Source organism: Euprymna scolopes, chromosome 12, assembly GCF_053919585.1.
Source record: "Euprymna scolopes isolate OS-2025 chromosome 12, ASM5391958v1, whole genome shotgun sequence".
Lineage (NCBI taxonomy): Eukaryota > Metazoa > Mollusca > Cephalopoda > Sepiida > Sepiolidae > Euprymna > Euprymna scolopes.
In genome coordinates this window covers 39547891-39619979 of record NC_136493.1, presented here as the reverse complement: position 1 = coordinate 39619979, position 72089 = coordinate 39547891, and positions in this window count along the sequence as shown.

Below are 72089 nucleotides of genomic sequence, written 5' to 3'. Positions count from 1 at the left end.
ATCTGTGTTAAATACAGAAGTAATCAAACATCTCAAAAAAACAACCTTCTTAGTGACACTCAATATGGTTTCCGTTCTGCTAGATCTACAGCAGATGTCCTTACAGTTATATCGCATAGGATTAGCAAATCTCTCGACGGTGGCAATCTTTCTAGGGCAATTGCTCTTGACATATCTAAAGCCTTTGATAGGGTATGGCATAAAGGTTTACTTCATAAGATCGCTAGCTATGGTATAGCTGGAAAAGTCTTCTCTATTATTAAATCATTTCTTTCTGATAGGTTCATAAGAGTAGTAGTTGAGGGGCAAAAATCAGAAGCTCACAGTATTAATGCCGGTGTCCCTCAGGGATCCATCCTGGGCCCAACTCTTTTCCTGATCTACATTAATGATCTTCCAAATCATATCCTTACATCATTTGTAGACATTTATGCTGACGACACTACCATTTATGGTAGCACATCTAAGACAGTAAACGACCAAGTTCTCTCCAATTCTCTCTCCTCTGATCTTGAGAACGTAGTACAATGGGGAAAGGAGTGGCTGGTTACTTTTAATGCATCTAAAACCAAGCTTCTCTCTTTACATCATCAACATTCTAATTCACATTTGTCATCAATTGAAATGAATGGCTCTCGTCTTCAGGAGGCCTCAAGTTTTGACAAGCTTCTGGGCTTGACCATTACTCCTGATCTTAAATGGAACACGTATATCAAATCTGTTGCCATGGCCGCTGGAAAAATGGTGGGATCTTTCTATCGATCCAGTAGATATCTCACTGCTGATGCTATTCTCTACCTATATAAGAGCCAGGTACGTCCAAGGATGGAATACTGTTGCCACATCTGGGCAGGAGCTGCTAGAAAGGACTTGTCCTGCCTTGATAGAGTTCAAAATAGACTTCGTAGCCTCGTAGGAGATGTCCTTTTCTCCTCCTTGCAACCTCTATCTCACAGAAGAGATGTTGCGAGTTTGTCTCTGATGTATCGTTATTTTCATGGAAAGTGTTCAACTGAGCTTCAATCTATGGTCCCCCCTCGCCAAACTTTCACAAGAAACACTCGTCTAGCTGTAAACACTATCAATAATTTCCCCCACTCTTTATCTGTGCCTAAACCTAAACGTAGATTCCATGAACAAAGCTTCTTTCTTAGAACTTCACGCCTGTGGAATTGTCTTCCGTTTTCCTGCTTTCCGGCTGACTACAATATGGTTGTGTTCAAGTCTAAAGTAAATAAGTTCTTGATGAGCCGTTCCATATAAGTTATTAAATTTACCAAATTTTCATTACTAATGATTACTATATTGACCAATTTCTACTGTACACTCTTTAACCCTTATCCTTGAGTGGCCTCTGGGCCTTGATAATGTGGTAACGCCTTTGTAAAAAAAAAAAAAAATAAAATAAAATAAAATAAAATAAAAAAAAAAAATCTGAGGCAAAGCTGAAATGGAAAAATTATTCTGGGGTATATCTTGTGTAGTTTTTGACTTAGGTACATATAATTGTAATTTATATAATATTTTTTAACAGTTTCAACCAAGCAAGGCACAGTTCCATTTTGATGTAGGGGGTTACTATCAGGGACATAAGTTGCAGGGATACTCTCTAGGGAGTTGACCACAAAATGTCTGTTCACATTATACTTCTACATGTCACTACAGTTGGAGAAGCAGGAAACTGGAAGAGAATTCCAAAGTGTAGCATTATACATCGAGGAGGCACAAGGCCTTGTAGTTTGTCGAAGTATCAACCATTCAAATACTTGTAAAACAGACAGAGGTATGCAACATTTAGTTGATGGGATAGAGGTTTAAGCTTAGATGACAGTTCAGGACCGTCGGGAACTCTTTTTTACTCTATACAGGAGAGAGACTACTAGCAGATTCTCCAGCCCAGATGTGACAAAAATACTCCATATATGAGCGAATGGCGGCCTTGTAAGGGTACATGATGGTTTTAGGCAGAATATTCTAGCACGGTAGAGAGAACCCACCTTCTTCGCAGCAATTTTAGCAATGCTCTTTATGTATCTCTTCCAACTCATGTTTCCTGTAAATGTTAAGATAAGGAGTGTGGACGGAGGATTTGCAGGTAATGTATCTTTAGACATAGCTATTGATGGTTGAGAAAGTTTCTTGTAAATATTAGAAGAAAGGAGCTTATTTTTGGCAGCATTGGAAAAATGCTCTTCGGCATGTCTTATTTCGAACCTCCTCTATTACACCACAGCGTCAAGTCACTTTAAACAGAATTTTCTAAGTTTAATTTATGAATTTGTGTTCCCGTTAGCATGATTATGCCAACCTTGTCTTCAGTTTATGTTATACTGGCTTGGGTACCCGGCTTTGCCAGTTTTTGGAGGTGTGTTGAAAAAAAATGGCGTATTTGCCGTTGCGTCCATCGCCAAACCGGAAGTGGCGAAAGTTTAAAGTTTTCGCTAATAAATAGAAAAGAGATGACTTTCGAAAACATCGGCGAAAAAACCGACCCCTCGTAGAAAAGTGGCCAGATGAAAGTAAATGAATTAAGGTTTTTAGCGATTTTTTTCGATATTTGTCTGAATAGTTTTGTTACATGGTAGTCACTACTTATCAAGGCCCGGAAGCCACTCGAAGATAAGGGTTATTGCGTGTACAGTAATCAATGGAGTAATATCGTAGTAATCGATACCGATCTCGTGAAAATTGGTCACTTCCACCGAATTTTTTAGGCAGACATACATAATACATTTAAACAGAGGTGAGATGTATATTATAGATTAGCCGGGTTGCCCGGGTGTTTAGAGGTGAGTGCTGAGCAAAGAAAAAGAAAAATACATTTTAAAAAATCTGAGGGAGTAGGCAAGCAGAACCGAACCTGTACCGCGAAGGAGAAAAAGAACGTGGAAAAAACAGACGTCTTTGCTCTTGCGCCCATCGCCAAACCGGAAGTGACGTAAGGTTAACTTAAGGCTAGTCAATTGAAAAAAGGGAGTGACTTTCGAAAATAATGCGAAAAAACGACTTCTCCCTGTAGAAAAGTGCCCAGTTGAGGGTGAAGAAAGGGATATGTTTAGCCAATTCTTCGATATTTGTCGTCCGAAGTGCCGAGCTTCAAAACAATACCGATCACGTGAAAATATATCGCTTTTGTTGAAAGTTTTAGGCAGACATACAAACATTCAGATATTTAAACATACAAGTTATATTTATATTATAGATCAAATATTTTTCTTTTTACATCAATTTTTATTGAACGTAGTTTACTTAAAATGCATTTCTTCGTATTTAAATGCTTATTTGATGCAACTGCACGATTTTTGCTTAGTTAATCTTAATCAAGTGGACTTTATTTCCCTGTTTATTTTGTTAGTGTAAAATAAAGCTTAAGTAGACATTTAACTTGATAGATATCGTTATTAACTGGTTAACATCTTCCCTGTATTTAATAGAAAGATTTTAATCAGTGTAATATTCAAAACCGCCATAATTTTGTTCAAATATAAGTCAATTTTAAAATTGTATTCGTATTTCTATTTAATGCAAGAGCAAATTTTTTCCATACATTTGCAAAGAATTGTGAAAGTTTACAACTTGTTAGAGTTCCCCTACCTTGTATATTTATACTGCAGCGGTATATAAATAACGGTTTAGCTACTTATCCAGAAAACGGGCCAGGCTGAAATTCGGAAATTATTTTATATTATAAATATCGTTATTTATAAACTTCTTTACGGGGGCTTTTTTTTTTTTTACAATTCTGTATTTCCACTTCACATTAATAAAGAGAATTGTGCAGATTTTAAACCGGGCGTATTTAAGCGTCCACTTGACTTGGTCTGGAGCATGTCAGCCGCTGGGCTTTGCTTGTAAAGCTACGTAAGATGCTAATCTGCCAATCATAATCCACGGCAACGGTCTGACAACGTTCGGATAAACATTGGAAATAAAAATATTGATTACATGAGAAACAGGGGACTAACAGGACTGAATTAATGTTAAACTACTGTAGACGCTCAAAGATGTTGAAATACATTAATCAGCTCCCTAAAAATTGAATTACATGTGGCGTTAGATGCATCATTGCCAAGAGGTTCCGTAGTTGTCGGATGTGGCTATAAGTCCACAAGCGTTATAATTTTCCTTGATAAAATTAAAAGTTAATTGGACTTTAAACCTTTTCTTTGGAAAAAAAAGGTGTAAAATCTTTAATAGAACATTTAAGATAAATACATACTTTGTTTAAAAATAAAAGTTAACATTATCAACAATGAAAAAACGATTATAGTAAATTCCCTCCATCCCACCCTGCATTAAATTTTCCACGAAACATTTAATGAATAAAACAATTAGGGTAAGTAGTTTTCCTTTTTAATTTCTACAATTTAAAGTTATTTTACTATATCGTAAAGTTTTTTTTCTCGATTTGATCAGCGACACTCTGCATTATCAGGCGGTTGCCGCCAGGCTCCGGGCAAATCAGCGTGGACGCTTAGATAAGCCCTGTTCCACAAATACAGTAGTAATTGAATTTTATTTAGAAATCCTATCTAAAATGTAGCACTGTAAGAGATACGCAGTTTTAAGATTCACCTATACAATTGAGTTTATTCATGGGATTGCAGCTAAGTATTAAAACAATTATACGATCGAATTATTGAATAAAAAGTTAAAAATCAATAATGTAAATAAAATACGATCAATTATCAGATTCGCAAATGTTCAGACATTAAAAATTGTTTAAATGAATAGAAGCATTAGATATTTTTAGCATGCAGTAAAGATCCTGTCGGCCTAGAATGGTTAAAGCCGCTTTCGCTCACCATAACCTTTAAAAAACATGAAAAGGGGGTATTTTTTCTCGATTATTCTCTACCTTAATGTTTTCAGAATTGATTGCGTTAACGGATTTAAGCACAAGTCGAATGTAACTGAAAAGTATTTCGATCAGATTTATCATAGGCGATAAATGCGTTACTACCGATGATATAATCTAGATATTAAAGCCGTTTGAACTTTTAGACAATTAGAATAGTTAATCCAAATTTATACACGTCGTTATATCTTCGAATATAAATAACGTTATAATATTCAGGCACATTGCAATCATAAAATGATATTTAGCATCGGTAATATTTAGATTAATTTCATTTTCAGCGAAAATGTAGAGAATCAATTCTAGCGAACAAGGTTGTCAATATAGAAGTAAAATATTAATTGTTGAACAGCTAAAATTACTATAAAAATAGGTTTACTTCGATCTAGCGGTGTTGGAGACGTGATGAATTTTATATCAAATCCGATCCGAATTTTGGAAACAGGTGTTGCATATCATTAGTTATGTCAATAGCGCAAGAACTTTGTCAGTCTTTTAACAAGGTCATTGTCGAGTCCTTGTAAAAACTAGATTTGATATGTACTAGAGTAGAGTTTGGTGTTTTTATAGTACGTCTCGATATATATTCGATCAATCAACTGAACGGATATTGGAGCCGTGGGGGTAAACACTAAAATGAAAAGCAAATCATTGGTTAATTTTGATTTGTAACGGAGAAACCATCTTCTCAGACTTATGTTTAAGATAATCTGCTAGGTTTATGCTGTAGCCTTCTTCCAAGTTATTTTGTGTGCAACGATTTGGACGGTCAACGAAGCTTTTCGGACGGATTAGGTAGCGCAATATGGTCCCTCCGATAAAAAGGCACAGGAAACACGCCAGTCCTATCACAAAGAACGAATATGCACGGATTTCATTGATAAGAATGTCATTCTTGGTAGGAATGATAGGGTCAACGAATACGAAGTCCATAGAACTTCCTGAGGCAACGTCTTCGTCGTCCGCAAATGTGTGATCCATTTGTCGCAATAAAACGCTTTCATGTAATGCGGAATCAACTCCGCTTGATTCTGGATCGCGCTGAATGTCGTTTGGCTTTGTGTAACATTTGGAAGGAGTCTCCAATAGAAGGATTAAAAGTAAAATAATTTTGAACATGGTGCTATGAAACTAAAATCGGTTCGATTCCCCTGCGACAATTATTGTCTTGAATCCTTATGTCCTTCGAAGCTTAATGGCTGGCAAGTGCTTTTTTATGTTTTAAAATCTTTATTTTATTTCATTTTTATCAGGGTGTCTTTTTTTCTGGGGGGGGGCTCTTTGGAAGAGTTTATGTTTAGAATAGGTTGTGTTATATGTGGATAATCTTATTTAAATTATCTACGAGAGGGCGTAATAAAAAAAAAATTTAAAAATTGCGACGGTGCAAAGCTGAAATACTTGTAATAATTTTATCTACATGCAATCCAAAGTTTGGGCCTTTGCAAATACAAGCATGCGATTGGTTGACTAAAGAAAAGAAGAGAAATTACTAATGCAGTAGTTATGGTTATTCTATCAACGTTCGAATCTCATGAATCTCATGAAAAATGTTTATTATGCTTTTGTAAGTAAACTTTTTAAAAGCATTCATTCATGTGGGAAGATTTTAAATAGCTTAGGTCCATAGAGTGAATGAGGTATTATGATGAGTGAAAAACTAGCTTAAGGAATAGACAAAGTTGATTACCCCCCGATCCCTGATTCTCTCCCAATTCCCTTTTGGCTTCATGCCCCATTGGTTTTTAATGACCCCACTCATTTCTTTTAATATAAAATTTTAATAAAGTGTTGTGTTATATGGTTATATGGTTGGTTTATTTACGGCAACTCAACCCTTTTCGGGTTATTTAATGCCGAATCCAGTGATTTAAGAAAATTTTAATAGAATATATTTTTTTTTCAAGTCGGTTTCTATTCAACCCATAGTTGTGACCCTAACAGGTACTACCACTCCGGGTTAGAGTGGGCCTAGGAGCAATGGCAATTAAAGGGTGGTTCTACACACCCCAGAGCCCGCAAGCTGGGGCCTCGCCATCGGATATAGTTTAAGGTCATATCCAGGATCAAAGTGTTGTATAGAAAATGGGGGGGGCATACCAACAAAAAATACCGATGGTCGTGACTGGTACCAAACATCTCAAGAATCCAACATTCACACATCTAGGCCAAAAATGTACGGATAACAAGACCTGAATATGTAAATAAAAATGTAAATGATAACAGAAATCACGATGTCATACAGGTTCCCGTTTGATCACCGAAATTAAACAACATTGGGATCGGTTAATACTAAAATGGCTGGAATACAATAAACTAAAGAAATATTTTGCACATCTTGACATTGTTTTCCTTTTTAAATAAATGTTATTTACTACTTAAATAAAGAAGTATGCAATCAGGGGAGCTATAGCTGGTGAATGCGCAACATTTTCCCCACAATTGACTCCCTTTATAGACATCCTTAAAGAGTGCATCCTTTGTCTCTTTGTGACAAAACAGAGGCCTGCTGGTTAGAGTATCCCTTGTATTGGTTCTGCACCTAGTAAGATTGTACGTTCTTAAATGTGTCAGTTAAGTGAATTTCCCAGTCAAAAAATAGCGTAGGTATTTTATTATAAACAGTTCTTTCACAATTACAACAACAGACCCGGACATATATTACATTAAGCAACATTAAGCAATCCGTTTGCGGGTTTAAGGGAGATAATGGAATTGTGAAAGAGTAGTTGGAGCCCCCTGCCTACCCAAATAAAAGATTGGTAACGAGAATAAATAAATGAAGCATGCATGGTCTCCGCGAGTGCACAGTGAACGAGGCCTAAAAAATGAGTCAGTTCAGTATTTGCCCACCTCATTTAGTCCTAAAAGTACCCAGGGGACGCCAAATCCTAGTGAAAATAAACAAACGGTGCACTTTTAGACCTTTACATATGTAAATTTGAGTTCTGCACCAGGCTAAAAAAAAAAAGAAATGACGAAGTCCATCATTTGCACCCTCCCCCAATTTAGCCCCCAAAGTCACCAAGGGCTTAACATATTTAGATCCGAGTTCAGTACCATGAAATCTGCTAAATAGAAATACACAGAAAATTTTGGACAAATATGGTAAAATAGTCCCCAAAATGGAGTGTTTTTATTAGCCCTAAAAGAGCCCCTGAGGCACACCCAAGAGTTATCGCGAAGTATAGACAAAGAAAATTATATAGAAATCAGTTAGTTACAACTTTTCCAAAAGTTTTATAAAAAGCCAAGGCATCATTTTTTTTTTGATAACCACAAAAGTGTCAATTTTTGCCATTTTTACACGAAAGGCCCTCCTAGGGTAGCGGGGTGCAACCGGAGTTTTCCTGGAAAATCCGTTCTGTTACTTTTTACTAATATCATGTTTGATGTTTGTGCAAAACTTCAAAAAAATTCCAAGTCGTAGTTATTGAGAAAAGTGCGGACGGACCAACAGACAAGGGTGAATTTACAGGTTCACCCTCTTTTTATCGTGGGACCAAAAAAGGGGCCAATGATATATGAATAATATATATAAATATAAATAACATTGCTACGAAAGACTTTTGAGAGGATATTGTCTATACTCTGTATTAGAGAATGTAACTCTGGCATTATCGGTTAGATTTGAGAAAGAACTATAGGTTTTACAAATTATGTGTTGATGAACAGACTGAAAGTATTTCAAATTTCCATGGTTGTAACTCTTAATCGGTCCATGATTTATTCATGAATTTAAAACTGAGTTTAGCTTTATTCTATTTCATTTTGATACTTCTACAAAAACTGGACAGACCTGTTTTCGTAAACTTGGCCACACATTTATCTTCCAGTTATCTAACTGAATAGTATAAATATTATTACCCATGTTTTTTGGTTACTTCTGGAAAAAAAAAACCCAAAAAAACATTTAGAAGCACGTAACTATTCTTTTTTTTTAATCTATTGCCAAAGCCCCGCACCACCACCATTTTTGTACAATACTTTATTAAAACATGTGACAAATAATGAGAGGGCCTTTGAACAATATGTTATGGGGCCAAAAAAGGAATGGGGGAAGAAATGGGGGTCGGGGGTCATCCACTTTGTCTATTCCCTAAGCTAGTTTATCACTCTCCATAATACCATATTCACTCTGTGGACCTAAGCTATTTAAAATTCCCCACATACGTGAACCTGTTTCAAAATTTTATTTACAATAACATCGTAAACATTTTTTATATACAAAAGCAGAAAAAGCATTTTTTTTTTATTGAGCAAAGAAAAGGCAATCAAAAAGCAGGAAAAAAAGAAGCAGGTAACTATGGATTTTTATGTTTTATTTAATTTCCCTCTCAATTAACAGCATAAACACAAAAAAACAACCTAGTGTGAAAGTTCAAACACATTGCAAATAATAGAATAAGTAAACTTGATAAATGTAGGCAAATACTTTCATCTAACATTTCGTTACTTGTTCAAAAGACTAAGACATGGTTTGAACACATAAAAAAAGAATGTGCGAAATTCTTTGGGTTTTTTTTTACTGCTTTTCCTGGCACCGCATTCAAGCGGAAAGCAAGGTAACGTCGCACGCAGGTCAGAATCCACCGAGTTTTATCCTTTACCACGTGTCTTCATGCTACCACAAATTGACAGTGTTCACGAAAAGGATGGATGGATTGGCGGTTTGACAGATTCCATATCTACAAAGTCAAATGATCAAGTTGACAATGATAGCTCTGTTACAGAAACTAGTCCGCCCGATTACATTGTCATAGATATCACGATTATTCTCTGCTTTTTGGTCGTAGCGTATCTCTTGCACACTACTTCTTGCTGGTGGTCTCGTACAAAAGGCTGTCCTATATTTGAATATACTTGTATGAAAACTTACACGCAGGAAACAACTATATAAACACCGTGTGTAGATGTTAGAAATATTAATCCTGACAGTGTTATGCTTACAGTTCAAAAATAATCGGGTGTTTATATGTACTTGTTAGCTCCTAAAATAGAATAGATGTTGAATGACCTTGACAATATCGTTGTGGAGAAAAAACTTAGCTACGCAGGGTTCAAATCCGTATTAATATTGTTTGTAAATATATGAATCCACTGCTTTCCCCCATATACGAATAAATGACAATTTTCAGTATACTCTTCAAAGAATGCATTTTATGGTGATTCATATATATTTTAAAACTTGTTGATATGCCGTAAAACAAGATATCAAATCATTTTCTTTCGTAAGCGAAGCTTGCCAGTTTAGTAATACGTTTTAATCCCTATATATATATATATAAAATGGACTAATGTTTCCCCTGTGACTTTGATTGAAAATCAAGGCATTTCATGCAAATGTAATATGCACAAACTGCAGCACGTTATCTGAGGTGTGTGTCTATTACCTCAACACTTCCTCAATAATCGTAGATTCCTATATTTTTTCTGGTGAGAGATTACTGTCAAAATCGGTTAGAATCAATGGAAGTTGTAAAATCTTTTCTCTCTAATAAATTTCTCCTGCCCCCGCTACCACCTACACAGTTGCGGAATCGTTCACAAGGGACAGAACGAAGAAACACCGGCTTGGGTTTTCTTTACTTCGTAGTTGCTTTAAAAAAACTGGAATGGCATTTTAACGTTTCTTTTCGTTCTATGTTTTCTACTGGATCAAACGCACCATGGACTTAACCGATTCGAAGGTTTATTTAGGCCATTTTTTTCTTTCGCTTTATTTCGTTTTGTAGTTGACTAAAAAAACTAGAATGGAAATTTAACATTCATTTTCTACTGAGTGAAACGCACCATTGGACTTAAGCGAATCGAAGGGTTATTCATGCTATTTTTCCCGCTTTCCGCTGTGTTTTGTTTCTTTGTTTTTCAAAACAGGCTCATTTCCCCCTGATTTTCGCTTTTTTGTTTTTCCGATTTATGTTTAAATAAGTTATACGTTTGTTCACTGTTTCTTTTTTTTTGGGGGGGAGGGGGTCTTTTTAAAATAGTTAACCAAGGTTATTACTCTGCTTACTTTATCCCCCTTGCACACACCTCAAAACATCCGGGCAACGCCAGGTACCCCCGCTAGTTAGAAATAATGTTTTACTATTTTTATTTTTTTTACAAAAATTGATCTTTTTTTTAAATTCATTTTTGCTTAAAATTTTATATTACTGAATGCTCCCGTTGAGACTATTTTAGGGATATTTGTTTTTACACGACCGAACTTTCCGTTTAAGGTCGTCTGTTAAAAACGATCTCTATAGAGGATAAGCCTCGAAGAATTTCCCTACTTCCATGTGTTCCTTCGTCTTGATGTACGTATTGTACACAAACACTCGACTTATAAATTTTCTTTAAAATTTGGATTGATGACTCAAGAATGTAATGTGTAACCTTTAATTTTATATGGAAAAATGTAATTGGATGACTGCGCAGATACATTTCCTCTTTTAATCCTATACTAGTAGTTCCGCACGGCTTTTCTCGGGTTCTATGTTATAATCATAAATTTATGTGCATATTTATATATTAAAAAGTGAGAATATGTACGGTAATGCCTTTCTATATAATAGGCATTTTAATTACCATATAGAAAAGTTCGTAGAAGCCGCAGACGTCAATTTTTTTAAAACTTTGACTCCAATGTTGACCCTTTAACATTTGTCGTTTTGGGCTCCAATTAAATGCAAATGTTTGACCCATATCCAAGTAACCTACATCTAAAATTTCAAGTGTTTAGACTAAGAAATGGTGGAGGAGTTTGGTAGAGTCTGCAAAGGTGTACTCTTTAAACTTTGACCTCTTGGCAGCAAAATTTACGCCCAAGAACTGATGAAAAAGATTGCTGCATGTCAGAATATCCTTTATGTAAAATTTCAAATGTTTGGACCAAAAATTAGGTTAATAGTTTGCTAGAGACCTCAAAGGTCAAATGTTTTGAACTTTGACCCCTTGGAAGCCACATTTTTAGAAAAAAAACGATTAAAAAGCTTTCCCTATGTCTGAATACACTTTATGTAAAATTTCAAGTGTTTAGATTAGAAATTAACTGAATAATTTGGTAGAGACCGCAACGGTCCAATTTTTTTTTTTTAATTTGACCCCAATTTTAAACCTTCAATATTTATTCTTTTGGATTCAAATGTAATTTTAAAGTTAGAGCCATATCCAATTAACCTATATCTAAAATTTCAAGTGTTTAGACTCAAAATTGGCGGGGGAGTTCGTTAGAGTTCTCAAAGGTCAAATCGTTTAACTTTGACTCCTTAGCAGCAAATTTCTGACCGAAAACCGATCAAAAAGATTTTCCAAATCTCAATATTGTTTATGTAAAATCTCGAGTTTGTAAAGCAGAAATTGACAGAGTTATTTGGTAGGAAAGTGTAATCAGACGGTCAAACAGACAGACAGACATTTTCACTTTTATAGATATATAGATTTGTTAGATTTTTTGTGTGTATGGGCGTGGCAATTGCTCCGCGTTGATTTAGGGTTAGTGATAATTTAAGTATTTTTTTTCTTTTTTTTAAGGGACGAGTAACTAAATCAAACTAAATACCAACATATTAGAATTCAATATATAAATGAACTATTTGAAGGCAATATAAAAGATGTGACAAATATGTGTATTTTGTCCGAAAACGAATATAAATCGAAATAGATAATCTTGCATCTGTAACTACCTTCATTTCCATCAACTAGATTATGGTCAGTATATTTCGGCCTTGTCTGGAATTGATCGGAAAGAAACTCTGGAATAAGCGTTAAAATTATTCGTCTATTCAGAACAAGTATCGAATACAGTTTTGTTTAAATTTTCACGATAAAAAAAAATCCAAATCATTTCGAAAAGGCTGCTGTTCCAGTTTACAGCAATGGCGTTTTGTCTAGAATCGCTCAGATTTGCTAGTTGTTCACGAATTATATTATCGATATATTTTGCTACTGCAACGCTATTTTCAGAATGCTAATTCGATTAGACATTGATTATTATTAAAGAGAACTTATAAATTTTATCAGGGATTACCAGAATATAAATTAGGTACTTCAGTTTACAAACCTGGATATCTCAGATAGGATTTTAAAATTCTTTAATTTTCACGATATCTTTTTTATTAAATTGTTAGATGAAATGACAGAATAGTGACAAAACCCTTCTCTTATGTTGTGAAAGTTTTCGAAGCAATATGTTAGCGCGGTCTATAAACAGCATGATATTTCCTTTATTTGCGGATTCAGATCTAATCGCACAGCTATTCATAACTCGACCTTTTCTTAAACATCGTTAATTCATGACTCGCACGGCAGCCGCCGATTAGCGTAATGGTTAGGAGCCTTTACTGTCGTACAGGCGGTCGATTCCAATCCTGGTTTGAGGTAGTTGCCTGTCTAGCCTCACTAATGAGCTGTGAAATCAAGAAACAGTACTGTATGTGGACGAGTATATATATATATATATATATATATATATATATATATATATATATATATATATATATAAAATATATTTTAGTCATCGACATACAGACACGTTTCGTTGTTTCACAACTCATCAGTGCCGCTAGACTAACACCTCTCCCAAGCCGAGGATCGAACCTAGAACCGTCGTGATGACAGTCGGCAGTCCTACCCCCTGACTACGGAATCGGTGGCCGAAATTAAACTGTCCGAATGCCTATTTAAATAAACATCCGTCCGCTACTCGTAGAGGGCTCAAACGTTTTATTTGTAAACAAATCGCGAGCTTCGCATTATTTCAGCTAAATTAAGTAGCGAGTAAGATAATTTACGAGAGTGCTCTACCGAAGAGGGGAGCTTTATAAAATATATTTTAGTCATAGACATACAGACCTGTTTCGTTGTTTCACAACTCATCAGTGCCGCTAGACTAACACCTCTCCCAAGCCGAGGATCGAACCTAGAACCGTCGTGATGACAGTCGGCAGTCCTACCCCCTGACTACGGAATCGGTGGCCGAAATTAAACTGTCCGAATGCCTATTTAAATAAACATACGTCCGCTACTCGTAGAGGGCTCAAACGTTTTGTTTGTAAACAAATCGCGAGCTTCGCATTATTTCAGCTAAATTAAGTAGCGAGTAAGATAATTTACGAGAGTGCTCTACCGAAGAGGGGAGCTTTATAAAATAAAATATATATATATAAAACATAATATATATATATATATATATATATATATATATTAGCCTTGGTGTCCGGGTTTTCCCTGTTCTTTGGAGGTGTGTGTCTAACAAGAAAAAAGTGGTAGTAGACAAGCAGGCTCGAACCTGTACCATGAAGGAGGAAAGGAACGTGAAAAAATGTGACGTCTTTGCTGTTGCGTCCATCGTCAAACCGTTAGTAACGTAGGTTTGAATTTAGGCAAAACCATCGAAAAGAGGGAATGACTTTCGAAAATATCGGCGAAAAAGCGACCCGTTCCTGTAGAAAAGTGCCCAGTTGAGGGTGAACGAAGTGATGATTTTGGCTAATTTTTCGATATTTGTTCCCCGAGGTATTGAACTTCAAAACAATTTCAATCTCGTGAAAATATGACGTCTCTGTCAAAAGTTTTAGGCAGAAATAAAAACAGACATACAAACATACATCATTTAACCAGACAGGTTATTATAGAAGATTAGTGACGTGTGAAATGTATCTTGAATGTAAGAGATAGGGAGGTATTTGTAACACTTCAGGGATGGTCAAAAACAATCGCTTACAAAGTGGAATATCGTCTTGTGCGGAGTGGGTGGTTTAGCTAGGGTTCTCATCTGCATATAAATTTTGTTAGAATTCTATTTTTAATGAAACGTAATGATTTCCCTTTATGTATTGCGTCAACGATTTTAATAAACTCTAATTTTCTGCTATAATTTTGCTGATTGATCCATCCGTTCCATTTTCTCTTTTAGTGTTCGTTTTATTTCAATTTTATTTGGGTCTAGAAATATTTGTTTTATTGGCAGTTTAAAAATAGATATGTCCCAGTTATATGAAATTAAGTTATTAAAAAAGTACCCTTTTTTGCAAACGGAAATGCATTCTCCGTAACAAGCAAACGTTCAAATGCTCATCCTAACCTGAATTTAAACTCATGCGTTGTCATACATTTATGTTGTTGTTTTTTTTTGGGGGGGGGCGTGGAGTAACATAAATGTTTCTAACTTGCAGCATTGTTATGATTAGGGTTATGACAACGGCATATTATTTTCCTTGTTTTGATTCTCAGGTATATATCCATTGATATCTTATGTTTTTATGTAGAGTGGTGTGGTTCTCGGTTGATTAATTGTGTATGACTCTCGAGAGTCAAAACAATGTAAAGAATATGTTGTTGTCACATCCCTATTATTATGCTAGCCTACCCTGGTGAGACAGGTTCTGTTGCATGTGACCCGGATGTAAGTAGTGTTTTGTTACGAGAGCGACGTAACTTATTACAGAGCGCGTATATTTGTAGGCTTAGAGCAGGCGCGTCGATGTTTATGCATCTGTTACTGCACTATTTAAAAAGGATTTTTAAGTTTATTTCAATTATGTTGCACTCAACACGTACAATAAACAAAATTTGGATCTGTGTCGGATAAAACATAACCGCAATGCAATGTTGGATTTTCGCAAAAATAAAGCTTAGATGATGTTCTCTGAAAGTAATTAATTGCAGTGAGAAGTTAAAATGCTACTATATTTTTTTCACACCTTAGGCGTAACAAATACGAAAAAAAAAAAATATAAGATTTAAAAAGTTTTTTTTTTGACGCCAAAGATTTCAAATCGAGGTTTTGCAATCTAAATCGTCCGACCATAGAAAAAAAATGAAAACTCAAAAATATCCGATGTTTCCTCACTGTTTAAATATTTAATCAGGAACACAAAAATTCATTTCAACGAGATTATTTTATATATATATATATATATATATATATATATATATATATAATCACGTACATGAAAAAAAAAAAGAAAACACGACAAAGTGATTACTTTGTCTTAAATGCTAAGAATTGAAAAATTTAAATTGAGTATTGGATAAAAAAGTTCCAGCTAGAAAATTCCGAGGATTACAAATCGAATACCAGAAACAATGAAAACAAAAAACAGTTTTTGTTAGGAGGGAAATTTAAAAAGAGGCAAAAGAAGCAAATGAAAGGATTTGAATAAATATTTTTACATACTCAACAAAAACAGAAAAAAAAAAACTTTATACGAATTATCGAATAAGAATGAAAATGATGTAAATGTAAATTCACTGTCACAAATTCTATTTAGAGCGTTATTAATATTAATAGCTTTAATGATGATTCTGAAGACGAAATGACGTTTGCATAGTATTTCAAACTATATGAGAATATTTATCTTTTTTTTAAAGGATAGTTTAGTGTTAGGTCAATTGGATACGGTTGAACACGCCAAATTCGTCAATTATAATACATATTGTCACAAAACCAGCAATTTTACATTTGTTAAAGCAATACAATCATTAAATACATATTTAGCCTTAAAATGTTTCTTTTTTTATAAAGGATGAAATGTATGAATAACAGTTGGAGATAAGACGTAGACTGAACTATTTTTTTAGTGCAACAAAAACTGCGATGATGTACCATAAAAATACTAGCACCATTATCCAACGAAATGTGGACATTTCACTTAATGAATACAAGGGAGACATAGAGGCCAATGACAGGCCCAACGCCATTTTCTATCATATTATGAAGTATGGTAATCACTGATTTTAAAGACGCGAAGATTATAAAACAATTACATAATAAATCTATCCGCTGTTTAATTGCTTTCGCCCTTGTTTAGACCTCTGCGAAGATAATGAAATAAAGGAATGTTACTATAAAATTTCCCCAACCTATTAAAAATTCTAAATGTGTACATTTGTGTGCCTGTATATATATATATATATGTATATATATATATATATATATATATATATATATATATATATATATATAAGCGAAATTACTTCTGTGTGGGTCTGTGTGTACATTTCTCTACCAAACTACTTTGTTAATTTTCAGTCTACAGATTCAAGATTAAAAATAAGGGATATTGAGATTTGCGTAAAATATTTTCAATCAGTTTACAGCCAGAAATTTTCTATACGGGGTCAAAGTGCAAAGGGGTGACCTTTGAAAACTCTACCAAACTCCTCCGCCAATTTTTGGTCTAAACACTTGACATTTTAGAAGTAGGTTACTTGGTTATGGATCAAACTTTCTAATTTGATTTAAGGCCAAAACAATAAATGTTAAGGGATAAACATTGGGGTCAAACGTTAAACAAATGTAACCTCTGCACTCTCTACCAAATCACTAAGCCAACATTTGAAACTTTACATAAAGAGTGTTTAGACATGCAGCAAGTTTTAAATGAATTTTGGGGCGAAAAATTGACTGCTAAAAGGTCAAAGTTGAAAGAGTCGAATTTTGCAGACTCTGCCAACCTCCTCTGCAAGTTTTTTTTTTTGTCTAAAAACTCGAAATTTAAGATATAGGTTACCTGGTCATGAGTCAACTTTTTATATATATATATATATATATATATATATATATATATATATATATATATATATATATATATGTGTGTGTGTGTGTGTGTGTGTGTGTGTGTGTGTGCACATACAGCTATAAATAGTACATAAGGCCCGAACAAAGTCGGGCTGAATTGTTAGTGCGTGTGTATATATATATATATATATATATATATATATATATGTATAATGTGTATGTATTTTCTATATATTACAAAATCGAATATATTGTATATACACATACATACATATATATTATATACATATATATATATATTATATACATATATATATATATATATTATGTACACACACTGAAACGATTTCATAATTTACATAAATTTCGTACGATGCTGACCCTCTTTTAAGAAAAGTGATCCCCTACCTTATTGAAACTAACATTTTTTTCAAAATGTCTCAGGGTCCAGGAGTTCATACCATGCAAACGGTAAATTTGCAACGGGTTTGATTATCAGATTGGTGTCAGAAGAAAAAAACTCGTTTGTGTCAAAAAACGAAAATAAATGAATTTTTTAACATGAAAAAACTATTTGTCCAATCATGAGAAAGTGAAAGGAGGCCTGGGGTCATTTTTTGGCTGGTTTGGCTCTTTTTGGTGTTTTTTAGTAAATCCAGGAGCGGCCATTTTCTTGCCAAACTGTAGTTATTACGTTGGTTACTGAATGTCTTCAAATATGAACACCTACACGTTTGCGAAAGAAATAAATGCAACATTCGTTGTCAGCGCCCCCAAGCCCTACTAAAGTCGAGGTTAATGCCGAGGGGTCGTTAAACTAAATAAATACCAATTTATAGTAATAATTATACCACAGCGATGTATGTGATATCATATATGATAAACAATTATATTTTATATTAAATCTATATAATTATAAAACTCAAATGACCTTGTAACGGGTATTGTAACCCAACATGCGGTTTACGACTTCCGGTTGCGTATGCGTACATAAACATAAACCCATAACAGCGTAAAAAAATAAACATAAATCGCTACTTTTGTAGAATTTGACATGCGCACTAAAATATTAACGCTATTATTTAGAAATTATTATTTAACATGGGAAGGATGTTGAGGTGTTGCAACTATTCTGTATTACAATTATAGTCACAATTTTCTTACAAATAAATCAACTTTAACCCGTTGACAACGTATTGTTTTACTGTGTACGTTTTCACTGTCCCAATAGTTTTTTTTTGCGTTTAAATTATCCAAATAAAAAATTGTTAATAGTTTTTTTTTACATTGTTCATTTCTGTATTAGGTTTAAGTTATTTTAACGCAATTTTCTTACAAATAAATCTACATTAACTCGTTGACAACCATAAGAACACTTTACAACGTATTGTTTTACTATGTACATTTTCAGCGTCTCAATTGTTTTTTTCGCGTTTAAATTAAAAGATATATCAAAATTATAATTTAACTTTAAGTATTGTTATCTGTTCAGTGCACATTTTCCTATAAGTATGGTAAACAAACCACTTATAGTTCAATGGCTGTAATTTTTTTTTAATCAAAAATAAACAATTATAAACAGAACGATAAATTATATCGGCGTAAAACTACGAAATACAGTGAAAACAAAAACGGATAACTCAACAATAACAAATAAAAAAGGTTTGTACTCCTGCAGAGAGTGATCAAGACGTAACTCAGCGCACGCGCGGCTTTCTCCGGAACATGACGTCAACAGCCGGAGTAAGCCGAGTGTCGCCGAGAAAATTAAGCTGTCTGGTGAAACATAAAGCTGAACCAATGACAATGTAGCGCGATTGTTTTCAACGCGACGCGCATTCGCGCGTGTTGAAAATTCAAAGCAGGAGACGACAATTTGGAAGAGGAAGAAAAGAAAACAAATTAGTAAAAAAAAGCAAAAAACACACTTTCTTTCGTACTTTAACGTCAGAAAAAAAACATAGATTTTACAGCCTTAAGTGAGCAGCTGGAAACACCAAATAGAGTCCTCGACTTTTGTCAAGAAAAAAAATTACTGGCACTGACGAAAACTTGTGCATCATGTGGACAAGGAAAGGTAAGCGATGGCTATGCCTGGGGGTATCAGGCTACCACATGCCGAATCTTTACATCATCCGGACTGGTACCTTTTTTTTTGCCAATTCTAGGCCTACAATTGCCATTGTTGGCGTTTGAGCGAGCAACACAGAAAGACCTCCAGCGCGAATGCAGAATACAATTTACGCACACACAGCATTAATAAAACAACGGTCTGAGGAAACAATAACAATATCTGTTTTAATATGAAAAAAATTCTATCCCACCCAGTTTTGTTTCAATTTTTCTAGTTTTCAGGTTTTTCCTTCAGAAAAAGAAAAGAAATAAAAAACAAATAAAAATAACACCCCCAAAAAACAAAGATCATTTTTTTTTCAATTTTTCTTGAAAAAAAGAAAACTTTACAAAAAAAGTGTTTATTTGAGTTACCTTTGAACCTTTTCTCGAACAAAACATCGGTCAATGTCAACTTTCTTTCCAACTCCTCCAAAAACATTTTTATAAGTTTTCGGTGGTGCTGAAAACGAATATCACGTTTAAATTTAGGGAAGATATAATCTTTCACAAAAAACACCCATCTAGCTGAAACCACTGTCAAAAATTTTCTCCATTCTTTATCTGTGCCAAAACCAAAATGTAGATTCTATGAACAAAGCTTCTTTCTTAGAAGTGTACGCCTCTTCCGTTTGCCTGTTTCCCACCTGACTACAACTTGGATGTCTTCAAGTCCAACATAAACAAATTCCTGATAAACCGCCCTCTTAAGTAAACACTTTATCAAATCTCCACTACTAACATACTGTACACGCAATGACCCTTATCCCCGAGTGGCTTCCGGGCCTTGATAAGCGGTGACTACCTTGTAAAAAAAAAACGCATGGAGTATTATTGCCACATCTTGACTGGAGCATCTTATACCAGTCTCTCACTCTTAGATAGCATCCAAAACAGAGTCTCAAATCTAATGGGTCCCACATTATCAGCCAAGTTCCATCTTCTGTCCCATTGCTGTAATGTCACATCCTTGTGCCTGTTTTACAAGTACTTTAATGGAATGTGCTCTGACGAACTCATAGCAGTTGTGCCTCCTCGGCATGCATATTTTCGACTAACCCAACCAGCAACAAAATCCCACCCCTCGCTGTTGAAGTCCCTAGATGCTGAAAAGCTTTCTACTCTAATAGTTCCTTCTTTTAGAATGCTAGACTTTGGAATTCCCTCCCTGTTTTTGGCTTCCCTGATTTCACTAACCTGCAGGTTTAAATGTAATGTGAACAGATATCTCGCTGCTTAACTCCCTACAGTGCATTGTGCATTGTTAACACTATCCCAAATAGTAGCCCCTTACTAATTGAATATAATATATAATGGAATATAAATTGATTGCTATTTCGATTTTATGTAACAAATGCATACTGAAAAATTCCTGAATCAGTGGCTAGTTAGAATCAAATATCGATTCTTCAGATGCAATACTATGTAGATCTAATGTCGAGAATACAGCTGACTTTTCTTTATATATAAAAATACTAGCTGTCCATACCCAACGGTGCCTGGGATGCAGTAAAGTCATTTTACTTTATAAGTTTTTTTTCTTTCTTTATACATATTTAAAACATATACTCGGTCGCTGGAAAGATGGTGGGATCCTTCTACCGCTCCAGAAGATATCTCACTACTGATGCAATTCTCTATCTATATAAAAGCCAAGTACGGCCAAGGATGGAATACTGTTGCCATATCTGGGCAGGAGCTGCCAAAAACAGCCTATCATGTCTTGACAGAGTACAAAATAGACTTTGTGGTTTAGTGGGGGATGCCCTTTTCTCTACCCTGCAACCCCTCTCCCACAGAAGAGACGTTGCGAGCCTATCCTTGTTTTATCGTTATTTTCATGGCAGGTGCTCGTCTGAACTCCAATCCCTGGTCCCCCCTCGCCAATCTTTCACGAAAAACACCCGTCTAGCTGAATCCACTGTGAAAAATTTCCCCCACTCTATATCTGTGCCTAAATCAAAACGCGGATTCCATGAACAAAGCTTCTTTCTTAGAACTGCACGCCTGTGGAACTCTGTTCCGTCTGCCTGGTTCTCTCCGGACTACAACTTGGATGTCTTCAAGTCTAATGTTAACAAATTCCTAATGAACCGCCCCCTTAAGTAAACACTTATCAAATCTCCACACTAACGTAATGTACTTGCAATGACCCTTATCCCTGAGTGGCTTCCGGGCCTTGATAAGTGGTGATCACTGTGTAAAAAAAAAAAAAAAAAGTTTTCATATGAAGAAACTTTTTTTAAAAAGTGGGGGATCACTTCCCAATATTAATTTAACGTAAAACGAGCACTCACTCTCTAGCCACCTAATAATTTCTTCATATCAAAACAAATTTAACTGATATTCGCTTTCAGCATCTTCGCTGGTTTTTTTACTAAGATTCATTCATTTTTTAATCTCATAATTTAGGACGCTAATTATGCTGTCAGTAAGTGTACAAAACATCCTTTTTTTCATTATACAACTTGTATAGTTGTTAACAGGTGCTTCAGCTGTGAAATATTTCACAAAGATTCTGTTTACATTAGGGGGCTGTGAAGCTCCCTAATGTAAACAAACTTCATGTGAAATACTAAACGATTCTGCTTTAATGGTTAATGTCGGCACGTTACTTACGGAAAAACGGTTAAACTACAGAAGCACCTGTTAAAAACTATACAAGTTCTATAGTAATGTCTTCATATCATGCCCCAAATGTAAATGTGACATTCGTTTTCAGCACCACCGAAAACCTATAAAAGTAGTTATTTTAAAGTGTTGGGGGGAGTTGGAAAGAAACTTGACATTGACCTAAACATTATTTATTTTAAAAGTAGATATACAGCAAATATATATATATATATATATATATATATATATATATATATATATATATATAATTTTTCTTTACAGTTAATAGAATTTAAAATTTAAGGTCTGTTTTCTTTTCTTGTTATGCTTTCATCGGCGACGCTCAGCTTAATTTCTTCAGCGACGCTCGGTTTACTCCGGCTGTTGGCGTCATCTTCCGGAGAAAGCCGGGTGGACTCTGAGTTGTGTCTGGATCACTCTCTGCATGAGTACTTAAAAATTAAGAATAAGCGAAAAAAAAATTACCTCAGAATTAAAAATAAAAATAATAATTAAGCTTAGAAGAATATTTCGAAATGAAAACAAATCTATTAAAGAAAATATTTAATAACGTGCTCAAAGAATTAAACTATCACAGTTATTCCCCTTGGTTTTCTGGTTTGCAAATTAAAAGCTTTCAGATTTACGATAATAATAAGTACATTTCAGTTAAATAAAATATAAATTGAAATGAAAATAAACTAAATACTTACATTTTAAATTATATTTTTAAATAAATGAGGCTATTATGTCGAATAAGTAATATAATCAAGCTAATTATTCAAAATGATTTAATTTAATGCAATATGCTAATGACCATAACTCAGCTGATGTATATGTGATGTGAAAATCCTATATGTAGAAGTTATGCAAAAAAATAAATGTCTCCTTTGACAGAAATATACTACAATGGGCATTAATATTTCTTGGCCAAGAGAGATGTATACACACTATATACACTTTATGTTTCTTTAATCATAAGGAGTTATACACACACGAACGCTATTACTTTATATATATATATATATATATATATATATATATATATATACACTCTATGTAAATTTTCGTTCCGCTTTCTATCAAAGTTATATATATATATATATATATATATATATATATATATATATATATATATATATATAGTAGGAAAAGAACGGGGGAAAACCCTCACGTCTTTGCGGTTACGACCACCGCCAAAACCTGAAGTGACTTACGTTTAAATTAAGGCAAGACAATCGAAATGGGAGGATATATTTAAAAAATATCGGTGAAATTGCCCCCGCCCTGTAGAAAAGTGCCGAGTTGAAGGGGAAGATATTCATGTTTTTAGCACAAGTTTTCGATATTTGTCATATGTAAGGTCAAAAATTAAAACAATACTTATCTTGGTAAAATCCGTCGTCTCTGTCGAAAGTTTTAGGCAGACATACAAACATATATATATATATATATTTATATATTGGTTACTAAAAATTTCGACCCACACCGACAAAAAAGCTTTCCCTATCTCTGAATACTCTCCATGTAAAATTTCAAATGTTTAGACCATAAATTGTCTAAGTAATTTGATAGAGATGGCAGAGGTCAATTTTTTAAACTTTGATCCCGATTATGACCCCTTAACATTTCTCTGCTTTCCCTATCTCTGAATACCCTTTATGTAAAATTTAAAATGTGTAGATCAGAAATTTTCTGAGTAATTTGGTAGATACCGCAGAGGTCATTTTGAGGGGGGCTCATATCAAGTAATTAAGTTGCATCCATGTCTAAGGAACCTATATCTAAAATTTCAAGTGTTTATATCCAAAATTGTCATAGATGCTTGGTAGAGTTCGCAAAGGTCAAACTTTTGAACTTTGACCCCTTAACAGCCAAATTTCTCGCCGAACACGGATTATAAAGATTTTCCCAAATCTTAGTATCCGGTATATCCAATTTCGCGTCCGTATACTGGAAATTGCAAAATGTACACAGACACACAGAAAGACACACAGACACGTTCACTTTTATAGATATACTAGCATGGGTGCCTTGGGTTGCTCGGGTGTTTGGAGGTGTATGCTGAGAAAAAAAATAAATTAAAAAAAGTTTTTTATCAAAGTAAGTTATTAAGTTAGATCCATGTCACAAGGAACATATATCTAAAATTTCAAGTGCTTCGACCCAAAATTGTCGGAGGAGTTTGGTAGAGTTCTCAAAGGTCAAATCGTTGGACTTTGACCCCTTAACAGCCAAATTTTCCGCCGAAAACCAATCCCATAGATTTTCCCAAATCTCAGTACACTGTATATAAAATTTCGAGTCTGTAGACTGAAAATTGACAGAGTTAGTGTGTAGCGAAACGTACACAGACGCAGAGAAAGACAGACAACAGACACCTTCACTTACAACATATCAATTCTATATATATATATATATATATATATATATATATATATATATATATATATATACTCGGGTTTTTTTATATTCAAAAGTAATGGACTAATGAATTCAACGAGGTTGTTAGATAGTGCTCAATAAAAAGAGCTGATAATACTTGTTTATTGTTATATAAACATGCTCACGTCCCGCTGCTACAAATAGCTACTTGTTTCAATCAAACAACAGATATCATCAGGCAGCGACTTGACTATTCAAAAGTTCAATGAATAATCTTATTATTATTATTCATTGAACTTTTGAATAGTCAAGTCGCTGCCTGATGATATCTGTTGTTTGATTGAAACAAGTGGCTATTTGTAGCAGCGGGATGTGAGCATGTTTATATAACAATAAACAAGTATATATATATATATATATATATATATATATATATATATATATATATATAGAGAGAGAGAGAGAGATTGAACCTTAATAAATATATTTTCTATCATCAAGCATTGACTCCTCCTATGGTTACAATTCTTAAAAAAGATAAAACATTTAATTTTAATCAGGATCGAATACGCCACTTGCTTTGGGCTATTCGAATTTACTAGTAGGCAACGTGTAAACATTTAGATACAAACACCCCTAGTTAGACGTAGTGATATATACCTATAATATTCTAAGACAATATAAATTCAGCTTTAAAAGGAAGGAAAAGAAATATTAATCATAGCAAGGAAGGCAGAAGAAGAATATTAAACGGTAAAAAAAAAAAAATAAATAAATAAATAAATGAAAATAACATGAACAACCATTTCACCAGAACCACGTTCATGATTGTGCTGTTCGCAACTGCCTTGTGTATTTATAAATCCTCATCTCCATCCCCACCAACTTCAACCGAGGATTGTGATGCCATCGACGAATATGACAAAGAGAACTCTGGTAATTGTTCCGATCTTTTTACCGATGAAGAGGAATTCGTAACTAACTCACCCGGACCAGTAATGTACAAGGTTTTTACGGTGGACGAATACGGCACTGTCTATGCCGGAGTTTCAGTAGCTCTGTTTTTTATGTTAGTATTCGTATGTATTATATACCGCATCAGAAATTTAATCAGACATCCCCCACCACCAATAGACCCTCAGGAAGATCTGGGAATAATGAGATATTTTACTTTATAAACGCGCATGGAATGATAACTTACAAAAGTGAGTTGAGTCTGTTAGTATGGAATGTCTATGAAATCACCATTGCATAGATTCCCGAACAATGAATTGTGTAGCTGCTGATAGTTTGAGGAAAGGTAAACTGCACATAACTGCATATGCCGGTAAATTATTTGACCAGTCTGTCGTCTATTCCCGCTTACATTCCAACTTCGACTACTGTTTTAAATAAAAGACTATCATCTACAGATCTCCAGGAGAATCCGTTTTAATCTCCCATTTGGACTTTTACACCTAGTGACACTTGTTATAATCATCCTTCCGTAGAATGCTTTTTATTTGGCAGTTACTTTCCACTTTCTATGGAGGCAAAATGCCAGTGATTCGCTGAGGTTCATCAATTTTCATTATCTACAGAATTGACTTCATTCGTAAGAACTTTATCCGACATAAATCCGGATTTTCCGTCAAGTTCTTTGATTTATACCAAGAATGTGTTTAAATCAGGAATTGGACTTTATTTGAATCTGTCAATTATTAAACACTGTTATTTACGTTTTGAGACCGCTATTCCAAATTCTAAGTGAATCCTGTTAAAAATTGGCTGCTTTTTTATATACAAGAAAATATTTTTAGCCATATTTTGAAAGATTTTCCTGTTGAATGTATAGACTTTATACCTTACTTTGCAGTAAGCAAAAAAGATGCTAACCACTGAAATCTACTTTTACTTAAGTTTAATGTTGAATAAATTAAACTAAAATGTCAGTTTTAGTCTGGCAACTATTGACTGTGCTGTTTAATACTTGTACGGAACAGCGCACCTAAAACTTGAATTATTCGCAAATATGTTCATTGATGTGTGGTGTTATCTGGAATTGAGTCGGACAAAACTTTTAAACTATTTATATCTCCTTTTGATATAACCTGTTTGCATAACTAAGTTGATATTGTTTGATTCTGGTACGTTTACAATCAGGGAACAAGTCTGAATTTGTCTCTTAAAATTTGATCTTAAAGCTTCTAACCCTACTCGCGATGAAGTACTTAGAATTTACAAGCAACTAGTATAAAAGAACTGAACGATTCTTAGCCTCTACCTCGAAGTAATTGTAGAAATCGCAACAGCAAAGAGCATACACTGAAACCATCAGAAACTCATCGAACCACAAGTTAGGAACACGTGATTTCTTAAATCTACAAATGTAGTAAATAATGAGTATTCAGTTTCCCACTATCCAACAATCATGAGGTTGTTTGCATGGAAACCGAGAAGGCTAACATACCAGTCGGTTTGCCTCAAACTCAACATTAGAGCCAGCAAACCCCTTCCTCCCCGACTGTCCCTTGCGGACAGACGTCGCATTAGGTAATCTAAAATTTACCTCTTCTCTGGTACGTGATATAAAAAAAAAAACTAGACGCTCAAAAACATGTGAACTCTCATTCCGTTTGTAATTAAATGTTCCGCTAGGGTTACTTCAGTCCTCTCTGAACTTTACAACGAATGCCTTAACGAATCTTTCTTGACTACTGGAAAACTGTCTGTGGTACGAGTTTACTAGAATTCTGGCGAAATAACTAATTGTTCTGTAAGCCTCCCGCTTTTTTTTCTAACATATTTGAGTCCCTAATGAAGCTATAGTAGTCACCTTAAGCTGCTAAACTTCTGACGGACCAACAATATTGATTTAGAAAGCCCGTTCTTCAGCAGATATCCTAATTGTAATCTCTTACCGTATATACCATATACTGTACAAAGGAGGATAAAGCAATGGCCCTAATATATCTAAGGCCTGGCAGGGTTTAACACGATGGTCATCTCGGAAAATCAGATCGTATATCACTGGACGGATACTGAGCATAATTAACATTTTCTGAAGAATCCAGGTTGTCTTCGACGGTCGTACATCTAAATGTAAATCCGGGTGTACCTCAGGAGTTTATCTTTGCACCTTTATAACATAATATTGATAATTGACCTCTCCGATTAAATTGTCGCTGAGATGAGTATATTTGCTGATGACGCCACTCACTATAACAGGCACGTGGGAAAAACAAATGAACACCTACCTAAGGAAATGGCAGAAACGCTAGATGAAACGTCCAATCTGTAGTGGAATGGAGACTAAAATGGATGGTCACATTCAATGCTGCTAAGACTGAGCGTGTTTCATTCAATAATTACAAGAAACCTTCTTCACCAATAATAGCTATGGCTAGACATATTACCTGAAAGTACGTTCAAACTCCTCGGGTTAACGTCCACAGAACTTGAGTTGAAACATACATTGAGAGCACGGCCACTGCGAGGAAGATGGGTTCTCTACTGTGCTAGAAAGTTAATTACACTTGAAAGTATACTGTACCTTTACACGGCTACCAATCGCCCATGTCTGGAGTATTGTTAGATTTGGGCTGGTGCATCTTATACTAGTTTCTCGCCCCTGGACAGGGTTCAAGAGTCGCCAACCTGATAGGTTCTGAACTGTTTCTAAGCTCCAGCCACTCTTATCGACGAAGTGTTGCATCCCTCTGCCTGTTCTACAACTATTTAAATAGTGGATGCTCCGAACTACAAGCCCTTGTATCCATTTGAGGTAATACCATCGACAAACCCGACAAATAGCAAAATCCCACACCTACACAGATCCCTAGATGAAAGGTCTTCGACTCTAATAGTTTCTTCAGAATTGCTAGACTTTGGAACTCCGTTCCGGGTTGCTGTTTTCCAACTGGTCTGACATGTAGAAGTTTAAGTGTAATGTGAACAGACCTCTTGCTGCTCAACTCACAACATGGTATCCCTGCAACTTTTGTCCCCGATAGTAGTCCCCCCCTACATCAAAGTTGCATTGTGCTTTTGTGGCGAACATGGAATTAAAAAAAAACGAATCGAAGAATTGGATGTCTTAAAACTGACCTAGATAAAATCCTATGATACTCTAAAATGTTTACACGATATTAAGTGCATTTACCTCGCGTCAATCTAAAATTCTCTGTAATTATATGGGAGGATATTGATAGGGTTATATTTGGACTTATGAGAAAAAAAGTAACATTTAAAAGATCCGACAGATTGGTCACAAAGCATTTATAAGTAACTCTAACGCCAATAAGATTGAACTAGAAACTATTAGTCAATATTGCTATATATTTAGTCTTTCCGTGTTACTTAATATCTAACGACCTGGTCAGTCTAGTTTAAATCTTGTATAGACCTTTACAATGCAGTGCAGCGAACTAAGTGTTTTGGTATCCGTTTGATGCAGAGTTAGATTAGTCTCCACAATACCGTATTCATTATGTGCTTGCCATAAGGCACGCGTAAGTCAACGGGTTATAATTCTTGCCTGGTTACAGCTAATCTTTTTAAAAAATTACTAGCAAAAAATTCTTACAGATTAGTGTTTATTTTAGTAGTGACTTTGTTTGGTTGCATGATGCTGGTAATAATTGGGATTAATTCTTAAAATATGCGTTAGTTTTTCTCGGAAGAACCAAGAAAAATAGATAGCTGACGTTAGAGATCGTCAGAGTAAATAAAATTGTAAAGCAATAAATGTGAAACCGCTAACCTTTGTAGTGGATGGAGTAATCCGTTAGTCAAGTAACGCCTTAACAGACGTACCTACATCGACATGGAATGCGTGAAGTGTACGGTAAGAAATACTGACCAAAAGTGTGCTAGTTATTATTTAGCGATATATGCATTAATGAAATTCGAAGAAAAAGCAGGTCTCCTCCGAAAAAGTAAGTTACTGTTTCTCTGCAGAATCATAAATCTCTTAATTTAGTTTCCATTCGTACAATTCTGTATTTTGGCACTAGTTTTGTACAAATTACGCAACTCGTATATAATTCCCCACCTTTTTATTGATTTGGAAATTAACATTCAAAGGATTTTTATAATGAATGGATATCCGCCTCCGTTAGTAAACAGTTATAAGAAAATTCAATCCTTTTCTGAGCTACTAAAATATGGTCCATCTAGACTCCCGGTATACCTTAAGTTACCCTGGATTGGATCTGAATGCCAACTTATTGGTGATAAGATTTCCTCTATGGCGTCTTCTAATTTTGGTGCTCTATCCCTCCGTATTGCTTTTTCCACAAAATCCGCTTTTCGTAAGGATGTCTTGCCTATTTCTCAATCAAGTAATATTGTTTACAAATTTCAATGTCGGTGTGGTGCCGTCTATATAGGCAAGACTACCCAGCGGCTTCAGGTCAGAATCGCCCAACATGTTCCCCGCTCCATCCGAAACCATCAACCTACTACCAGAACGTCTCAATCCGTAGAGTCATCCATCCGCCAACACTTGGTCGATAAAAAGGATTGTGGTCTTGCATTCTCTCCGGAGTGGTTTTTTTTTTCTATTTTTCACCAAGGACGTACAAAGTTCCACTCGAGGCACTTGCCATCATTTCCAGCCCCCCCCCCCTACTTTGTGCAAGCAGAGAAACCTCCGGCTTCAATTAGAATTATTTAGGTAGTCAATTCTTTTTTGTTTTTTTAATCTCCTCTTCGCTCTCACTCCATTCTACTACTTAATATTCTAAAAAAATCATTTTTCAGACATATACCCTTGAAAAGTTAGTCTGAACGAAATGCGCTTCGGGTGTATTTTAGCGATCTCATTTTTAATCGACTTATTTATTTTACTGAATTGTACATTTGTTGCATGTAACTTCCCTCATTTTTTTCTTTTTCCTTTCTCCTCGCCCCGTTTTCCATCTTATTTTAATCGACTGAATTTCCGCTATGGTTCATTTCTTTACAATTATTTTAAAATTTTGCCAATCGAATAAAGATATATCATTCAATGATTTAAGACCACTGCACCCCATCCACAAGTAAAGCAGGAATAGATAAACGTGTACTACTGATGCATAAAGGAAGAGCAGCCGTGATGTAATCGAGAAGACTAGCTGAGAATGCTCACATGCTGTTCCAGAACTCTCAACTTCGATAGATATTTATTGTCCCAGAAAATGTTTATATTATGCTACTACGAGGGGGTGTGCAATAAGTAATGCCCCTGACGCACTTCCCATAGCAATAGAGCAACGAAATCTGGCACAGCTATTAGGCTTTCTCTACATAGGAACCACCCAGAGTTATGCATTTCTACCATTGTTTGATGCAGCTCTGGAAACCGTTTTTGTAGAACACCCCAACCATGACGTGACTTCAGAAATCAAGGCCCCATCATCTGGGAAACGCTTTCCTTTCAAAACAACTTCATGGCTGGGAAGAGGTGAAAGTCAGAGTGCAAGGCCAGGAGAGTAGGGAGGATTTCATAACCACACGCCCGTGCTTATGATCTGGCGACATGCGAGTTGTAGACCGGAGCGTTGTCCTGCAGGTTGAGGGTAGCTTTGCTGATCTTGCCCCGCCTCTTGACTTTTATAGCTTCCCTTAATTTCCTCAAAAGTGAAGCTTAATAGGCTCCTGTAATTGTGGTACCCTTTGCTAGGAAATCTGTCATCACTACTCCGTCCTGGTCCCAGAAGACTGTGAGCATGACCTAGCCAGCGGAGGGCTGCAGCCTTGTCTTTTTTGGAGGTGGGGAGTCCAAGTGCTTCCACTGTATTGACTGGGCTTTGGTCTCTGGATCATTAATGGACCCAGGTTTCATGCTGTGTAATTAGTCTTTTGAAAACCTTTGACTCCTCTTCTTGGTACATCTCCAAATTTATCCTCGAGCACTCGACGCGTTCTCGCTTCTGGAATGGTGTGAGCAACCTGGGAATCCATCTGTCAGACATCTTATGCATATGCAAATGGCCATGAATGATAGTTTCCACAGTCCTTGTACTAATCTGTACATCTTAGTCTATTTGGTGAATAGTAATGCGCCGATCTTCCAAAATGGCAGCCTCAACTTGACGGACAGATGCCTCATCAATGGCAGAAGGTCTGGAAGCTGTTTCCACATGATTTTTTTAATTCACGATACCAGCGTTTTCCAAGTCATATGATGGAGCATTATCACCATAAGTTTCTTTCATTTCATTAAGTCTCCTGTGGTGTGCGTCCTTTCAAATACAAAAATCGGATCACTGCTCGACATTCAAGAGGCTCCATTTCACACCTGACTTCGTTAAAACACCTGTAAAATAGAAACCACAATTATTTCAGAGCTGTAATTTGCCACATAACCCGTAGAAATATAAATCATTGCACATGCAAAATGTCAGCTAGACCAGACAACTGGAAGTGGGTCAGGGGCATTACTTATTGCACGCCCCTCGTATTAGTATATTTTGTTCTCATTTAGGTCACGCATTATTTCCTGTAAGCTATAATGCCCCAATCCGAAATGGATTTCTCCAACATAAAAAACGACCATTTTGTTTAACGGTGCCTGCACTGAAGGCTTTTCTCAAATCCGAACAAACACTCTTAAAATTTAGTTTGAGGGAATGAACTATCCTCAAATTTAACAGTAATAGCTCTTGTTCTAACGAAAATAGACTTTCCTGTATTCCTCTTCAGGAGTAATTTCCATGTACAATTTATTTGCAAGGTCTACTCAGTATTCTAAAAATATTACCGCGGGATTGCTTCACTGCTGATTGCAACTAGCTCCTCTTAAATCTGATGCTAAGTTTTTCTTCGCACCCCTAGATTCAAATGAATTTCACATCTTTAATCAGTGTTAGTACTTAAACCCCCTCGTCGCATGTTCGCTATATATCCCGGTCTCGTTAACTTTTATTATAGAATGGTTTTTGACGTTTCTCACTTTATAATCCATAGCAAAACCTGAAGGTTGTCAGTTGAAAATAAACAACCCGAATCTTGACTGATAATTTTGTTTAACTATATACTTTGGAATTTTATAAAAGTATTTGTAATTTAATTTACAAAAATCAAGTTGTAATCAGCAGAGTAGCATTCCCGCGGTAATGTCTTCCAGACTTGTAAGCTTTTTAAAGATATTGGCATGAAATCCATGGATCATTCTACGAAACCTTATTCAATTCATTCATTTCGTTAGGAATTAAACGATTCTATTGTTATACAGTATAACCCAGAGATACGGTAACTCTGGGATACGGTTTTTTCATGTTACCATGTGGGATACAATGTTTTTCCAGGCCCTAGTTACGGTATTTGACCCACCTTATGGTGTTATTTATAATGTTATTTGATCATATACATGTGTATTATATACTGTACTGCAGTTAGTTACTAATTTTTAATATGTACTGTATAAAATTTTGCTAAGGCCCGCGATTTCATCTTACGATCCCAACGCCGGAACGGATTAGTGCCGTATTTCGGGATTCTACTGTACTTGGTCTTCCTGAAATGGTTCTTGTTAGAATCCTTTCTAGTAAGACGTGATACTCAACGAGTGATATTGTGAAGGTTGCCAAAATTCCAAGTGAAACTTTTTACTGAGATTGACTAGTCTAATTTGCTGTCATCTAAAATGTTACTCCATGCGGCTCATTACTTGGACACCGCTACCTTCTCTCAGATATATAAAATTATTTTAAATTAGGGGTGGATTTTTTTGTTTGTTTTAAGCACTTGCGCAGAATACCCCAACAAAAGACAAGGCTACAGGTGGTTGTACAATTAAGTTATTTTACTCAAGGTAATTCCATTTATTTTCTTTTTCTTTACTAAATATTTGCACTTCCTTTATGTTTGCTTACTATAAACTCTCACGTTAGTAAACGACCCTGGTGTCTAACTCTGTTCCGTGGGGAGGCATTGTAAATAGGTACTATAAACTCTGACTGATAGCTGTCTCTCATGAAGCAATGTCTTCACAACTGCAGTTGCCTAAAAATGCTGGACTCCTCTCACTTGAATATAGTATCTCGACTATCACTCTTACACAAACTAGGCCAATTCGGTGACCTTGTATTTGTCGATGTGTCGTATAGGTCTTTGGTACTCCTAGGATGTTTACCCTTTTTTTTACGCCCTTTTCTTTCTTTTAGGATTGGAGTAAGTTGATTGGTTACTACCTAAAGCATACTTACCGGGCTGTCCAGGTAATTTTTATGTCGGCGTTCCTATTTTAGGGGTCCATGCTTCATTCTTCTCGCGTAATTTATAAACACATCTACCTGAAGTGGGACCGAAGTAAATTCTAGCAGAAAACTATTCTCGATGTATCATATGTTAATAATAGATGTCCAGAAATCCTGAACAGTCACTGAAATCGTAGTAACAATATGCCTTAACGAATTTTGTTTTCCCGACTGCTGGAAAACTGCCTCTGTGGTACCAGTCTTCAAGAATTCTGGTGAAAGAACTGACCCACTAAATTATCGCCCCATTAGCCTCCTCCCGCTTTTCGCCAAAATATTTGAGTCCTTAGTTAATAAAGCCCTAGTCCAGCACCTAACAGCTGCTAAACTCTTGACTGACAAACAATATGGATTCAGGCAAGCCCGTTCAACAGCAGATATCTTAACTGTAGTTTCTGAACATATATACCGTTCATTGGATAAAACAGGGGAGGGTAGAGCGGTGGCCCTTGATATATCTAAGGCTTTTGACAGGGTATGGCACGATGGTCTTCTAAGGAAAATTAGATCATATGGAATCACTGGAAGAATTCATAACGTAATTAAATCCTTCTTAAGTAATAGAAAAATCAAAGTTGTCCTCGACGGACGTACATCCAAACAATATGACATAAATGCGGGAGTGCCTCAGGGGTCTATCCTTGGACCTCTATTGTTCCTGATATTCATAAACGACCTCCCTGATAATATTGTTTCGGAGATGGGTATATTTGCCGATGACACCACTCTCTATAACAGATATGAGGGGAAAACAAATGAACACATATCCAAGAAAATGGCAGAAACACTAGAGGATGACCTCCAATCCGTAGTGGAATGGGGACAAAAATGGTTGGTCTTATTCAATGCTGCTAAGACTAAGCTTGTTTCCTTCAATAACTACAAGAAACCTTCTCTACCACCAATAGCAATGGCCAAGAACACATTGCCTGAAAGTGCTTCTTTTAAACTCCTCGGCCTAACGTTTACAGGGAATATGAACTGGAATAGATACATTGAGAGCATTGCCAAGGCTGCTGCAAGGAAGGTTGGCTCCCTCTACCGTGCTAGAAAACTACTTACGCCTGCCAGTATCCTATACCTCTATAAGGCAACCATTCGCCCATGTATGGAGTACTGTTGTCACATCTGGGCTGGTGCATCTGCTGCTTGTCTCTCGCTCCTGGACAGGGTTCAAAAAAGAGTCGCAAACCTGATAGGTCCTGAACTGTCATCTGGGCTTCAACCTCTGTCCCATCGACGAGATGTTGCATCCCTCTGCCTGTTCTACAAATACTTTAATGGTGAATGCTCTGACGAACTGCAAACACTTGTACCTCCCCGACGTAACTACCCCCGACAAGCTACTAAGTCTCATCCCTTTACAGTGGAGATCCCTAGGTGCAAGAAAGCCTTTTACTCCAATAGTTTCTTCCCCAGAACTGCGGGTCTTTGGAACTCCCTTCCGGGATTCTGCTTTCCCAACTGCAATGATATGCAGAAGTTCAAGTGTAATGTTAACAAACATCTTTCTACTCTTCTCCCTTCATAATGACCCATCTAATTAATTCCCTAATAGTAGCCCCCTGCTTCAAAGTGGCACTGTGCCTTGTTTGGGGTGAAAATTGAATTAAAAAAAAAAAAAAAAAAGACAATGCGCAGTTACCCAAGTTGGTATTCCATGTGAATACAAGGTGTTTTCTTTCACCTAATCGGGACTTTAGGAAATCTATTAACATCGCAATTATATAAGTAAAGTAACACATCTAAAAGAATGCAAAGCACAAAAATGTCACTGGTCATATTTTAAGCTTATACTGTTCCACGGTAATCAGCTTTTTTCTCTGAAATTCACTATGTAATCTTCCTTTTGTTGCGTTTCTTTCGAAATCTATCGCTTTTTTTCCTTCTCTCGTTCATACAATTCAACTGTTTCGTTTTGTCACGACAAAATAAATATGGTTATGGTCATATGCGATTTACAAACTGCAAGTATCTTCTAAGCTATCACACGAAGTGGACATATCTTTTCTGAACATTCTGAAATTACCCAAATTTTGCATTTTCTATTAAGCCTAGCTGTATTATTCCTTTTGAAGTGTACGGTTTGTTTCCATCAATATTATTGACCTTAACAGAATAATTAATGAATTCTAACGATTCAAACAATTAGATTTCTTTTGGTACACATTGTATAAACAAGATTAGGTGCAGTAAATAGAAGTGGTGACTTTTTAAAGCCTCATATATTTCCTCATTTAAATCCGTGTATCCGAAAGATATGACCACATGTCTAATTTTTTAAAACTAACCTAATATTAAGTAAACTTTAGATTTTAGTAAAGTGAAAATTCTAATTAACGTAATAAATGTATTTTAACTAGGGATAGGTTTGATATTTAATTTTTTTCCTCTACTAAAATGAAAGATAAACCATTTGGGGGGGGTCATATTTGAAAACAATGGCTTTCTACTTCTAGATCTCAGATAGAATATGTACATATAATCTGTTCCTAATATTTCTAGAAAAATAATGTATTTATGCTGCAGAATGTACCAGACTCCAGATGTAGTCGTTTACCTGTATTAAAGTCAGATACGTCGTAAGATGGAGTACTGCTTCTAAATTTGTCTGTGCGAGATATGATAATCAAGGACAATGCTTGTCAGATTGCAATTTTTCATATCTCAGAAGATCACAGTGCGAGACCAATGTGAGAGAGAAACACATCTACTACGTTGAGCGTATTCTTGGATATAGCAGGGCAACGCCGAAAGTATTGTTAGTCGACGAGTGTTATAATCGTAATATTTGTCAAATAGAATGTTATAGCAAAGTACATATTTACAGGGAAAATTATTTATATTAAGATCTTTAATAAATTTAAGAATATAGAACATAAACAATAATTTAAAATAGATTGACCTCTAGTGGCTGACGAGTCTTACATAGAGGTAATTTTAAAGTGACATGGATGTTAGCTAGTTTTGGGAATAGATACAATGATTTAATCAAAGATCAGCCAAAAAAGCATACGCAGTGAAGGAGTGAGAGAGAGGGGGACCGAACCGGGCGGCGAGGACTCCCAATAGATGGAATCAGAATTCGTTAGTCTAGCACCAACGGTAGTTTTCTAATGGGGAAACATCGGAAATAAATGTTGCTGAAGAAACAGCCCGAGATTTGTGGATTCATTGGGATGCGTCTTCTTTTCTTCTTAGCAGCTATTCCCGAAGATCCGTCTAACAAGATCAGGACGGACTAGGTATGTTTCTCCAATTGGCCTGATGTTACAATCCAGAGAGTCCGTTGTAAAAATGTATGTCATAATTTTAGACGTCACACGTATTATTTCGTAATATATACCCCCTCCATATCATATAGAACTCCTGACAATATAACAGTACTAGAAAGCGGAAAAAAGGTTACATTGTATTTATCATAGGAGTACTCGAAACAGCACGACAAAAAACAAACTAATATAATTCAAATTAAATGAGCGATTTACTCCAGAAAACACGTGATCACTAATCAGCCAATAATATTAAGTTAAAACAAAAGAACATTTTAAATATCACGATGATGAGTTTAACAAATTACGTGAAAATATACTTATGGTTTTCTGCGAATGTTTATTAAAAAATGAGCTTATATATGGCACTTAGTCTATACCGACGCTGACAGGTTCCACCCCTCTTGATAATCGACCGACAAAATCATTAACTTGATGTTCCACTAGATGACTTATACACGTAAGCCACAGTGACTGAATTTTTATATATAATTTCAATAGTTTCTAGCTCTACTCGCGTATGGAGCATTATATTTGAGCGAATGCTGAAAATAGATACATAGAACATTATAGCTCCTAATTAAATATATTACGTATACACGAAATAAATGGTTGGATCACTCTACCAACCCAGGTATCACACTGACGATACAATCTTCTGTCTGCATAAGAGCCAGGTACGCCCTAAAATAGAGTACTGTTGTCATATCTGGGCAGGAGCTGTTCTCTGCGCCCTATCCAGCCTTGATAGAGTTCAGAACCGGCTTCAAAACCTAGTAGATGATGTCCTTGTTTCTTCCCTGCAACCTCTTTCCAACAAATGAGACGTTACAAGCCTGTATTTTCTCTGCCGTTATTTTTATGACAAGTGCTCAACTGAACTCTACTCTATGGTCTCCCCTTGCCAAACATTCACAAAAACTCTACTAGCTACAACCATTATATAGGATTCACCCCACTTTTCATCTGTGCCTAAATCTAAACCCAGATTCGATGAACAAAGCTTCTTTCCCAGAATTGCCCGCCTGTAGAACACTGTTTCGCTGTCCTGCTTCCCGGTTGAATACAACGTAGTAGCCTTCAAATCAAATGTAAACAAGTTATTGTTGAGCCGTCCTAATAAACAATCAAATTCTACTCAATTTACACCATTAACGATTACTATACTACCAACTTACATTCATTAACCTTTATCCTCGAGTGGTCTTTTGACCTTAATAAATGGTAACTCCCAAGTAAAATAATATATTCATTTCCTTGCAAGAATATTAGACACAAAATTGTTGTTTTGAGAATCCAGCCATAAGAATAAGTATATTCTGTTCTACAAAAATGATTAAGCAACCTCGACGACCTCAACTATATTATTCTCGAATAGAATATAAAATGTAAGAGCGCGAACATCTTGCAACAAAATAGGGCGATTATTTCAGTACGGAAACGATATAGTTTCTGTTGGGCCTATTTTTATTATATGATATATACAGTAGAACTCCGGAATACGGTGGTGCTAATATATGATTTTTACAAATTACGAGGTGGAATGTTTCCCGACCCCTGGTTACGGTATTAGCCACGCCTTACGTCGTTATTTATTATGTTATTTAATTATATGCATGTGCATTATGTACTGTACTGTATTTTGTTTACTAATTTGTCATGCCGTATCTCGGGGTTCTACTGTACTGCGAAAAATATATAACTTTTTATATATTTTCTGTTTCATTTCCGATGTTCAAGAATACAAAATGTATTTTTATAATAAATCCAATATTCAGCCATTCCTTTGGCCTTACTTTATTCAATAGTGAAGATATATAATCAGTAGTTTTTTCATTCAATTGCCAAAAGGTGGAATCAATTCGGCATTACAAATTTTGTTGCGATTGGATTGTCCTATTTTTAAATATTTATAATTTAAACAAAGACGTAAATGTTCTATTACATTGTGTCCTACAATTGTTTTATTGGATAGTGGAAATATTTTTTCATATTACTAAACAACTTATTAAAGACTAATTACTATCCTTCAAAAACGATACGTGTGGTTATAAAAAATAATGGATGCACCTTGTAAATGTTGCATCCATTGATACGTGGTTTAAATTTATAAAAAAATTAAATTAGCAAGATTTTTGTTTCTTGTTTTCAGCGAAAAACAAGTCATTCTGGCCTGGTCACATGAATATCTATAGAAGCCATACGAGGAAAAAATGTATCTGTGCAAACTTTTCTGTACTCCCTTTCTAACATTGCATTATATTATTTGTTTTAAGTAATAAATAATATAAGGCTTATTTAGAATTGTTTTTTGTTGTTTTTTTGTTTGTTTTTTTTACGGCATATCAACCTTTGTCAAGTTATTTAATGCCGAATCCAGTGATTTCGAAGGAAAAACTTTTAATAGAGTATATATTTTTTCAAATCTGTTTCTATTCATCCCATAGTTGGGACCCTAACAGGTACTACCACTCCGGGTCAGAGTGGACCTGGCAGCAATGACAATTAAAGGGTGTCTCCACAATCCCCAAATCCCGCAAGCTGGGGCCTCACGATCGAATATAGTTTAAGGTCATATCCAGGACCTATTTAGAATTGCACTTGATTAATAAAATAAAAATGCTGAAAAATATTTATGATGCCTGTACTTGTCTCAGAACGGAAATGCTTTATTAAAAAAGCTCTTAAATTGATCAAGTAGTGTTTTTTTTTATTCATGAAATCAGATTATATTAGGAAGCCACAAGTGGGGCCGGCCATGATGTTTAACTTTTGCAAAAAATGCGATTCGAATACACAGATTGTTTGTATTCAAAATAATGAAAACATTATAATCGCTAAAAATCGTAGAATTCGAATTTCTGAATAAAAAATAATTGAGTAATATATGCGACATTTTTTTAATGTGCCATGTTCGTTTCATTATGAGGATGTACATTATAAAATTTTTGCGTATTTTTGTCTTTTAATAAAGTTTAATTCTAAATAAATTCCTCAGATGATTTAAATAATTTAGTGCAACTGAATTACCTAAATATAACAAGTGTTGGAGAGGGTGACGGGGCGGGGGTGAAGAAAGTCGTGCACCAACACATTTTTTCCTCTCAAGGGCTGTGTAAACATTTCTGGGATCACGGCAGAAAGACACGTATCTTGTCGAAAATATTAACACATTTTGGTAAATTTTCAATTTTGTAGGTTTAGAACACCTATGAATTACTGCAGAATTCACAAGGCGTTTTGATGTTTTTTTGTTAAACCCCTATATATATATATATATATATATATAATATATTTTTAGTCATCGACATACAGACCTGTTTCGTTGTTTCACAACTCATCAGTGCCGCTAGACTAACACCTCTCCCAAGCCGAGGATCGAACCTAGAACCGTCGTGATGACAGTCGGCAGTCATACCCCCTGACTACGGAATCGGTGGCCGAAATTAAACTATCCGAATGTCTATTTAAATAAACATCCGTCCGCCACTCGTAGAGGGCTCAAACGTTTGTTTGTAAACAAATCGCGAGCTTCGCATTATATAGCGCTTTAAATATAGTGAACTTTATAATTATATTAGAGAAACGGAAATATTATTTACAAATAGAATTAAATCATCCTAAGAGTTTGTGAGGGAATCTTACGCACAACTTTATGAACAGAAACTATGAAAGTGGAGAAGAAAAAGTGTGATAGCCGATATTATTTTCCTCAGCCCACATTCGTCTTTCGCTGTCAGCCGCGAGTGATTGATGTATGTAATCTGTCTACACTGGCGGGGCGATGGACCTGAGGGCGGGCTGACCTCAAAACAAAGAGAGAGAGCCATGATTGGCTAATGGTCGTCCCCTGAGTAAACCAGATAGGTTGTGGTTGCTCGAGTCGCAGAAATAGAGATTTAAAATTTCAGACTAATTATTAGCAGGCCTCATGAGGAGGACCAGCTGAGCTAAATGTAAGAAAGCAAATTTAGATGCATTGTCTTTAGCCAAGAACTTGGTCGTCAGAGTATGTTGAGAGTTTCAAAGTTTGATTTGCAGAGAAGTTATTTTTAAATTAAAATAAACATTAAAAGACGGCAACGAATTACTGCTGCTCGAAGTGTTTAATCAAATAAACACAGCTAAACATTTTTGTTTCATTTAATAGATAGCAGTCCACCGGTGTTGCTCGGTCGTAAAATACGAATACATATTATATTTTTATTAATGCAGAATTCTTATTAATTATAAATAGAAATATCGTAGATATTAAATGTAACGTTAAAATCCATTAAAAAATAAAGTAAAAAAAAAACGGAAAGAAACTGAGACATGTGCCTGCGAGTGTTGTTTTGTTCCCCAAACAGTTCACTTCTTGTAAGAAAGAAAGAGTACTCGAGCTGAGATCGAAACCAAAAACTTAAAGACAACGAGTCAAGTACGATAACGATTAATCCACCTTGACACGATCTTTTAAAAGGTGTTTTCTAACCTGTTTATCCTTAACATAAGTGATATATAATGGGAACGGGTTTCGCGCGAGCTCTCATCAAACAATTGACAAACAGATAAAAATTCAATGATCATCTAAATACCATTTTTTTTCAATTTGGATCCAAACCGTGGACGGAATGACTTATAGAGTCGCTTGCACGCGACTAAAAATACATTGAGTTTATATGTTGGATCTCTCTCTCTCTCTCTCTCTCTCATATAGATATATAGACAAGCATTCTCGTGTCTGCAAAGACGTTAACAAATCGTAATTAAATGCGTCTATCATGAATAAATTTGGGTTTAAATCCAGATTAACATAACCGTGTTAAACGAACGCAATTTTTAGAAACAACGATGTATTAAAATAAATCAAAGACATTAACGAAAACTATCGGAAAGAAATGGAGAAAGGACTAAAGAGTTAACTACATCTACTATCCATTCGCCTCGACGCTTCCTTACGCTCGATTAAAAAGCCTCAATTTTCGGCGATAGACAGATTTCCTAACGGCTTTCGGGAATAACAAATTAAAAAGTTATGATTATTTGTGCCCCTAGACTACAACTCTAAAACGCGACTCTGGGCCACACGAAAAATAACATCGTATAATATTTAGCGTGAATGTTCTGAAGAACATTTAGTGCCCACTAATAATTCTGTGGATACGTTCTGAAACAGAAATATGATGAAAGCTTTCGTGAGAATGGACGACAACAAATGTATACAATATTTTAAGCAATTTTATAGGGTAAGCTAAAATGGCATATGACACAAGAAAAGGGTAAATGTCAAGGACCGAGGAAGATTGAAGGTTTGCGAAAACGTGCTTCGCAGGAACTTATCTGGGTGAAGAGTTCACGTAACAGGTTGCACGTGTGCGACTCTCAATTCTGGCTCTTTTCGTGTGGGCGTAAATATATTCTGCTTCTGAGCCCTAGTCAAAATGTAATAGGGAATTTGAGGATGAATAATGGCTAACTTCTTGCTAATGTCAGGGGCTGCGCTAAGAAGTAGTCACTGTTCAAGGTGGTAACGGTTAAAAAGTAGGATGGCTTTCTGCAACTGCCGCCAAGAGCTTTGTCATTGAAGCTTAGCCGCTGACCTGCTGGGTGTCGAAGAGGCCGGGACATAATGTGCAAGGATTTTTATAGGCTAGTTTACGGGATCCCAAAGGAAGTAGGGGTTGGAATTCCTGTTAGCCAATTCAAAGGCCTTAAAGGGACAAGCTAATCAGTGAGGGAACGGGAAGACAAATAAATTTCAATAAATTTTAAACAGTTTATAATGAATAAATCCGTGTTGTTAATTATTCTGTAATCCTATAGTCTTACTATTACTACATGTTAAATATTCTTTCGGCTTGACAGAAATAAATAAATGTGATTAATTCAAAGTTTTCGTAAATCAGCGTTTCGTAAAAAGGATGTAATTTATAAAGGTCAGAACATTGGAAATACAAGATTCACTCCACAATATCTAGACTTTTAATCTCATAATCCTTATAATGTAAAGAAGTAACTCGTTTATCGCCTACAAAACCCAGCAAAAGCAGTAGATAGTATCAGCAATACATATCAAGAAAAGATTCATAGTTGAAGTGCAATCCTTCACCGGAACAACTATCCAGAAGGCATTATACGAGGGGCGTGCAATAAGTACTGCCTCTGACCCACTTCTAGTTGTCTGATCTAGTTGAAATTTTCCATGTGACATGATTTATATCTTTACGGGTTATGTGGCAAATTACAGCTCTGAAATAATTGTGGTTTCTGTTTTACAGGTGTTTAGACTGAGTTAGGTGTTAGCCTCTTGAATGTCGAGCAGTGATTCGGTTTTTGTATTTGAAAGGACGCACACCACAGAAGACTTTTGGTGAAATGACAGAAACTAATGGTGATAATGCCCCATCATATGACCTTGTAAAAAGCGTGCATCGTGAATTCAAACATGGCCGGAAGTCTGTGGAAACAGCTCGCAGACCTGATGCCCCCCTTCTGCCATTGATGAGACATCTGTACGTCAAGATGAGGCTGCCATTTTGGAAGATCGGCGCATTCCTATTCGCCAAATAGCCCAAGATGTCAAGATTACTACAGAGTCTGTGGAAACTATCATTCATGACCATTTGCATATGCATAAGGTGTCTGCCAGATGGATTCCCAGGTTGCTCAAACCATTCCAGAAGCGATAACGCGTCGAGTGCTCCAGGATGAATTTAGAGATGTACCAAGAAGATGAGTCAAAGTTTTTCAAAAGACTAATTGCACAGCATAAAACCTGGGTCCATCACTATAATCCAGAAATCAAAGCCCAGTCAATACAGTGGAAGCACTTGGGCTCATCCCCTCCAAAGAAGGCAAGGGCGCAGCCCTCCGCTGGCTAGGTCATGCTCACATCTTCTGGGACCAGGACGGAGTAGTGATGACAGATTTCCTAGCAAAGTGTACCACAATTACAGGAGCCTATTAAGCTTCACTTTTGAGGAAATTAAGGGAAGCTATCAAAATCAAGAGGTGGGGGCAAGATCAACAAATTAACCTCCTCCTGCAGGACAACGCTCCGGTCTACAACTTGCATGTCGCCAGATCATAAGCACGGGCGTGTGGTTATGAAATCATCCCCATCCTCCGTACTCTCTTGACCTTGCACCCTATGACTTTCACCTCTTCCCAGCCATGAAGTTGTTTTTGAAAGGAAAGCGTTTCCCAGATAATGCAGCCTTGATGTCTAAAGTCACGTTGTGGTTGGAGAACCAACCTGGGGTGTTCTACAAAAACGGTCTCCAGAGCTGCATCAAACGATGAGAGAAATGCATAACTGGGTTGTTCCTATTTAGAGAAAGTCTGTGGCAAGTTTCGTTGCTCTACTGATATGGGAAGTTGATTAGGGGCATTACTTATTGCACGCCCCTCGTATCAGCTCCAAGAAATTTGGATCAAAAACCAATAGACACCACTCGAAAACTCTCCACGGTTTGTATTCCATAAATAAATTGCTTGTCGAAAAATTCAAAGAATGTGTAATCTAGGTGATATCCGGAACCATTCATGTGCGATTAAATTTTTGAAAGAATCTTAGGCAATTAATCCTCTACGGAATACAACAATAAGTGTGTGTGCCTTTTTTGTAGATATTTAATCGATAAACTTTTAAACTACTGATTAGATAGCACTGAAATTTACAGGAAATAATAATCAGATGCCCAAGGATAATTTACAACGAGAAAAATTATTTGGTTAGATAGTTGAATAATACGGACAGATATATCAGCACTTTAAAATGAAAACGGTTTATTTCAACTAGCCAAGGTGTTTGTATTACTTTCTGTGCATGCCCAACTTCAATTCCTTTCTTCAAGTCGTTGCATATTAACACTTTCTTCTCTATCTCTCGATAGTTATATCGATAGGGAACGCAATCGAAAGGCTAAATATTTTGAGTTCGATTCTAGCTGATGGTAGCAAAGTCATTTTGTTTTTAACATTTGAAATTAGACCTAAATTGTAAATACAATGTAATATTCAATACAGAATTCGCTCTGCAAGTATAAATATGAATTTTTTATGAATTAAAATATATTTAAAAGTATTTTACAATTAGTCAAGACTACGCGTCCTCTTCTATTTATTGATGAGAATTAGATGAGATTCTATGTGGAAAAATATACAAGTGTAAGCCATGTTGCCCACAAAAAAAATAGTCAGAAGGAATCATAAAAGACCTTACTCTAATTTATCATAAGAAAATCTATTATCCTAAGCGGAGAATGAATATTATCTAATATTTATTTACTCTTTTTTCCAACAGGTTTGACATGATGTTAGGTGTAGCTTTAAAAGTCCATTGGACAAGGGTTAGCGTATTCTGACACACTAAATGCTTTAGCAACCTCGCCGGTATTGTCTGCTAGGTTCGAATCGGCAATAAGCGATAAACTAACTCCTTTTCAAAGCGAAGGTAAAAATGAGACCGAACAAGACTACACCTTATCATGAGAACAAGAAATCACGATTAAACTCATAGTTGAGAACGTCACCCATGGTATATTCAGACAGGATTTAATCATAATTACAAAACAGATACTACAATAACCTTCAGGATGAACATTGTAAGTTAGTAAACTACAATAAACTGAATCATTAAAACTGACCATTAACATATATTTATAATATTGTTTCGCATTCAAATATATAAATGCCAAATTTCCAGTAGTAATAAATTTTTCAAATAAAAAATTAGTTTTAAAATGTATAATCTATTATATCTAGTCTTCTGCCTTCGTCAAAAGGAGCTAATACCTGGGAGGACAGTATCATGAAAAAAATAAAAAAATATTACAATTCCTATTAAAAAACGACCATGATAGGAAGTATGGTTAAATTGTAAACGAAAAGAGGATAACGCCTGGAAGAATGGTATCATGGCAACAGAGCATACACCATCAGCTCTTCTCAAACTTTCTCTCGTCATTGACCTTACTCTCATCCAAATTTTACAAGCATTATAACAACAAGATAAAAAAAGAACCCTTTTATTGTTTATGACTTTAGTTTTGTATAGAAATAGTATTATGCATTCGTATCATAAAAATAAAGTAAGTCAAGCGTTTTCTAAATGAAGAATTACAAAGTAAATTTGGGTACTCTTGCATAATTTTACCCGAATTCTCGTGAATTCTCGTCAAGCATGGATCGGGCGAGACCGGCAATTATCGGTGTCCGCCGAGCGTTGTAACAGACGCAGACTAATGAAAAAAAAAAAAAACGTAAAAAATACAAATGCAAATAATAAAAAATAAAAAACAACAACAATAAAAACTGCCTTGAAAAATGAAAATATGTTTATTTCATTTTAGTATTTAATTTTTTTTTTTTTTTGCAAAATATTTTCAATAGGAAGTTTGTTTGTTTTTTCTCCAAGAAAATATTTTTTAACCGCATAATTGTTAGGTGTAAGTTCAAGGGGAGGGGTTCTTTTTTGTAACCGTATTTTTTTTTGGGGGGGGGTACTAGTGCACTTATTGATTCGTGCTGAAATAATAACGTTATTATTTCAAAAGCCATTCTTAACATGAAGAGGGGAGGGTGTTTTGTACCTATTTTATACTTTAATCTTACAATTGAATAAAAAAAAAAACAGATCAGAAAACTTTAATTAAACTTGGAAATACGATTAAAAAATAGCGCGGATCAGTAAGTGAGCTATCACCTTTTTTCTTGTATTTTTATTTTCAAGACTTGTTCAGTCAAGTTCTTTTGATGGCACTGTCCATTTGTACATCTCCAGGAGAAACCATCCTTTACACACGATCTTTTTTAAGTAAACATTTGTGTTTTTTGCACCTCATTTTTGGGGGCAGCAATTTCTTCTCCTAACAATATGAGATTGTCTGCATCGATGTTTTCTTTTCCTCTTCTAACATGCATAGACTTATATTCTTGCCTGTCATTTTTCTGTTTGGCAAGTTTGAAAATATATTAGTTTGTCAGCTTTTTCTTTTTCTTTTCTTTTTTTTTTTGTTTAGTCGTTTCCTTCCAATTCGAATGTTCTCTGCTTCCATTTACATAGCGCTTTTTCATTGGCTAATGAAATTCCCAAATATTCAATTAAAATAAATAAATAAATAATAAATAAGTAACTAATCAGAAAAATTAAAAAGTTACCCCCCCTTAATATCAACTTAAAAATTACTAAAACATAACAGAAAAATAATTAAATAAAATAAAAAGTCGAGTTAGATTTTCAACAACGCTCGGCTGACACCAATGATTGCTGGTCTCGCCCGATCCATACTTGACGGGAATTCACGAGAATTCGGGTCAAATTATGCAAGAGTACCTTAATTTATATAACGTTTCTTAAACATGACAATCTGAAAAGAAAGTATTTTTTAATTATCAGGTACTTTAATTATTTACCCCCGATTATATAATTTTTACCCCCTATTGGTAAATTTACCCCTTGTTGAGAACCTTCACTAATCTCCTTAATTGAGAAGTTAAAGATGTGTAACATGGCCGTTACATTTTAACTGGGTCGCTGCAGTTTAAACCTCGCTCAGACTCCCACGCCACCCGATACGATCGCAAAGGAACCAACAAAAAGAGAATAAATAAATCCAACTAGGCATTTTTTTAAAGTGTAAATGAAATGAATTTATTCGTGGTTCTTCCAAAACCACGCATTTTACTATTTTTAGGAAGTCTCTTCGCACACGCATGTGCCTTTCTTAAAAGTGTCTGACGCCGCCATCGCACGCTTTCTGGCCCTCGACCTTCACACATGCATCTTGTCTGGCGCGCATTTTGCTTAACTGCAACCACCTGGAGTATTTTGGCCCGTTATTTCCTGTGTCGACAAACTCGCGAACACTTGCTAATTTGCATACGTGTTTTAATAGCTGCTGCTTCTAATATCTTCGCTAGTCAGCTACCTTTTGTCTCCTCCTGGTATTTTCACACACGCTCTGTTACAGATAATGAGATAACCGTTTCGGTTACAGAAAGGCAGAACAAACTCCATTAGATATCACAGATAAAAATTCCTCGTAGAAAAGTAAAAACCATGAATTAATTTAATTAAATGGTCACGTTTTTAAGTCATAATATAAATGTGAATGCATGTCGGCCATTTTTAGATAGCAAACAAAAGCAATTCTGAAATAAAATATATATATTAAAAGACAGCCTGCGTGTTATTTATCCAATATCTCAAACACTGGGTCGTAAAACACTGTTTCCTTGAATTATATGATTGTCTTTTTTCAGAACAATTTGTGATCATAATTCTATTTTTTAAAAGCGCTCTAATTAAGTGACCAATTTTACCCCAGATCTAATCATTGTAATACTAAGAGGTTACATTTACTATCAATTTAACACATGTTAATACTTGTCCCTGAGATGACTTTTGGCCTTGGTAAACGGGAACTCGTTATTTAAAGTCAGACGCTCGAATTTTATTAACATTTAAAAAAAAAAAAAATTAAAAAAATCGCACATCACGGCAATAAAATAACCAGTTCTAAACGACGCCAGATTTCTGATCATAATGTCGTTATTTTTTTTATCACACTTTTACGATTGCCGTAAAACGATGGCTTATTCGAAGGATATCCCTTTTAATATCAGTCTTCGAGGAACGTCTATATCTGCAGCTTTTCTTTTTGGAACGGACGTGAATCGTAATAGCGGCACCAGTACAATCACTTCGAATCTTTTCAGTAAAATGTCTGCCAATTAATAGCAACTTTCATCAAATAAGCTAAAAGCAGATGGTATAATGTGCAAATATACGATACAGATTAAAATGGCCGCGGTTTATACTGAAAGTAGAGGATAAAAAAAAAATAAGTGGTCGATTTTTAGCCGAATCGTGTAACGATCTAACAATTTTCTTACGAAGAAAAGTACTTATAAAATGTGGAAAACTCTTTAATGCCTGGTGTGATAGCTTTACTGTATCCTTATATTCGGTGAAAATTGTCATTACTTAGTGATATAGGTCGACAATGCGACATATAATGCTAGGGTATAAGTAAGTTTGCTTATTCTTTCGTAATAAACCAACAATTGTTCGTATTTGCCAATAAATTGTTTTTATTACAATTCACTTTCTAATTTCTCGAAGGAAGTAAAAACCCGTACAAAATTACTACTGTATTTTTTGTTCTTGTTTATATCCAATAAAAACTTGGTTTATTTAAAGAGCGAATAGTGTCGTTTTGCAAGTTACGTTTACAGTTCTGATTACCGATGTGGCGATGACATGTTTGAAACCTTGAGAGCCTATTGGGAATAAAATATAAACCGAATATAATTCGTACCAAATACTTTTACTCATGATTACCGACCTAACATTAACAAAAATGTAAAATTTAATTTTCTTCTCATGAAGCTGTATCGCCTCAATACTGAGCAAGACCAAATTGTAATCTTATTTGTAAAATAGAATATTTGCATATTCACTATTTTATATAGAGTTTAATGCCCCTAAAGTTTTTCATGCAAAACGACTGATATTCCTGCAATAATATTAAAACTTAATACTTGGAAACAAAAATAGTGTAGTGATTTCTAAAAGATTGCCTATTTGCAAAGGAGTTTTACGACGAAAGACTTCAGAATAAATCGTTTCTTTTCCACATTTTGGAAGAGGTTGAATAGCTTCAAATATCTCCACCTTCAAATAGCTTTGATACATAAGTATGTATTTACGAACTTCAGAAGTATCTTGTCGAATTTTGAAATCTGCACGAAATTTTGAAGGAAAAGCTTTATTTAATCCACGGGAGTAACATGCCCTGCTTTCGTTATATGTAGCTGGTTAGATATTTTAAGCAATTTGGAATTGTATTAATATTGCTTGAACTAAGGGTGGTTGGTTGGTTTTACGGCATATCAACTCTTTTCAGGTTATTTAATGCCGAATCCAAAGATTGAAGAAAATCTTTTAATAGAATATATTTGTTGTTTTTTAAGTCGGTTTCTATTTAACCTATAGTTGTGACCCTAACAGGTACCACCACTCCAGGTCAGAGTGGACCAGGGAGCAATGGTAAAGGGTGGATCCACACTCCCCAAAGCCCGCAAGCTGGGGGCCTCATCACTGGATATAATTTAAGGTCATATTCAGGACCCGCTTGAACTAAGGATTGAACCAGAAGCGTAATCGATGAATTTAGCTCCAAATGACACGCTTTTTTGAAATAAAAGTGCAAATTCCTGAAGGTTTCTACCCAATCATGCGACGGAGCGAAAGCATGATATCCTCATAAATGAAAGGTTCCATCTGCAGTTATGGAAAGATTAACAACTTCGACAAGATACACATGAAGGTCTAACGGTAACATCGTCAAATCGTTGCGAGGATAACATTCACGAGAACAATAGTCCGAGTAATCATAAGATTATTTGGATTGCACAACCTCTAAACAATATAGAATGTGTCTCGAACTTTAGATCAATATCCGATCTGTAATTGAATCTTTAATACACGGGGAGGGTTCGTTTAAGTCTAGATTTATCTGCATATTACACAAGTGGAAACGTTTGGAGGAAAACGTTTAAAATCGAAATAGTTCGAATAATCTTAATTACGTTTAGATGTAATTTCTGATATAGAAGTCATACATTTTCTCAATGAATACCAGAATATATTTGACGTAAATCGGATTCCGAAATAAAAAAAAACATGCTGTACAATACGGCAGCTATAGAGAGAAGTAGAAACTGTTTCAGGTTTAGAAGCAGGTTGAAACTTATGTGTAGTAGTTCATTTAACAGGGAGCTTTTGTCCTCGGGGATAAAAATCCATATCTTTTAAAAGCACATTTTACATAACATTTTACTAGTTGCTTCAATGTCACATTAAAAATTTAGAAAATGAAACCTGCTGATATTTGCTTACTCAAATGTTAAGAATGAGATACTCAAAAACGATGTGAAAAAAAAAAAAATTTGCTTTGCAGATATTACAAGTAAACTTTGTTTCTGCAGTAGTTCGTATGGTTTTATTAGAGGCAATGGTGAATGCGAGCTTTTAAAAGCACTGAATATTGATTGTTATCAAACCTCCCATCGAATAATGCCCGGAAAAAGGCTCAGCTTGAGCACTACTACGATTTTAGGCAAAACAATCAGAGTGAGCAGTAATACGTAGAGAGGGAAAGAATAAGAAGTGGAAATCGGCGGCTCTTGTTGCCCATTAGTCTCAGTTAATGCTTCTGCTGATGGATGATCCGAGTTTCTAATTTTTCGGGACGAATTTATATAAATTCCATTGTTATTGCAGGCTTCAGTGGAATCGATGGCCTGCGAGGTCTTCTGAGGTTTATAGGCCAAACAAACTGTGCTGAAAATTCCAGCCATGATCAATACCACAAAGCCTTTCGCCATTTATGAAGAGTTAAAAAAATCCCTTTCTTTGTGACAGTTTAAAAACGTACACGATAATGTTTTATATGCATGATAAGCACATTCTATATTTTGTCAGGGGGTGTTTGTATCTAAATGATGTCAGATTGGAATATACAAAATTTGGTAACGGTTGGTATATTATAATTATAGGAAAGTTATTAGCTGGGTCCGAACTGTTTTATGAAAAAACTAAACAACTATTTCCTACTAGCTGGACGCCTGGCGTTGCCTGGTCGTACAATACGCTTAAACGTCATCTTTTAATTTATGAGCAGTGTATTTGCATGTATTATAGAATCAATCCGCTATTGAATATTATATATTATGAGGAATAATTTGTCCAGTGTACTAATACGCAAAAAAAAACAACAATAATAATGATAAAAGCGCTCATTAAATGCCGTCTGTGTTTGTTTACAATATAACCTCAACTGATATTTGGGCTTGCCATGTAAAAATCACATCTGATAATGATTAGTTTAAAAATATGTAAACCAAGAAATGTTAAATATTACCTCTTCTTATATATTAAATTGACCTCATTAATGAGAAACAAAAATTAAAATAAAATGGTGAGATATGCATGGGCTTGAACACGGGATCATTTGATATGTAGTCGAATGATCCAAAACATAGCTATATCTCTAAATTTCAATTATTCTGCTTTTTAAAAGCAAGTGATTTACTGAGATTTTAATATCCATCTTAGTCGATGTAACGTAAAACATTCCCCTGGGAAATTCTTTTTTTCTAGAAGAAAGAAAGTCTACATCTAGAATCGGATTTTTTCGATTTTCGATACCTATCCGATGAATTTCTGTTCAGAACATATCTATGAATACTGTGAGATATATAAATTACCTTTGTGTGAAATTTGCAAAAAGATAGGCTCGGCTGTTTCGAAGTCTATAAGGAAGGCTCTCACACGTAAAAAGTGACTTTTATATAATAGTTGATTGAGATAGAGATTTGAAAGAAGTTAAGAGTGATATAATTTATTTTCCAAAAATAAATTTATTAAAAAATAGTTCATGTACTCTAAAAGTATTAAGAGAGTATTGGTGCAGTATCATGTTGTCTATCCTACTCTTACCTGGATACATTTATACAAGACATCCGTTTTTTTTTTCTTTTGATGTTCGTCTACAACTTTCACTTTGTCAATCACCGCAATAGCACAAATACTACACGAACTACATTACTTCAAATATTAACACATAAAGAAACAAAATAAATTCAGCTAATAGATTAGTAAAGCATATTCCAGCCTTATCTGAATGTACAAAACTCGCCGGTTTTCGGTTATTCAGAACCGATTAAGGCAGGTCGATCTCAATTTAGATGTGTGATACAAGTAGGAAAACAAAAACATTATTAAATAAGCAGGTGCTCTTAAAGCACAAACAACAAAATAATAATTTTAAACAAACAAATAATCTGTTATAAAAACCACTTGAAGATGAACACATTTTATTAAATGAGAAAAAGCAAAAAAAAAAGCATTCGATGTTTTCTTCTTTAGGTCTTCCGACGTATTTGTGTATTCTACTGTTTATATATATATATATATATATATATATATATATATATATATATATATATAGAGAGAGAGAGAGAGAGAGAGAGATATGTATATGCTTATATCTGTATGTATATGTATATATGTATGTATATATATGTATATGTATATATATATGTACATATATATGCATATGTATATATATGTATATGTACATATATATGTATACGTATATATATGTATATGTATATGCATATGTGTGTATATATGCATATGTGTGTATATATATATATATATATATATATATATATATATGTATATACTAGCTGTACCCGGCCACGCGTTGCTGTTGCTCAGTTTGTTAAAATGGAACACATTCCTCAAGAAAAATTGCATTTTATTCGTTTATTTACTTTTATTATTTTTTGCAATTTTTTTAATAAATAAAAGTTGTTATTCCCCCCCCCCAAAAAAAAAAGATTAATTTTTTACCATAAATTGTTAGGTGAAAGTTTTTTTTCAGGAAAACTTGCACTTTTTTAAAGAAATTTGGCAGTAAACCTTTCTCTTTGAAAACGGAATTTTTATCATAAAAAGTACAGATGAATGCTTTACATGAACACTATAAATAGTTATGTGAAAGTAGAGAAAAGTTTGATTCTTTTTTTCAAGAGAATGTACAAATTATTTTAACAGATGTCCAGAAAATAATCAGAAAAATACTTCCATCATTAATTATGCAAAAAAATAAATAAAATGTTGATTTAGTGTTTCAACATTATGCTTATAAATTACGATAAAACTTGCTGAGTATGCGCTGTTTTACGGTTGTTGTAAAAATGGAACGGAAACTTAAATTTCGCTTCGTTGTAATCTTTCTTAATTTTTTCATTTACACCCCATACGAATATAATCAAAACAGTAACATTCAACTTTATGTATTGTACTTTATGTATATAAAACACAAAATATTTATATTTTTTTTAAGTTAATAACGAAAGGGAAATAATTCCATTTTTAAACGAAAATGTCAGTTTGGTATATTTTTTGTTATTTTTTACATGTCCAGCTTACCATTCACATTGGAAATGTCGCCATTTATAGGTTGTCGGGTACGTTTACAACAAATAAACACTCCAATCTAGTAGATGTATCAGAATTTTTGTAGGAATTTTTGACCCCCCTATCACAGAACTGCGAATAAAATATAAAAAACTCGTAATTTCTCCTTTAAAAGTGGGTTGTTTATTTTCTTTATGGATTATACTTCTAGAATAAACTATTAAAATTGTTTTAAAAGTAATAGAAATATATATATTTAAAAAAAATAGTAATGAATTTTACGAACTCAATATTTTTCAATTTTTAAACTTGAAAAATCTATCAAAATTTTTCTATTGATTCTATTTTTACGATATTTTCAGGGTCAATGTGAAATCTTATGCTCTCTCTAATAAACCGAATATAATATTTTAGACAAATGTTTTTTTTAATTCACGCCCCTCCATTTTCAAGTGTCTATTAAAAAGTAAATAATTAATTTACTCACCAAATATATATCACAAATTGAAGAGAAAAGTTCAATAAGTAATATATTCAAATTTAAAACAAAAAAAAGTAGTGTTTTTTAGAAATTTACCTGCAAAGTCCAAAGTTTAAAACGTATTTTTAAACACTTTGTTATGTTTTTATGAAACCTTGGTCTTTGCTCCTTTAATTCAAAAAAAAATTAGGGCTTGAGTTACATTTTTCGAGGAGTTATAAGCTTGGAAAGACGGGGTGGGACTATTCACTATTTTTCACGAAATTTCTGACACACCTACTAATCTACCCATGTTAAGAACGGCTTTCGGAATAGACACCCCTAACCTTGCCAGCATACCCGAAAAGCTATAAAAGTTGACGTGTGGAATGTGAAAGATGAGTTGGACGTAATGTAAAAATGTACCGAATTTAAAAGGGAACGAAATTCAAATTTCCGTTCCATTTTTACAACAACCATAAAGCAGAGCATTCTATGCCAATTTTACCTAACTTACTGTATTAATGCTATTTTTTAAGCAAAAAAAATATATTTAGGTTTGGCTATAAATTCCTAAACTCATTTCACTCTAAATAATTTAGGTGACTGAAATAGGAATCCAATTGAATCTTTAATTTCCTGAATAGTATGCGAGAATTCATTTTTCTTCGAGTTATATCAAATTCATTAATACGGACTTTAGGGGCTTTTTTCGTAATGTTACTGTAAAAATTATTTTTTATTGTTACAAATTACGATGCTTTATTTATATAAAAAAGCAAAAATAAATTCTTGTTTTTTTATTTACTACTGAAAACCATAACTTTAGTAAAGGTATTTTTTGTTTAAACAAAATAAAACATTATCACTAAGAGTTAAGTAAAAATAATTAGTTTATTATATTCTGCGATCATTTTTTGATAAATACCGTAATTTTCATTAAAATTGGTTAATTTCCTGATATTTCGTGAATTTTTAAGTAAAGGGAGGGGTGAAAATGTTTATACACTTTGAGCGTCGGCATTCGTTTTGTCTGTACCTACCATTATTCAATGAATATTTGATAGGAAAGTGACCACGTGTGGTTAATTTAAATTAAATTTCAATCACATGGTTACATTATCAATAATCATGTGATTAAACCCATTGAAAATGTACCGATATTGTAAACACATTCTGTTTACATTAAGCTTGTAGTGTTTTTTATTGATGCAGTGTTGGCAACTCAGATTTAAAAAATACCCGCGAGATCAGGAGAAAGAAATGTTCAGAAAATCGCTAGATTTTTTACTTTTATCATCTGAAATTTTCAAAAATCGCTACCCCCCCCAAAAAAAACTCCATATTTTAACTTGCTACCATAAAAAAATTATAAATATAGTATATTCAATATATAAAATGTTCCGTGTTTTCTCACTATATGTTTCTGGAATTATATTGAAGCGGTTAGCTCCCCAGAAGGCTTACAAATTTTATCAGCTAGTTTTACCTTTATTTTCTAGAGAGGGTATTTTGTTTTTTGGCAGGAAACAAATCATAAATTCAAACTTTTTATAATAAAAGTTCAATTGAAATATTCTGCAAATTAAACATCACAATAATGGTGCAACATATTTTGAAATTAGAAAAATAAAAAAAATAAAAAAAACTTTGTTTTAGCATGTTAAAAGTATTTAAGTTGGTAGATAATTAAATTCTACTGTATTGGTATAAGTTTTTTTTTTGCTGTTGTAACTTGCTTTTTACAATTTTCGACTAAATACTTCTAAATTAAGCAGGGTTGCTTAGATCGTATTTTAAACTAAACTTCGGAGGTTGGAATGGCCCCCACCTAAAATGTACTTGGAAAAATCGATTTTATAGCGAGATTTAAGAATGGTAGCCGAAAAAAGGTGAAAAACAAAACAAATAATCAATAAATAATTGTTACTAAAGGCAATAAATACTACTTTTTTTACTTACATGAATGAGTTTATTTTATGTTTTAAAGTATTTTCAAGCGCTTCAAGTATATATGTGTGTATATGTATATATATATATATATATATATGTATATATATGTATGCATGTGTATATATTTATATATATGTATATATGTGTATATATGTATATATATATGTGTACACATATATGCATATATATATGTATATGTATATATAAATATGTATATAAGAGAATAACCGTAAATTTACATTACCAGATCAATTTATTTATTTAATGCAATACAGCTCCTCCAGTATGCAGAAACGGTACATTTTTTTACAGATCTGTTTCTTCATGCAAACCCTATCGGTTATTATTATGTCGGCACCGACTGTTTTTCGCAAAACGCGAGTATGAAAAGTAATATGGTTAAGCTTAAAATGAAAAGTAATATGGTTAAGCTTAAACATGGAAAAGTAAAGGACGAGTTGCTAAAACTAGAAAAGGAAAGGACAAGATATTCTAGTAAAAATGATGATAAATTCTCCACTTAAAATATAGCATCATTAAAAGTTGATTATATAATGTTATTAATTGAATTTAAAAAATCTTAATACTGCAATATTTTAGCCTATAAATTTATTATATATTTATTAGAATATTTTGTCCTTTTCTTTTCTAGTTTTAACAACTAACCCTTTATTTTCCATGTTTAGGACGCGTAAAAATGAATAAGATAAAGACGCGGGGTGGGGGGAAAGAGGAATAAGGCGCTAGAAAGAAGAAAAAAAAACGAAGAAAGAAAACAGAGGGAAACAAAGACGCCAATAAGAAGAGCAAGAAGAAGAGGCAAGAAAAGAAGAAGGGATAGATGTCGCTATAAAATATAGAGACATGGCATCAAAATAAGAAGCAAAATCAAATGACTGACGGTCATAAACAATATGATTGTTAACGTACAAGCGATGAAGGAGGGAACAAAAATTGACCGTTAAGATTGTGAAGTATTAACTTTTAAATCATCGTGCATTATGTTTGTTAATCTGACAGATGGCTTAAATGATTAGCAGAAAATTGTTAAAACGACAAATTATATTTTGCATTACGTGCGTAAGGATTTTGCTTCGAATATCGTTTTTAATAGCGATACTGAGAACCGTGTCTCCATTTTCGGAAATTCTCGAGGAATCACTGGTGCTGACGCAGAGATGCTTTCCCAGGGTCATTTCAACATTCTTCTCAACTAAGTAGGAAAGAAGACCTTTTCTGTATGGTCTAATTTAAAGCCTAAGTAATATATGAGATTTCGAGTTCTGTAGAAGGACTAAAAGTCTAGATGTGTAAATATATGCTACTATTATTGTGAGATTACTTTGATGACAGAGGGAATCAAGGACAACAGAATTTATGTAAAGGTGAGGAAATGTGAGTATTCTTGCACGAAAGCACGCTGAAGTATGAGTGGAAATGGCGATGGCGATAGACTTGCATCAGAATTGCCTCATAGGTCTCCTATAGAGCAGGAAGTTTCAAAGGAAAAGTGTTATTATTTAATTAATGTAGAGTTATATAAAAAATGACTTATATATGCATATATATGAATATATCATACGCTTGTATATATTATGACACACATTTATATATATATATATATATATATATATATATATATACAAACATATATTATATGCATATTATATATAAATATATGAATGTATATTGTGTACACGTACATTATATATATATATATATATATATATATATATATATATGCAAACATATATACACAGGATGTTTATAGATGCATTTATTTATTATATATACATATTCATTTAATATATATATATATATATATATATATAGAGAGAGAGAGAGAGAGAGAGAGAGAGAGAGAAAATAAAAAAGGAACAAACCGTATTATGTGTTCACCAACGTTTCGTCTTTATTTCGAGACTTCCTCTGGGTGAAATAAAGACGAAATGTTGGTGAACACATAATACGGTTTGTTCCTTTTTTATTTTCTCTATTTTGTCGGAATACTATTTCCATTATTTTCATCATATATATATATATATATATATATATATATATATATATATATATATATATATATATTATAAAATTAGGCATACATATATAATATATATTTACATATAATAGTGATACCTATATATATAAATATATATATATATAGAGAGAGAGAGTGAGAGAGAGACTACTTCATTTAATCACATAAATAACTATATGAAAGCATAGATTTATGCGTAAACCTTAAGTATTTACTTCAACAGTGTTAATATGTAAGTAGAGCTAGGTAGTAAGTTATAAAATGTATATGGCGATTAAGCTACACAGAATATTCTGCGTTTCATCCACGCTAATCGTAGCGTGGATGAAACGCAGAATATTCTGTGTAGCTTAATCGTCATATATATTTTATAACTTACTATAAATAAATATACACATATATATATATGTATTGGATATGCATATATATATATGTATGTACATGCATTATATATATTTTATATATAGATTTATTATTTATACACATGATATATATACACACATATATATATACACATACATTGTATATGAATGAATTTTATGTATATATATATATATATTTAATGAATGTACATATATACACATATATATGCATATATTTACATAAATACATATATACATATGTATATACATAGACATATACATGCATATGTTACATATGAATATATACATATATTTTATAAAAATATACATTATATATACGATGTACATATATATACAATATATATATATATATGTACATATATATATATATATAACTTTTCAAGTTACACAATGTTTTTCAATTCGTCATACCTTGACATTTTAATATCTCCTAATAATACCCAATTTATTGAATAGGCCAGCAAATATTCTTTCATTCTCAGCAGTGTTTTTATAAAGAGCGCGAATTTCTAACATCATAAAAAACAAATTTACAGATTCCCACGCACATCTGAACCAGCATGGTAAAACCTCGCGTAAACAGATTGCAATTATGTTACTATCTTTATAATTAGATTTTTTTAAACACATTATCGTTAGACTTGATATTTCAAGAATTGCTGATAGCCATTCTCTTCTTTTTTTTTCTATATGCTGTGTACTTCGATTTTTTGACTTTAAAAATCTCTTCGACACGTGCTCCCATGAATAAAGATTGGAATAAAATCAATCTGATAAACGCTAAAAAATATATAAAATTGTATCTAAATTCCTCATTAAATTTGGTTTTAAATAATAAAAATATATGTCCTAAAATATATTTTCGCGAATGCGTTCCATGTTCGCTTAGTAAATATCTATTAGTTTAATTGAATTTAACCGAAAGTCACTATACGTGATATGTTTACACAAATCTCTCTTTTCTGTGGAATACCATTCTTTAAAATGCAAATAGCCTACAACAGTCATTTACTGAAATCTTACATTAATATGTTGAGATAGGTCAAATGCTGTGTTATGGCCATCTATCTTTTTTGAACACTAGCGCTGTCCAATAATCTAAAATAATCAGTGGGTATAATGTCATGCACGAAGAGCTTTCAATAAGTCTCTAGACTTTTTTTTCGTATGGACACTTTCATTGATTATGCACACATGAAACGCTAGTCTTATTCGCAGTAATCTTCTCCAGCTGCAATACACTTGTTGTATCGGTCCAACAACGTCCGGAAGTCATCTTGTGTGAGCGTGTCAATTACCCTTGTCACAATCTCTTTTATCCTCAATTATCTCATAACGACAGCCTCGAAGGGTTTCCTCGAACTTAGGCAATTACCCAAAATCATAAGGAGTAATGTATGGATGAAAGGGAGGGCGGGGAACTATACTGATGTCCACCTTGGTTAAATAGTCTGGGGAAAAATATAGTTGATGACTCAGAAACTGTTCTGGTAAAAATGCCAATGGCCTGATTTGAAAAGTGCCTCTTCCAACGGAATATCTTCAGGAAAGCCCTTAAGACTTCAACATAGTATTACCTGTTGATTATATGTCCAGTGGGGACCCAGTGCACATAGATCATGTCCGTGCTGTAAAAAAAAGAGACCATCATAAGTTTCTGGGTGGATTTGCTCAGTCCGGCTTTCTTGGGTCTGGGAGAGACAACATTATTCCACTGAAAGTCTGTCTCTTGTTCATAGCAGAAGATACGGCTTTTATCACAGGTCACGTGATCAGAAAGAATTTCGAAATCTTAATTAACCATATTACTGTTATTTGTCTTTATTTTGGTGGTGTTTTAAGGCTCTCATTACCCCCGCCCATCACCCGCATATATCATACGAATCACAATTTCATCCCTCATATATCATACGCATCACCTTCATTGTTTTATTGTAAATAAAATCATTATCAAAAAAAAAAGTCATGGTAAAAATAAAATAAAATCTTGTAAATATTGTTCATGTCACCTGGGGCTTTTATTAGACCCAACCACTAGAGTGCATGTGGTATTGTGGTGACTGCAACTAGTTATAGGGAATAGACCAAGTGGACGACTCCTGACCCCATTCCCCCCACACCCTTTTTGGCCTCATGCCACATTTGGAAAGATATATTTTCATATTTTATATTATTTTTCCTGTAAAAATTATGTAAAGTCTGGAATATTCTTTTTGAATAAATATTTGAAATCTTAATTAACCAGCTCGACCATATCCCGCTGTCATGACAACATCTTCATAATTTTTTTTCTGAGCATCCTTAGGACAAACATTGCGTAAATCTTCTGCATCTTCAGATCCTCGCGAATAATTTTGTGTACATTTCCCACATTGACACCAAACTGTGCACTTAATGTCCCAATAGTCACACGACGATCCTTATCCAGGAATGTTTTATTTGGCCAATCAATTATGGTGTTCGCACTTCCTTACTCCTCCCACACCTCTCATAATCCTTCAGACTCCCTGCCTCTCTTGAATCTCTAATGCTACTCAAAAACTAATGCTCGATTCATGCAAGATGGTCCAAAAGCAGTCTGAAGCATTCCATACAGTTCTGTTGCATTCTCAAAGTTTAAAATAGAATTTTTTTGTATATCGTTCTTAAATGTCAACACGTCCACATTGCCTTTTTGAAAATCAACATCGGTAATAATCAGGCTTTAGTAAGTGGCATTCCAATTCTTGCTGTAGCTGTTCATTTGAACCTGAAATAATAGCAATTCGTCAGTCATCTCACATGTATAAAAATAACATACTGAATTTTTAAGCGTCTACGACAGTTTTAAATGCCTGTAGAAAAGAAGTATAGACATTTATATATAACACCTCGTATCCCTTACTTATACTACCAAAATATGCGGTCTCTGTTCCGATATTTGTTTCGTGTATACAAAAAGAACGAACGAAAGAAGTAACTAATGAGTGAGCGGATGTTTCTATTATTACGAACAAAAATTGCATTATTTCATTAAATAAAAAGAAGGAGGTAATGTTTGGGAGGATGGTATAGTAATTGTATGAAAAATATGCAATCTCCAAAAGGAGAAGTGTATCCCAGAAAAAATATTATCATAACCAAAGTACAATGAAATAATGGAGAAATATTGCCTCAGAGGATTGACTCGTTACAATCTATAATGTACTACACTATGTCCTCGCTTGTGGTGAAAATCCCACCATAGCAAATTAGTCTGAAATAATATCGTAAACTGAATTCAGCTTTACAAGATACTTTGTAATAATAGTAATGGTATATTATCTGGTTTAGAAACTCAATTATTAATTGAAGTAATAATACACTTTCTTTCAGACAGACAGATACCAAATTTTCATTATTAATAGAAACAATAGTCATCTTTTGTTTAATATGGAGAGATACCAATTCCCAACTATTAACAGAAATAGTATGGTTTCAGCTTCGGAAAGACGAAATCTCTATTAAAACGTAAGGTAACATACGGCCTCAGCCGAGATTGAACTCACTCCACAAGTTTGTAATGTAATTAAAAACTGTAGCTGAATAGTTAATGCTTCGCCAGGGCTATCAAGGGTATTTGTTATCGTGACGCCATCACTAGATGGGTTGCCTACCACGGATTGAGACACATCTGCCCTCGAAAGAAGAATAGACTGCGCCAGTTTTCTAACCTAGTATTTTGCCTCTCTATTAGTATTAGATGCTATATCTAATTTAGTGAGTGGCAAGAGTAGATTTCATAATTTTAGGCCTCGGCACTAAAAATCACGCCAATACTATAGGAACCACAGTACTGATTATTACGAAGTATCGTTATTTGCTTATTCTCTGCTCCACGAAATTACCTATGGATCCATGACCGGTTCAAAAGTGAACGCATTTTATTTTTCGAAATATAAAATATCAGCTTGACAAGAACGTTCTTGCGGTTTTTGACTTTTAAAATCAGATGAACATATCTCAGCTTAAACAAGAATTTATTTCGTGAAATAAGTACCATCAGAAGCCCAATTCGGTCAACTTCTCAACTTAGCAAAGCGCGGTCGGAAATTGTCGTCGAGAATTGGCTTTCTCTGTTGACTAATACTGTGTTGTCGAAATTTATGATGCATTTCATCCATTTGTAGACAATATTACTCCGAAGTCATAGTTTTGCCTGCATTAAAAAAAAACTGTGATAAGTGAGACCAGTCGACCGAATAGTAACCATAACTTTCTTTCGGTGCAACTGTGGCTTCGGAATGTGTCTTAGCGCTTAGCCGGTTGTCATAAAAGAGCCACTTTTCATCTTAAGTCACAACCCGGTCGAGAAGCTAGTCGTTCTTTTGCGAACAAAGAAAATGATACTTAATAACGACGGTTTTTTTTTGGGGGGGGTCGGTAAATTTGTGCGACATAATTTTTTATTTTTTTATTTATTTTTTTTTTTTTTTTGTCTTTCCAAATTCTCAAGTGCTTGGAAACCGTCGTATAATTCAGAACATAGTTATCGAACAGTTGTGCGTGGATTGGCTTCGACTAAGGGTCTTAATTGATCGCTGTCAACATCCGATGGCCGACCACTACGTTCATAATCAAGACTCTTGACTCTGCCATGAAATTTCTAAAACAAACATTCTGCAGTGCATTCAGTAGTGGTTCCTAGGCCAAATTCTTTAATATCGCGGGCTGTTTCGGCAGCTTATCGGCTTCGCTTAAATTGAAATAAGAAAATTGTGCGAATTGCTTTTTTCCGTCTTGTATTCCACGTTCTGTAAAGAAATTGTTTTAAACCGATTGTAATTAAAACGATAAGATAGTGAAAACTTTTCTTTAAAGATATATAAAGTAAAAGTATTATAACGAAGACTTATTTGAAATCGAAATTAAAAATCCCACAAGTAATTTCTTAACTTAATATTATTTTACTTTTGACCACGTTCAATGAAAATGGCGTGTTTGTTTGACGGGAAAGTGTGTAGTTTTGTTATTGGTTATGTTTATTTAATTACTAATTCAAACGTGGCTTTAATTTTAACTTAAAAACTACTTGTTTTCAAAAAGTTTAAATTAGATTTTTAATCTTTTTTTCTGGATAATACGTACAGCAAATCACGTCGAATTATCTTTTAACCGAATATTTTCATAAGGTCTTTAAAAGTGATTTATTTTATTTAAAAGTTAAAATATTTTTAGCTTATCTGGTTTAACAAATACCGGTCAGAAGAGATTTTTCTAATGTGTGTTTTAATTATAAATAAAACGTTTTTACATTGTGATTCATATATTTTGTACATATCGGTGCTAATGCTCTTACTGATCCGCGCTGTTTTTTAAATCATAACTTTAAAGTTTTTTTTTTTTATTTAATTGTAAAGTACAGAATAGGTACAAAAAACCCTCCCCTCCCCATGTTAAGATTTTTTTTTTTTTAAATAATAACGTTATTTCAGCACGGATCAATAAGTGCATGAGTGCTTAAATATCTTTAGTTTTCGATATCTCGGGTCAATCATCGTAGGAAACGTTTAATTTCAACCATAAGTCTTTTAACTTATCTTTCTTTTTAAATTTAATAAATTTCATGAAAACTTTATTTTTAAAAAAGAATATTTCAAGTTTCTTATTTCTGAGGAAGTTTCTTATAATATTTTTAAAAATTAATGTTCAACCTCGTTCAAGTATATAAGCCAAACAAACATATTTCTATAAAAGCAAGTGTTCGTATATTTAGTCATAAATCGTTTATAATTTTTTGCATCAACAAGTTTTATAACACTTAAAAAATTTGAATATTATATAGAACTCGACTTCATGTAATTAACAACACCACGGAAATTTATGATGCATGTACTCCTCATCGACCGAATATATCATATTTCAAAAAATATAAATTTATTAAGTAATTGATTTCTACCAAGAATTGCGATATTTAGCGAGATAAAAAATAATTATATTATAATTACATTGAATATAAACACAATCTCGGTAGTCGAATTGGGTTTTCCGCCCTTGAATTTAAATACATGCTAAAATATGGCGACTTCCGGCTCTGTCATATCGGTGGACGTAAGATTCTATTTTTTTTTAATGTTAATTTACATGAGTTTCGGAACATAATATCCTCGCTGTGTGACGGATTAATACATCATAAATATGCATGTATATTTGTGTATGTTTTATAAGGTCAGATTCTAATAAGAACAAAAAATTCATCAATTAATCACTTTTTGGCATTTATACAGAATCGGGCTGTAATGAAATAGTAACGTTATTTACAAACAGATGTTTAACTAATTTATAAATTTTTCTATGAGTGTAAAAAAGATATATTTATACATCGTAACTTTGAATTTTAATTTTTTTTTTTTTTGAAAATTATTAATCGTAATTTTTTTACATGGTGGTCACCACTTATCAAGGCCCAGAAGCTACTCGGGAATAAGGGTCATTGCGTGTACGGTGATCAATGGGATAGTATCGTAGTAATTGTTAGTATTGGAAATTTGATAAAGTGTCTTACTTAAGGGGACGGTTCATCAGGAATTAGTTTATGTTGGACTTGAAAACATCCAAGTTGTAGTCAGGTGGGAAACAGGCAAACGGAAGAGAGTTTCACAGGCGTGCATTTCTAAGAAAGAAGTTTTGTTCATGGAATCTACGTTTTGATTTAGGCACAGATAAAGAGTGGGGAAAATTATTGACAGTGGTTTCAGCTAGATAAGTATTTATCGTGAAAAATTGGCGAGGGGGGGGGAGAGATTGAGCTCAGACAAGCACTTGCCACGGAAATAAGGATAATTTAAGACAGGCTCGCAACGTCTCTTCTGTGGGAGAGAGGTGGCAGGGAAGAGAAAAGGACATCCCCCACTAAGCCACGAACTCTGTTTTGAACTCTGTCAAGGCAGATTTGCATGTTTTTTAGCAGCTCCTGTCCAGATGTTGCAGCAGTACTCCATCCTTGGACGTACATAGCTTTTACATAGATAGAGAATTGCATCAATAGTGAGATATCTTCTGGAGTAGTAGAAGAATTCCACCATTTTCCCAGCGACCTTGGTAACAGACTTGTGTACGCGTTCCATTTCAGATCAGGAGTAAAGGTCAAACCCAGAAGCTTGTCAAAACATGGAGCCTCCCAAGACGAGAGCCATCCATTTCAATTGATGCCAGATGGGGATCAGACCGTTGATGATGTAAAGATAGGAGCTTGGTTTTGGATGCATTAAAGGTAACCAGCCACCTCTTCCCCCTACTGTACCACGCGCTCAAGATCAGAGAGAGAGAGAATCAGAGAGAACTTGGTCATTTACGGCCTTTGATGTGTTGCCATAGATGGTCGTGTCATCAGCATAGGTATCAATGAATGATTTACATATGTGTTTTGGGAGATCATTAATGTAGACCAGGAAGAGTGTTGGACCCGGGATGGACCCCGGAGGGACTCCAGCATTAATACTGTGGGCTTTTGATTTCTGCCCACCAACCACTACTCTTATGAGCCTATCAGAGAGAAAAGATGTAATGATTTAGAAGACATTTCCAGTTATACCGTAGGTGGAAATCTTGTGAAGTAGGCCTTAATGCCATACCTTATCGAAGACGTTTGATATGTCAAGAGCATTGCCCTAGAAAGGAAGCCTTTGTCGAGAGATTCACTTATCCTATGAGATATAATCGCTAGCACATCAGCTGTAGATCTAGCAGAACGGAAACCATATTGCATGTCACTAAGAAGGTTATTTCTGCTCAGGTGGTTGACAACTTCTCTATTTAAAATGGATTCCAGCAGCTTACTCATGACACACAGGAGACGGATTGATCTGTAATGAGAGGGAGATGACTTATCACCTGAATTCTTAAATACAGGTCATACTGATGAGGTTTTCCAGGGTGCCATGAAGCATTTTTCCTTAAGGCAACTCTTAAACAGTTTTGTAAGTATGGGGGCAAGTTCTGGTTGAAGCTTTTTTAATACTATAATTGGAATCCGTCAGGGACAGTTGTTTTACTGGAGTCATGGTTCTTGATTAGCTTGGAACCTCACGCACAGATATTTGTGTGTTGCATAGTGTGTTGTCTGTTAAAGGAGAAAATATGGGGAGTTGATGGCCCTCGTTGTATGGGGTAGAATTAGCTACAAAGTTCTTGGCAAATAGTTTGGCCCTGTCCAATGCTGACGAGATGACCTCAGGTCCATTGATGATGGTTGAGATAGAACTCACGTTTCTGTTCAAGATCCTGTTTGCTATTTGTCAAAACTGGTAAGAACCCAGCCGCTGCTCAGCTACTTTGGATTTAACGGATTGAGTATATAGCTATCTTGCATTTTTATTACTCTTTTACAGTGGCTGATGGTAGTCCTGAAAACAGCTTTAATCTCTGTACATCTGTTACGTTGGTAGCTATGGAAAAATTGATTTCTGTGCGCGATGGCAGCAGCACATTCAGGGGAGAACCATGACTGGCTGTTAAGTTTTTGTTGGAATTTTTTGGATGGTATGAATCAGTCTATGCCTACAATTAACCATTCGGTCATGTCTGATACTATAGAGGACACATCCTTTTTAAACGGAATGCAGAGGTAGATCAGATATAAATGTACGGAAGCTATCCCAGTCAGCCATAGGGTATTGATATACAGTACGGTGGAGAGGTACGTCTGAAGTCTTATTGCATTTCATTTTTATCTTAACTTATACAACTGAGTGGTCGGAGGATCCCAGAGCAGACAGAATGGAACATGAACATAGCTCATTGGAAGTTGTGAAAAAAGGGTCTAGAAGGTTTGCATACTGACCGGTAGTATGGGGCACACGGGTGGGTTCGTGAACAATCTGGGTGAGGTCATAGGCAATGGCAAAATCATGACAGAACCTCCCTTCATCATCTGTCTTATTTGAGTGGGTCAGCCATTCAACATTATGGACATTGAAGTCACCGAAAATGTGAATGTTAGCCGAAGGATGAGCAGACAGGATGTGGTCAGATATACTCTTAAAGATAGTAAGCTCGCTATTGTGGGGGCGATAGAGGGCAAATATAAATGCGGTGGTGTAAGCAAGTGCAATCTGGAAGCACATATAAGGTAAATTAGGGTCTTCTCTGGAGATATCCATACCACACGGAAAGCCATCTTTAATGTAGGTACATATTCCATGCACATGGCGATCTTGGGGGTCGGATTTCGATATTAAGTTAGAGTATCATTTAATTATTAACTCATCTAGGGAAGTGGTCGGCCTTATGTTATTTTCGCTCGGAAGAATATGTCCGGTTTCGTCTCCTGTAATTGGGTTTCAACCTCTGGAAAGTTGGAACGTAGATCCCTGATGTTGGAGAAGGAGACATGGTAGTAGGGGTCTACGTTGGAGGATGGGGTTCTAGGTTTATTCGTGTTTTTTCTGGAGATATTTCATGTTGAGGATTGGGATTTGTGGAACAGGTCGACAGACTTGGTTAGAGCAGGGCAGAGAGGGGAAGTAAGAGAGAAAAAGACAGGAATTTTTTGTGGCACCTGATAAGGTAAAGTCTTAACAATTACCCACTAGTATTGCATCGAGAGGCCCCACAAGAGACTACTGCATGGTCCAGAATCAATTCACCAAATGGCAATACAGCAGCTCCATTATTTTGCACCTGCTGATAGGACAGCCTTCTTAGTGATTAATCCAATGTTCGGGTCCCTGACAATCAAGTGGGTACGTCATCCCAGCTGAAACGTTTACCTCCAGCACCCTTATTAGTGACATGGCCACAAGGATAGACATAGAAACAGAACATTTCCGACATCTCAGGCTACTGTTCACGAAGTACTATCGACCTGGAAAGCAGCTTTTTCTTCACCCTTTGTCAGAAAAATTACGCATTGGAAATGAGGACTGAGAGACAAAAAATTTGAATTTGTTTAATACTTTTTTTATATTCTAAATTCGTTCCTCACTTTCTGCATAATTTCCTTGTCTCTTGCTTCAAACGTACATAATTTTTCGGGGATAATTCTCGTATATGTTTTTGTTAATTTATACTTAAAATAATTCACTTTAAGTATGAATCAAATCGTGTTTCTTTAATTTCTTTCCCAATGCAATAACGAAATATTAAACTAATTTTAGTCTTTTAAAACAAGAAAATGTTTATTTGCAGAATGTTGTGTTGTAGAAAGACATATTTTCCTTTTAGAATGTTTTCATTTTTCTTTATTTATTAATTATTGGATAAGATCGTTTTAATATAAACCGTGTTTATTTTTTTCTATTTTCAATCAGATTCAATTGCTTTTCTAATTTTATTTGTAAAAAAAAACACTTAATATCGAAAGTGTGACTGTTCGACAGGACTTGTGTGCTAGGACCTCAAGCGCAACGTCATTCTTCAGCAATTAGGCCTACTACTACTACTACTACGAAGGTTACGGTCGAACTTTAACACATTGACCGTATACGGTTATATAATATCGTATTCGTTCTCCATCGAAATATTGGTTCCTTTATCTGGCCTGTGCCAAAATGGGCTGCGTCAGGCAGTTTCTTGAAAGTTAGGAAAAACATGTCTAACAAGTTGAAAAATAATGGTTTATTGAGTTAAACGCTGCTTTATTGCCTCAAAGATAGTTAATTATCTCAGAGTTGGTTAATTATATCAGAGTTGTTAAGCGTATCAGTGATGGTTTATTAAATTACATATGATTTCATTATGCGTAGAATTTTTTTTCTTGGCTTGCCAGCATGCATTACTGACTTAGATATTTTTGTTCTGCTTGTTAGCCTCTCTCTAATGTATGGTCCTGTTATTTAACTTAAGATAAAACAGAAAGCAATATATAATTAGGTGACAAATATTTATTAATTAAAAATCAAATAACCCGTATGCAAAATATTTAACACATTTACTAATATGTAGTTGTGTGCCCTATGTTTTGCTTCGCAGCCCACAAAAGCTTTCCATAACTGCTTACTAGTTTCTTACAAGCCATTCTTCTTTGCAAACTTTCTTCAATTTCTTGATATTCGTGGGATTTATTTCGTGCACACTTACCTCCAATTTTACAACAGATTTTCGATGGGATTAAGGTCGGGTGACTGGCTAGGCCACTAAAAACACTAATCCCATCATCCTTAAAGTATTTTATAGTTATTTTAGCCTTGTGCTTGGGATCATTGGCAAATAAGGTCATAGTCTAATCCTAAATATTTCCGGATTTTACTACAGTCATTTCCCCGTCTATGATTTCTATTCCTTCAACTCCATTTGCAGAAAAACAGCCCATCATTCCACTTCCACCTACAAATATTACAGTGGAAATAGTATTAGATAGTTTAAACGCTGTACACTTCTTCCTCCATAGACGGATGCGCATGTGTCTTCAGAAAGGCTAAATTTTTGCTTCATCTGACCAAATAACATTTTCCAGATGTCATCAGATTTGATATTTATATAAAAAAAAATTTCAAACGGTTTTTCACGTGTCCATGGCTTTACAATGGACCCTTTCTTGGTGGTCTAGAATACAGTCCTGTCTGATTCAATGATCCCTTGATTGTGTCCTTGCTAACGTCAATACCTGCTTACTACAAATCCTTCTGAATTTTCTAACAAGTCAGAAATAGTCCTTTCTGTATGTTACGAGCAATATAACAAGCAGTAACATCATTTAATTTACGTGGCCGACCACTTCCTAAAAGATTTTTAGTATCACCAACCGTTCTTTTCCATTTTCTTACGACATTCCCAACTGTACTCGCCACTAAGTTTAGTTCTAAAGTTATTTTCTTGTTCCTCTTTCTATTTTTCTGCATTGCTAGGATTTCTTGGCGCGTATTATTAGTAAATTCCTTTGTTTTAACCATTTGAAAACAGTAATGAAAGAAGCAACCTGCGCAGTGCCTGAAAGCTGTTATCAACTGACCGGTAAGGAGCCGGAACCCTGGGGTGCCTTCTGATTGGTTGAAATATTTTAGCAAGATTAAATCAAAATATCTATAAAAGTGAACATGTCTGTTCAACGATTTAGCCTTTGAGAATTCTACCAAACTCCTCCAATAATTTTGGGTCTAAACACTTGAAATGTTAGATATAGGTTTCTTGGACATGGATCAAACTTAACTTGATTTGAGCCCAAAACAATAAATGCTAAGGGGTCATAAAAGAGGTCAAAGTAAAAGAAATTGACCGTTTTGTGTTTTTTTTTTGGGGGGGGGCTTAGCATACACCCCAAAACACCCGGGCAACGCCGGGCACCCATGCTAGTGACTGATAAAGAATAAAATTTGACATTGTGTTAAACACTTTTGAATATGAGTAATTTAATTGTTTCTTAATTAATATTTGCAACTAAGTATATCTTTATTTCCGTTTTATTTTCAGATGGATACTATTTGTTCAAACATAGAGAGGAAATGTAATTCAAATTAACTTGATATATAGTTAGAAATACGAAAAAATACAATGTAACAAATAGTTTTGCTACCAATTATAAATATATCATTCAAACACTACCGTGTTTGAATATATGGTTAAGTGACAGTTTAGTCATTTAAAACTGCTTTAAAGCTTCACTCATTTGTCGACCATATTTCAAACAATTATTACAGTTTATTGATCACCTTCTCAGTTATACTGTAAAAAGGGGAGAACTTGAATTCCTACCGGGGAAAACTTTAATGCCTACCACACACTGTCCTCGAGTGTCTAAGGTCTCTCTGTACATGGGTTTGTCAGAACAATCTGGCATGAGGATACTTTTTCCATAAAAATAAACCATGACCAAATATTCCAAATCACATAGTTCGCTGCCCAAATAAGATCTCCTCACTATGGCTAACCCATATTAGCTTTTACGAGGAAAAGTGCACCTTCTCCAAGTGACGTTACCTCAAGTAACAGCACGAAACTGGATACTCCACCAGACTAGATAAATTCTTGTCCTGGAATTCAGTAAGACGAAGAGACCAAAATAAAAGATATAATACAATATATGAAAATGGTTAATTGGGGAGAGAAACATTTATGTTCTCAACTTCATTATTATTCATTGTTCGAGAAATAAAGAACTTAAATAGAACATTCGAATATCTCTATCTCATATAGACTTCAAGTGTTAGCCCAAGATTGTAGGACCCTTGATTTCTGAGAACTTCGACTGAAGTAAAATAAAATCAAAAAAATCAATTTTCGTTCAGTAAAACAACTTAGGATGAATTGTCCGGTGTTCAAAATCGTAAAGAATCTATAAGGTGAGGGAAATAAAGGAAATAAAAATAAAATCAATTTGTCTGAGCAATGTTGTGTTTTCAAGTTGGAAATAGA